This window comes from Tyto alba, unplaced genomic scaffold (assembly GCF_018691265.1).
Source record: "Tyto alba isolate M040663 unplaced genomic scaffold, T.alba_DEE_v4.0 Super-Scaffold_40, whole genome shotgun sequence".
Taxonomy (NCBI): Eukaryota; Metazoa; Chordata; class Aves; order Strigiformes; family Tytonidae; genus Tyto; species Tyto alba.
This window is the reverse complement of record NW_024881316.1, coordinates 40,922,789-40,994,877: the sequence shown is the minus strand read 5'-3', so window position 1 is coordinate 40,994,877 and position 72,089 is coordinate 40,922,789. Positions and strand designations below refer to the sequence as shown.

Sequence of the window (72,089 nt, the reverse complement as noted above, 5' to 3'; positions counted from 1 at the left end):
CAATTCCAAGACTTGGGAATATTTAGATAACGACCTAATTCTTCCAGGTCAGAACCAAATCTAGTTTAACACATTAAAACTTTTCTGCTTTAATTGATTTTTCCACTATCTATTTATCTTTCTAATTGGATAGTAAGGTACCAGGTAAAAAAAATCTGCGGAATCCAACCAGTTCATGTAAGCAATTTCAATAAGTGAAAGGGATGATGGGAAATTTTGTAAGGTTACTGAATAATTAATAGAAGTCACAAAATTAAAATAAGATTTTGTCTGCTGTTAGTGTCATCAAGCTAATGGCAAAATATATCTGTGATTCCTTAAAAGATATTCCTCACTGCAATAAGTAATTTTAAATTATATTGAGTTGAATATGCAGAGAATAAAATAATCATAGAATAGTGGAAATGTCTGAGTGGGAAGGAAGCTTTGGAGACAATCTGGTCCAACCTTCTATTGAAAGCAGGCCTTAACCTGGTTTATTGAGGGCCCTGTCAAGCAAATTCTTTAATATTTCCAGCAGGAGAGATTCCACCAATTCTCTGGGCAAACTACTCCAATATTAAATTGTCCCCATGATGAAGAATTTGTTTCTTATCTGCTTACAGAATTTCCCCTAAAGCAATTTGTGCCTGTTGCTTCTTACCCTGTCACCAAGCATCCTTATGAAATGAGTGCCTCCATCTTCCACATAACCATACTTCAGGTACTGGAAGACCATGATTAGATTACCCTGGAGCTTCCTCTTCACTGGGTTGAACCCTATTCCTTCAGCCTTTCTTCATATGTCAAGTTCACCAGCCCTCTAATCCTCTTGTTGGCCCCTTAGTATATCTGCTTTAATTTTTTGGAGCCTCTCTTGAATTGGGGAAACTCCAACTAAACATGATAGTTCATGTATGGCCTAACAAGTGCCAAATGGGATAATCACCTCCCTTGATCTTCAGGATAATGCAATCCAGCACACAGTTTGCCTTCACTGATGCAAAGGAATGTGTTATGGGAGCATTACAACCCTGCCTTGATCAAGATCTAAGTGCCTGAATATAATAAGCTGCAGATAGCAGGGCAGTGAAAACAAGACCTGAGTGTGATGTGGCTCATTATGGGCATGGATCAACAAGTGACAGGAGAACAATATCTGAAACCACTGGAAAGGAATACCATGATATCAACATGGGCTGACTTGATTGTCAGCCTGTGCCAACATCTGGCTATAGACACACACAGACACACCCCCTTCCAGTTAATAGAGATCACAGAGAACATTTTCACAAGGACATCTGACAGCACATAGAAGCAGGAGACACCAGGTGGGACCATTACAAATCAGTGCTGAAACATCTGCTAGTCAGTCTCCTGACTGTACTTCTGTCCCTGCCCCAGGTGCCAGACTTCCATTTGTCTATCTATAGACTGTGTCAGGAAGGAGATGAGTTTGAGTGGTCTGAATGCTCTTTTCTTAACCTAACATTGTGCAAGAATCTAAAAATCTTGCCAATTTGCCTTCAGCAGTTGTATCACACATGAGTGAAAGAAGAGGTGTAGGCTTCCCTTCAGTGCAATAGCAATTCATTATTTTTGTCAAACAAAAACTTCCTTCTTAAAATGGGCCTAGATCTGCAACAGCATTAGATAGCTTACAGTCTACTGTTTGCCATATGATTTTGGATATGAAATTAGTAATTTGGCTTCAGAAATATTTTTAGGTCTAAATTTATTTGGAGGCAAAATAGTCAAGAGTGAACATAGATGACAGAACAGTATCCATGCATTAGAAAAAATGTTTCCACCTTGGCTGTAGAGCTTTTCTATGAATGTGGACAAATTGTTCATAGTTTTGTATGGTTTTTCTCCCATCACTCTTGAGCTGTTTATTATACTGAAGTACTTTAGAATTGGCATTATCTTTTAACAAAAACAAGACATAGCACTGCTGCAGTGATCACAACTTGGTTCTGAAATACGAATGACAAAGTGTAAAAGGACTCAGTTCCCCAATGCACCAGACAAGTTCCTCAATGCACCATTTAATTTTTGCTCATTCTGAAAGTTATGTCATATCAGAGACTTAAAAGATCTAAAAATGAACAAGCACTTATTAAAACTGTTGTGGTTTAGGGCTGTGCCCAAGCCTGCTTGCAATATGCTTCCTCCAGTAGCTGTTAGATGCTAACGACTATTTGCCTTTTACATGAGAAAAGGCACTTCTAACAGTGCCTGGAGAGAATTCCACCTGCAGAGCCAGATTTTTGAGACACTTGGTAGATCACATGATTTTAGATTTTGATACTAATTAATCCACCTTCAAAATTTACCATAATCATCTTGCATGATAGATACTGCTGTCCCCATGGGCAGATATGACACCTCATTTATGTGAGAAAGACCCAGCCAGAAGAATACGTAAAAAGTGAGGCTTCCTGAAAGTGAAGTGATTTGTTGAAATGACAAGGACTTGCCACCTGTAACAATCCAAGGGAAACTCAAGAAGAAAACCAAACTAAACTATACGTGACAGTTATTAGTCATGTCTCATAATATAGAACTGGAAGGTGGTCAGAAATTATGGTGATCAGGACAGGATCTGAAACAGTATCAAGTATGATGGGAACAAAGCCCAAACACATTCAGAGAACCTCGTAAACAGCTCACCTGAAACAGAATAAAAGCCAGAGGCTGACTGAACATCCCAGGTTAAAAGGGCAAACTGTCTGGTGTCCATGTTTGGAAGGCTTCATTGAAAACTGATATACTGATGTACGAAACCTAGGACTAATAGGATTATTCTGAAAGTGAGGTTTCCTGGTGTATTAGGAAAGGAGATGTGTTTCTTCAACAATGTCTGCAATTCTTCACAAATTAATGCCTTGTTATTGATATTTTTTTTTATATAGACTGCTCATTGGATGCAAGACATCAGGGATCCTCCTTTCTGCCAGACTCTACATACCTGACATTTCTTATTAGCAGCCAAATAAAAGATATTTATTTTTTTTTCTAGTTGGAACACATATTGAAATATCCTTTGCTTTACAAACACAAAGATTTATTTCTTCATTCCAGCCTAGAATATTGACCTACCTTTCATATCAAGAGCTATTTAAAAATCATACATTTTGATGGAAAGAAATAGGTGACAGCTGCTTTTAATATTCTTTTTAAGAGCATCTATAACAACAGCTAGAGAATCAGCATAATTCTGCTAGCCAGGAGAAGTAGATCGGGTTGCTTATTTCAGTCTCATCAGTTTCATCTTTGATTTTAATAAGATCTTTTGAAATTGTTGTTCTTCCCCGGAGAGCTTGCAGTAACTCAACTTGGTCTAGGTGTCCTCAATTCATATTGAAATAAAATGAATTGACATCTAGAAAGTTTCAGTGCTCAAGACTCCAAACAATTTTTTTTTTTTTGTATCATGTATTTACTGAGATCCAGACCCTAGACTCCTTGCACAAGAGCATAGTCCAGAAGAGTAACATGAGTAAAGTATGTGAGATCTGAGATGTAAACAATATTGCCTTTTTCCAACAGCAAATCCAATTTAAATTTCCATTTTTTGCTAAAAAGTCAAACCAATTTAATACTCTTTTAACATTATTTTATTTTTTCCCAGGACACTTAAAAACCTCATTAAAAAAATTTAAAGGAAACAAACAAACAAACAAAACCAAACAAGCTCAGAATTTCCAAATCTGCCTGCAGTTTTACACCAAGCAGCATGTCAGGATATATAAGTTCAGTGCTACTAACATCAACTCAGTTGCTCCCAATTTGTGTTAACTGTGAAGTGAATTTAATTGGCACTGCCCAGCCAATGGCAGAATGAGCCCTTAAGAGAACTGCATATGACTGTGTGGAAGAGAGAGTACAATATCTCTCCAGAGCAGCAATAAACACTGTTAAGTTGGATATGCAAGGGGAGAAAAGATTAGCATGAGGGCAAATTTTCTACCAACTAGTTTCCATGTTTTGTGCCTGTCTTTACACATGAAATATAGAAGCAGCTTTGCCCCCAAAGAGCAGAATTTAACAAAGAGGGCAGATGTATTTATTCCTTCATCTGTAGTAGTATCCTGCCGATAGATTAAAGAGGTCTGTTGCTGGCTTTCTTCAGCACGTCCATCAACAGACAATAGCTGTGCTTCCAGATTCATCAACACCTCTGCTTGTGCAGTACCTGTCTCTGGAAATTCAGCCCAACCCCTTGGGAAAGCAATCCAAATAATGTGGTTTTGTAACCTGTGTGAGTTCCTCAAAACAGCATTGCAGAGAGCACAGTGTAGATGCAGGCATGAGCCAGAAAAGAAATTGGAGAAATTGGGGGATGCCAGGCAGGAGATGGGCAACAGTGACAGAGCAACCCCTGCCTGCATCTCACCTTCCAGCTACTCACCCTCAGGTTCTGTGTTACAGAACAACAGCACCAATGTTATCAGGAGCATAATAAAGGGATGTATAAGCAGTGTTGTGTAACAAGTAACAACTTACTTCACTACTCTTTTTCTTCTGACTTTGTTTTAATTCTTTTCTGAAGATCAAGACCTGATCTGTGTTTTCAAGAAATATTATTAACCTTAGACGGTGTATGTAAAAACTCATCAGCGGTTATCAGTAACTCCAGCAAGCTTTCAAAGAAAGTAGTTTATAGTCTCTCAGTGAAACTAATTTCTATTCCCAAAACAAAGGAGTACATACAGTATTCAGAATAACACTCTTAGAAGAGAAATTTAAACATGCTATTTAAGCAGTAGTCCAGATTTATTGCTACTACGTGCCACCCTCAGATAAAGGACTTCAGAACAATCACCGCAGGTTAGCGCGCCTCTTCCCTTACCTTTGCAAGCCACATTTGAATAGCACCTCTGATCAGTGTTGAAAGTTTGGCAGTTAATTTACATAAAACATCATGTGGTCATTTAAGGCCATGGGACTACCTCCCTCTAACACCTATATTTGACCTTCACTCCACAGCCTGGTCAATAACTGAATCTTTCACGGTATCAACAGCACAGAAGTTACTATGGCAGGAGGCACAGTTACACACCTCAGTGTGGGGATCATCTGGTTTTCAGGGATGATGAGTTGTGATGGCTCTCTCTGTCTCATCAATAAGTCCTTCTTCCTCTAACCTAACAGAGACTTAATTTGTTCTTGTTAGGGGAACTATTCCCTGTTCCTGGAGGATGTTACTGGACTGTTCAAGTTTCACCAAAATGTAACACGAAGATCTCATCTTCTCTTCTACCACTGGGGCAGAGGATGCAGGTGGGGACTCAGCTCATCTACAGCCACTTATTCCCAGTGTTGAATCAGAGACCTTGTGCCATAGCTTGAACTCCATAGACGAGTATAAAGCAGAAGGTAGAGAAGGAGGCACAGAGGATTTGCACAGCAGATCCACAGGTCCTGCTTCACTAGGCTGGGACATAACAGTATCATCAGAACATAAGTGGTGTTCAACACCAGCCCTGGTAGATCTCCATGCTTCCAGATCTTTAGACTGAAAGTCCTCATCTCCTCTACTAGAAACACAGACTATCCCAGAAAATAGCACAACTTCTTCCTTTTTGCTGCTTTCTCCTTCCAGGCTAAAAAAACAGTCTAATGTTCACAGAAAATGTACGTGGGTTTCATGCACATGTTCAATTTGAGGCATAAATATAATATTCCATGTATAAAACACTTCTCAAAGAGAATATATACCAAGTGAACAAGGAACTTATAATAACCTTAAAAATAAAACAAGAAGAGTTATCGTTTTGTTTGTCAGAAACAAAGAACCAAATGTCTGCATGTAAGAAAGGCTCCTTTCTTTCCCAAGCAGGTGGGAAGTCTGCCTGCAACTCCGTACGGTTGAAGCACAGTCCTTGTGCTGTGTAGCACGGATGTAAATTTTATATACTGCAGCGCCATCTAGCACAAGGAAATAAAATACCACATTGGACAATTGCTGAAGGACACTGTCTAGTGTTAAATGTTAAGTTCATAAATAATTTCTGACTCTGGATGAAAATTAGCATTTGGCTTATTATATGACATTTTAATCTTTTTTCTTTCTACACCATACTTGCAGCTGAGCAATATATGAGCTCCTCTGAGAGCTATCTGCTACAGGAAATAACTGACATATGTTATTTTCATTATTTCTCATCCAAACTGAAACTTCAGTTAACCTGAAATATTTAAATAAATGAAAACTCAGGGCATGTACATTTTTGTGGGTGTTTTGGTAGAAAACTGAGAACTTCAGTAACAGAAGAAAGGAAAATAATAATAATAATGAAAGAAAGCTCTTGCCAGTTTTGCCAGTGTGGAATTTTGTTATAAGGGAAAAAGTCTATAGTATATTATATTATTTCTTTTTATTTCTATAAATGTCAAATGAATTCCTTAGCTATTCCATACAAAATTCAACTCACTTCTACCAGTTTGAAGTCTATCTAAATTAAATATCTGGGTTTGGATACAAGTGAGTTTAAATCCACCAGGGAAGAAAAATAAGGTTTTCAAAAGTCTAGATAGCTTCTTCATGATGATGTTCAGGTTAGTCAATTCAAAATGATCACAGGTCTTATAAAATGTAAGTTATTACTGATATTGTTCCCCTATTTTTCCTTCACATTCCATACTCTGTAATTTCTTGAGGATTTCTAGTTATGTTCATAACAAGTGAGAATTAATTTTAATATGAAGTAAGGGCACATCTACCTTTGAAATTTATCACAGAATGAATCATCCTCTCTACTGATTATGAGGGAGCCTATATAACTAGTTTAGCTTCCACTGTGTACACCTCTAGGACAGACCTGTTTCTTCAAATAGTATACTTGAGCTGCAAGATTACCAGAGGTATTTTATTTTTTTCATTTCTATGAGAACAAAATTTTCATAATTAGTTTTTTCTTGGCTTCAGGCATGTCTTTCCACAGAAAGGATAACCTAAATCCAAATACTAGATGCATACTATAGCAGTGTTACAAAGTGGTACTCAGCTTGCCCTGAGAAAGCCAGCTTGAGAGTCAAAAATCATGTAGATCCACTAAAAAGGGTTCTTTGAGGAACTCTCATAGACCTCAAACCCTCAGGTTCTACACCCTGTTCCTCAGCTAACTACACAGCTAATTCAGAACTTGTGTATCACCACAAAGCACTGTACTGTGACATGAAGACATGCTTAAGTTAATGGATAGAAGTTTCTCCTCTAAGAAAAAATATGTGTGTTAACTGCTGAAGTTAACAGGAAGCACACTGTGCTGGTTTTGACTGTGATAGAGTTAATTTTCTTCATAGTAGCTAGTATGGGGCTATGCTTTGGATCTGTATTGAAAACAGTGTTGATAATACAGGGATGTTTTCACTGTTGCTGACCCCACCCCACCAGTGAGCAGGCCTGGGGTGCTCAAGGAGTTGGGAGGGGGCACAGCTGGGACAGCTGACCCCAACTGACCAAAGGGATATTCCATACCATATGACATCATGCTCAGTATATAAAGCTGGGGAAAGAAGAAGGAAGTGGAGGACATTTGGAGTTATGGAGTTTGTCTTCCCAAGTCACCATTATTTATGATGGAGCCCGGCTGTCCTGGGGATGGCTGAGCACCCGCCTTCTGATGGGAAGTGGTGAATTAATTCCTTGTTTTGTTTTGCTTGCATGCACGGTTTTTTGCTCTACCTATTAAACTATCTTTATCTCAACCCACGAGTTTTCTCATTTTTACTCTTCTGATTCTCTCTCTCATCCCACTGGAGGGGAGTGAGCAAGCAGCTGTGGTGCTTAATTGCCAGCTGGGGTTAAACCACAACACACACACACACATGAATTTTACATAGCATATTTCTATTTTTTTTCATAATAATATTAAAAACACACTGGTGCACAAAATGGCCCAGCACTCTTTAGGTAGACTAGTAAGAAGTGGAAAAAACATTAGGAAGGCTTGCAACCACAAAGACAAATATGTGTCAACAGAAGGATCAAGATTTTCTCAATGGCCAACAAGCCCATACCAACTGGAGACTGTGCTAACAAGAGCTTTGCACAACTGGAACTTCCCTGGGCATGAATTCTGATCCAGGAGCCCATTGTCCAAATATGTTTGGAAGCTTTTTTTTCCACAGCACACATACTATCCTACTTGAGGACCTTTATCACATATATCTAGCAATCCACAGGTTACTTCTCCCTTTTCATGATACTATCATTACTAAATAATTACAGTTAATTAAAAGATAATGATCAAATTTACTAACAGGCAACCTTTATTTGATGATCAACTTCTCTTCCTTTCAAGCTATAAGCTGTTATGTGTGTGTGCACACATATACGTGTGCACATTTATGTCTGTATTGACTTGCAAGAGCAAACCCATAGTCAAAAAAAGTCATATAAATCTTCTTGTGTAATGTGCTATATTACGATGCCTTTGCTTCCTTCCAGCAAAAGAGGGGTTTTATTATAAATCATTGTATATGAACCAGTTAAGAGGTGCAAGATAATCTTGACATTTTTTGTTATTGTTACTTATAATATCAAATAATTACATTGAAATAGGGTCATATTTTTACATCAGAAGTTAACTATTTTGAATACAAAGATTTTATACTATCACTTATTAATTAGAAGTACTGCATTCATACATAGTACCCCTGTACCATTAAATGTGTATATAACGTTATGTTGGACAGGAAAGGAAGGAGGAGCTCTATTTTGCATATACTCAATGTCTAATTAGGCTTCATATTTGGGCTTTTGACCTTGCTTTCAGCTGGGAGCCTGAATTAGCAATTGTATTTCTGCTGGGCTGGTGACCCTATTTGCAGTGTCACAGCCTGAACTAGGTGAAACAGTTATTTGGGAACCCTTGGCTCGCAGTTACATGTTCTTGTACTCACTACAACTCCCTGGGAGACTCAATTAGGGTAGGATCAAGTTCATCTTTCTTGCACCAAACTCACTCCTAAATTTCAGAGGCCTAATGAGGCAGACCTTCAAAAATAAGTTTTGTAATATCAGTGAGAAGAGGCAGGTGACTGTAAAGGCCTTTCAGGGACAGAAGTCATCTACGTAATTCAGTATCTAACATGAGACTGGCAGACTGTCCCTCTGGAGTGCTTCATGAACATCTGCTCTGTCTACTGACCACACAAGCAATTTAGACATTAATCTTAGGAAGACTTACTGGTAAGAAACATAAAACATATTAGCAAGTCAGATGCCTATGTGTAGTGAGCTTGAGCCTAGCTTTGTTATCATCATATTTTAATTCATATCTCTTATAGGCTACTAGCATACACATTTCACCAATTTTGACATATATACTTATCGAAAAAACAGGCACAAATAGGTGGAAAAGAGAGAAGAGATGGATGAGACCTGAATTTAAATGACTGTCATGTATGAAAAATCAAGCTTGCATTCCCAATGGCATCACCTCTGAATTTTGCCCTTAGAATTTACATTTTATCATCCTCATCAAGATCCAAAAAATTAATCCCTTCTCTTCCCTTCCAAAACTACTCTAAACCTTGCAGCATAAAATACAGTATAGCCACCCAGGCACCAAGCATAATAAAATCTAGCAACAATAACTCAAATATGTGTCTCCTTGTCTGAGTCACTTTAGAGACATCCAGAAACATAAATATATGTTTTCTCTGAAAGGTAACAGTTTTCTTCCTTTTAATCTGAAATAAAATTCTGTCCCCATCTCCCAGGGAACTAAAGGTGACAATAAGAGCTTGACAATGTTCAGGAGATGTGCTTTTCGCATTAACATTGCCAACAGCTGCACCATAAATACTGGGTATACGGAAAGTGCATTGAATCATTATAGGAGGTGCAATTTAAAATCTGAAATTCACTCAGATAAATCAGTAGAAAAGAGTTAAAGGATCAAAGTCTCCAAAACCTAAAATGTGCTGCTTCTGTGTTCCAGCTTTATTTGCAAGGAATTCTAAAATCTACTGGAACAAAATATTCCCCTTAATGTCCTGTAAACCGCTTATGAAATATCAAGCTTTGTTCCGTTCATCTTTCCTTTTCCTGTGCTGCCCCCTTGCCAGACTTCAAGGAGCTCATGCCAAATGTCTGCGAATTCATGGTTTATGAAGGGTAGGATTGGATGAGTGAAGGAAAATAATGCACAAAAGACAAATATATTTCCCTCCTCCAACCTCCTCTCCTTTATCATCACCAACACACACTTAAACACATTTCACACAGAGAGCTGGGAGCCAATATGAGCATCTTGTAATTATTTGAGATATAGCACATGCTGTCAGACCTCCTGCATTCAGCCCTGGAGGTCCTCCTTTCTGTTCCTAAGGATATTTGATATGATAGCATTGACTGCATGCTCTCTGCTAGGTCTGCTCTGCATATTGGTGACCCTAAAGAAGGGCTACAAGGATGCTGATAGTAACCCTTTGCCAAAGACACCCTGTCATTGAAATAATGCTTATGCCCTGCTGGCATACACAGAAAGTGTCCAAATATCTGGAGGGGTGCTATGAACTGCAGTAGTGATTCAGAACAATATTCTTTCTATCCTTACAGCCCCAGATACTTTGTGAATGAGTGTAAGGAACAGTGCAAGTATAGGATGCAAAACCTTTCAAAAAGCCAACAGTGAAAACACTGGAGAGTCCTGAGCCAGTTTGTATCCAGGACACACATTTAACAGAGCAGTGAGCCAGATGACATTTCTGAGGGAGACCTAGTGACTATTTCATGAGCAGATGGGAAATGCCATATTCCTTAGTGGACTGTTAACAAGAAAACATCCTGAGACAACACTAAAATTATTATTCACTCTCTACATTTCATAAAAGGAGTCTGATCTGTACCACAGATATTAAAACTTCTATCAATTTACCAGTTCTACATATAAGACTTTTTGCTTTAGCATCCCCATTCTTGAATGTCTCATGCAAGATAATTGAGGTAATTTCCTAATATCTCCTTTTAACAAAATTAGTTCCATTAAAAAGTGAAGATAAAGATGAGGGAACAAAGGAAGATATAGAAACTGCTATAAAACATAACTGATTGATTTATAGTCTCTTTAATAGACTGATCTAATGTGTCTAATATATCTATGTCTAATTCCAGCCTCATTTCAAAGAAAAAAAAAATGCATTGCCAAACGATAGCCCATTTTTATAAGCCAGAAATTTTAAGAATAACATTTTCCACACACACATCTTATAGGCTGTCTTTAGCAATAACCACTATGGGAAGTTTTTTAAAAAAAAAAAAAAAGAGTACAAGAACCAGGTGAAGTACAGAGTAAGACCCTCAATCTCCATAGTCCCACAGCTTTGGGAAAATCTACCCTGCAGTCATCACTCCATTCTCTTCATACTTGTAAAAGGTATCATTAAGTTACACATTTACAAATCTAGAACAAGCCCTATTTCTTATAAAAACAGTCCCAGACTTTAAGTCACCCTGATGACTCTCCTGGATCACTGCCAACAGGGGCAAGGATTAAAGCAGGATGAAAACTTACCACTGATTGCCTAAGAAAGCTGTTCTTGGAGAATTGCATTTGTAAATAAAAGCAAAGTATGAAGAATTTATAATTCTGAATTTCCCATTCAGTTTTCCTCTTTATTGAAAATAATGTATCAAAATACACAGACTGCCACTGCAGCCTGACATCCCCTTTCAGTCTCTTGGTGCTACTGGAAAGGAACGGTCTTTTGATTTATTTTGCCCTTCAGAGCGTATAACTCTTATCCATCTAAAGTACATGTGTTTCTTCTTTTCAGTATACAGAAATGTCTTTTGTTTCCAAAAAACATGCATTTTTTTAATGACACCCTACTTTTCATAGTATTTGGTATTTCTTAAGCAATTCAAAATGAATGAAATGAAAAACAGACACATATAGGAAATTTAGGGTGCTTTCAGCATAGCATACAAGCTACTGTATTGTAAATGACCATTTTATAATATGATGCAGTCCTGTTTGATTTCAATTGCAGTTAAAAGTAAAATAAAGCCATTTCCTGGTTGATTTCAGTTGGAATTGGAGATAGTTTTTCAATATGACCCTCGGCAGTGCTTAAAAAAGTGGGGGAAAGAGGCAGATAAGGCACTGAATGAAATAAATGGATCCAATCTGAACCCAGTTACTTCAGAAGTTGATAGCATATTGGAAAGGCAATGCACAACCAGCAACCTCAGCCATAAGAAACTTAATGATGGATGAAAATGAAAAACGTCAGGATGCCTATTTATCTATGAGAATTAGAATCCTTTAAACAAGTTATGAGTGAAAGAGCTGTAGCTAAACCGGATTTTAAGCCAATTAGAAATGAATGAAAAATCTAATTTAAATGGACATCATCTTTCACTAGTATTAGAAAAACAATACTTTCTAAATTTTATTGGAGGTGATAAATTTATTGTGACACCTCAATAGGACAGCTATTTCATACTACAAGACAGTTTCTTCTGCTTAACAAATAGCCAGAACTAACCCTCATTTTTGAATTTTATTTCCTGGTAGTGAATCATTCATAATTGTAAATTATTTCTATTACTTTTACCTATAATGGATAGGCTAAAACAAGCTTTTATTGGTATAAGCAACAAAAACAGTTTGGACTTTACTGCATCATTATATCTAGGACAATTCTGTCTCATAATCCAAAAGTTAAACTGTTAATCTGCTCAATGATATTAGTTGTTAGGTGCTGGATTCTGGTCTCCTCTATATCTCTGAAAAGTTATGCATCTTTACATTCATAGCAATGTAACTGAGATCAGATCCGATCTCTTATCTAGCTTTCCAAATTTTTTTGACATCAACTGGCCATTATATTGTGCATGGCAATCTTATGACTTATGTTGCCATATATTATCCTCTAACAAGCCACAGCTGAGAAAAAATTCCACTTACCAGCTTCCTACACATATACACACAGAGACAAACAAAAGAACATGAAAGGTCAAAGACTTTATCATCTTCTGGCCTGCCTGCAGAGGTGGCTGTCCCCTTCAAGGGCTGGCAAGAAGATGCGTGGTAAGGAAATGCACATGTTTTTGAACCAAGAGGGGAGGAAATCTTTAGGCCTTTATACTGCAGCCACCATGGACAACAGTGAAGAAACAAGCCCTTAAAGTTTTGCTGATCCAAAGGCTGGAGCTCAGTGCAGAATTCAAATAGAGAGGTAAGAGGCAATCTTCAATCTTGTTCTCTCTGTAGATAACAGATGAACTACACACGGAAGACATCTCACAAGAAGCAGAAACAATGATTGCAGAGACATACTTTCCTATCACCTAATGCAGTCACGCCCACTGATTTCATGGGGGTTTCTGTGACATACATGAGATCAGAGAAATGCCCTTTTGTATCAGATATAATATGGTGCTTTCCTTGGACATTGTTATTGTACATCACAAGCAAAAATGGTACCAGAAGATGAGCAATGATACTTCCAATCCACAAATAAATAAGGTGTTTAGTATTGGTGTGGACTATGGTATATCTTTACACTGGTTTGTTTTAAGGTCAAACAGATACTGTAAGATTATTGAAAAAATTGATACATATGAATTGGATCTGACCACAGTGGGTTTTTTTCCAAAAAGCTATTATAATAAATATAATCTTTCTTTCCTCCATTGGCTCTGATACGATACAATTTCAATGTGCACAGAAAGACTTAGATTATGCTATTATTAGTATCTGCAATATTATTTAACAGAAAAACAGGTGAATCTGCTTGACAGTAAATAGGATAATCATGTTTTTTTCTTAAATATGCATTCCAAAGCATAGCCATTAAACTGATAAAATTAAAATTTGTAGCTTGAAAAATTTATACTCTCACCCAAAATTTCATATTTCCACCTCTCAAACTTATCCTTAGAAAATTTAAAAAAATATATTTTTCTTCTGAAAGGAAATACAAAAGAAGAAGCTTACAAGAATAGTGCCATTTGAGTAATTGTACAAAAATTGCTTTTCTCATCCATAATATAAGCTTACTTTAGCACTGAATGGAAATATTCAATTGGAATGCCAGTGTGTTACTTTAATTACAGATATCTAGCTCTTCACTGCTGCCACTTTGCTAGTATGGCATTTTCTTGTTTTCTACTGAGGACATCTAACCCAATGCTAGGAGTACTTGCCTGGAATAATTACAAAGACTTCTAGTCCTTGAAGAAACGATATGGGAGGAAAAAAGATAATTAAAAAAAAAAAATCTAAACAAACTTAAGATCTCCTAGAAAGCTCTTATTTTCTAGAAGTTAGTTCAATACTCCAGATTTTTGGAATAATGTTGCATGAACAGATGTTCCCCTCTACAGTCTCTTAATACGATGAACATTTATAACTTTTAAAAAGGCCTTTGAAAGATAGCTACTTACACAGCTTTCATTATCAGCATCCAAGTCTCACAGTTTTCAGTACATTACTCCTTGCAAGAGGGGGCAAGCAGGGCTGATTTGTGGGAGATGGACAACTGCTGGAGGTCCAGGCTACAGAACACCCTGGGGCTCAGAGGCACAGCCTGGTTTTAAGAGGGTGCAAGATGGGAAAAGGACAGGCCAAAATCTAGCTTTTCTTGATGGTCTTCAAGACCTTAATGGTGGCTCTGTCAAGTAGTAAGGAAATCTGCATGAAAAACTGTTCTTTGTTACTCTGTCAAGACAACACAAGGAATGAAACATCTCAGGGCTAGGGCGACCAGGATCCTCACAACAGAGAACGGTGACATTTTTCAACCCATCTAAATGATTCAGGCTCCTATCACTATTTGAAAACAAAACCAGCAACCACAACAAAAAATAATCAAGAGACAGAGAAAAAGCAAAAAGCCTGGGAGATATGAAGAAGGTCCTCTGATGCGTTTGTTACTCAGATTCATGCTTAGTGCTATGTCACATGCCACAGAATGGCTGTTGGCAACTTCTGAAAAAAAATCCGTCTAATTGCTGTTACATGCAGGACATAATCCAGGTATTTTTTTGATGATCTTGGGGCAAGATTTACTTATAGAGAATTTCACTATCTACCAGTTATAAACTCACAAAAAGGGACATACAGAAGCTCTTGCAATATCTTGCAAGTGGTAGATTAAGTCATAGCTGGATGAAAAGGTACTTGCTTTCCTTGGCAGTTACAGACCACTACAGTAACACCTCCAGTGCTTAACCTCTTTAATAATTTGAAACTGCTCTAGGATCACTGTTGGGAGTTAGTACACCCACAGCCAGAAAAAGGACTATGGAAAAATGGCTCTGCAATTTTCCTTCTTGAGCAGACTGATACTACTTACATTACTATTGAGCTGTATTTCTAACCCCATCAGGAGTTTGAAAGCATCCTCCTGATCACCAATTCTGTTGCACTGAGCACTGCAGAATACACTTAGCCTATGCAAGGCTAATTAAAACAAAATTCTAATTAGTACCTATCTGGTTTTGAATCCATACAGCATTATATATTGAGAATTAATTAAAAAATAAAATTAATTATGCATTGCTATTTGTCTCAGGTTATCAGCAGACAATCTATGTAAAATATGATATCTGGTTAAAGATAGGTCACCTATTAATTAAGGACACTGTGACCAAACTAATGGATGGAAGTCTTAGTAATTCATAATAATGGCATTAATGAGAGTCATGACTTGCATTTAAAAGATATTAATGTGTACTTTGAAGAAATAATGGTATCAGAGCAGCATCAGTTTACTCTCATCAAGCCCAAGCCTTGTCATAAACACAGGTTATTCTCTTTTGAAGACAACCCATTACCAGCTACAGTCTCTTCTTGATGCATAAAGATCTACACTCTCAACCTGGAACCTTTTGAGGTGAGACTATGCCCTGTTTTATGTCTCAAGTTTTATTAATTATGTTTATTTGTAGAAGATGGGACAAAAGTATTTAAAAAGCAGGGAGTATAATCCCGTTCACAACACTCAGTGTTGAGAATGATGTCAGTGTAATCAGTATTCTTAATTATATCCTTGATGAAAGAATGCAAGAAATTTGCAAATCATTTAAATGTTAAAAACAGAAGAAAAAGAGGCAAGGGGTTTTTTGAAATAAGATTCCATTCCTTAGAAAGAAACCCTAATTTACAGAAGGTCCTGATTACTGTTGCTTTACCAAGACCTTGCTGAAACAGAGAAATTATTTATTTGTGGCATGACCTTGACAAAGCTACTGTCTGCTGCAAGAAGAAAATTGAAAAGTAATAGCTGGAAGTGACACGTTAGCACTGAAACTCAAATCTCTGTATTCGGATTCCTGTCATTGTTTTTTCTTTTTTTCTAGAGAAGGAAGAAAATGTCTCTTGAATTTCATTCAATTAAGATTTAAACCTATCAGGTATGGAAGAGTGCTGGAAGATGCTGAGTACAATGAATTTTTCCCATCATCACCACAACCATCCCCTTTGGGAGATGAAGAAGTATTGGCCCAGCTTCCTGCAGGACCACATCTTTAGTAATTTGCTACTTGATCTAGCTATGAAGTCAGTGGGAATCTTTCTCTTGATTTCAGTAGAACTGTACTGAGTTCTCAGTAAGTTCAGCGTGAGTTTCCTCTGCATAAAGACTGTGGGGTTTGCCATTAGATTAATTGCTACCTTTTGAGGGGCCAGATTTTGCAAATTGACAAATCCTCTCAGCTCTTGCTGAAATCAATGGGATTCACTGGATGTGATAAGGTGAAAGTTCAACACCCCATCTGCATCCTGTCTTTTGCAGCAGCCACAAAATCATGCTAAGAGACTGGATTATGATAGTCTTGTGCAAGCAGATATGCTTAATGACTCTTTTAGCTAATCTGCACAATTGCCTCAGTACATAGGACATGGTTCTTAAAAATACTTGCCAGTGTGCACAGCAAATGCTTTAAAAGTTAAAAATCTCTAATTAAATACATGAAACAAGGCTTTGGGGGAAACAAAACACCCAGCATACAATTAGCATCCTCTAAAAGTCTGAGGTAGAGCAAGATCATCATATTCTGCCCCAAGGTAGCTCACATATTTCTACCATTTTACACATCTCATATTAATAGTCCAACTGAGTGAGAAACAGAGTAACAGTGGCCAAATCACAGATAAAACTCCAGGAGAATTTCTGACAGATTGCAACATAATTCCACCCTTTTTGTTTATTTGTTTGTTTGTATTTTAGTTGCCAGACACTTTCACAGATCCATTTTTAATGCAGAAATTTATTATTTGTTCCTTTAATGGTTTCATAAAATATTTACCATGGTCTGTTTAAATAAAGGAATGACATCATGCATAAAAAATGAAAAATAATGTGTCTGTAATAAGCTAGAGGTTACATTTAATGAAACAATGCTCATAAATGAAATTTCATTGAGAATGCTGATGATGCTCATTTCAGATGAATGCACTTTGTATTTATTAGTTTTAAGCGTGTTCATCCTCAGCTTCTGTAATCAGAATTACAATATCCACTCAGATGAGAAAAGTAATTAAATCATTAAGACATACTTTCTTAGGGCTGGGTGATTCTATGGATATGCAACAGTTGGCTGGCTTCTGCCCTAAGCCCCTAGTGCAATAGATTAATTGTTTTCTCATTATTTTCCAGGGGATATCTATCCTCATAACAATATGCACCTACAGTCTATGTAAAGGCTATGTGCCTTGTGAGCACTCCAGCAGCATGTGCATATATCTTTGGGCTACTGGCACAAAAGGCAACAGATTCCTTACATGAATAGCTATGGAGAATTACTTACCACATCATGCTTGAGGCAAGACTCATGAGCGGCAGAGATGGCTATTGGACATTTTCAGTGTTTGGTAGACATTGGACTGACTGTATTTGTTTAACCTATATTCAGTGGATTAGATGTAAAGTTATACATATAGAATTCAGTTTACATACACAATTTCGGTAGAACCTACTCCACAGAGGATACATTATGAAGTCTGCATTCATATATTCAATTACTCTGCTCTTATGTGTTGCAAGCTTTCCAGAAAATGTCATGGAAAAGTTCAGGAGATTCACAGTCAATGGACTAAAAAGGCTTGCACAAATATTTTAAATGAGTCTAAGGTCTTCTACCCAGGATGGATCATGCCTATTAGGAATATTATCATGTAGTCCACTCACAGCATCAGCCCTGTACCACAACAGAAGAACGTTTCAATACCCACCACTTGTTCCCATCTCCTACATCTCAGTCCCACGCTATTTGCATTGCCAATGTATGGACTATGAAAAACAACACTGCTGAAGTAGGAATCAGATAATGTCACCATCAAAGTTGGGTAGAAGGACCTGATGGAAGATTTAAGGCTTTCTAGAATTCTTTATAAATACACTCTTATTTTGGTGCTTCAATCAGTCCTTAAAGGGAATTTCCAGACGTCACCCCCACTAGAGCTAAGCCCCTATATGTTATTTGCATGTATCCCTGATTCATGTATGCACCTTTACAGTCCCCAGTACAGGTGCTTGAAGTCATATAATTTTAGAAGTATACAGTGAAGGTATATACATCTCATCTAGTCACCTCATGTTCTCTTTATAATCAATGAAAAGAAATGACACAGAGCTGTGGTTCATATATACAGGATGAAGACACAAAAGGTCAAAGCTCAATTAAAGTTGAAACTGGCCAGTGTTGTCTCAGGTAACAATAAGAGCTTTTTAAAGGTATGTTACTAGAAAGAGGAGATCTAGAGAAAAGATTGGACTGATACCTGTTGAAGATGGTCATCTGACTAATAAGGGTGAGAAAAAGCAGAGGCATGCAATGAGTTTTTTGTCTCAATCGTTAATAATAATGACAGACCTTGGGCTGCCAGGTCCCCTGACTTTGGGGTCCACAAGTGTGTGAACACTGACATACCATTAGTGGACACTGAAAGTGTAAGGGACCAGCTGTAGCAGTTGCATGTTCACAAGCCCATGAGGCCTGATGGGATTCATCCCAGAGTGCTGAGGCAGCTAGCAAATGTTATGGCAGAACCCATCTTGATTATCCACCGAAGGTTTTGGGAGTCTGGGGCAGTCCCTGCTGACTGGAAGCTAAACAATGTTATTCCAAATTACAAGAAGGGTATGAAGGAAAACCCAGGAAACTACAGACCTGTCAGTCTCATTTCAGTTCCTGAAAAAAATTATGGAGAAAATCATACTGGGTACTATTGAAAGGCATTTAAATAATAATGCAATCATCAGGCAGAGTCATCGTAAGTTCACATAGGGAAAGTCCTGTCTAACTAATCTCATATCCTTCCATGATAAGGTCACCCACCTAGTGGATGAAGGGAAGGTGGTGGATGTAGTTTTCCTGCATTTTACTAAGGCTTTTGATACTGTCCCTCGCAGCATCCTTCTGGACAAATTGTCCAGCTGTGGAGTGGGTGGGTTCATGCTGCGCTGGGTGAAGAACTGGCTGAAGGGCAGAGCTCAGAGGGTCATAGTGAATGAGGCTACATCTGGCTGGCAACCAGCCACCAGCGGCATTCCTCAGGGCTCAATTTTAGGGTCAGTTCTGTTCAACATATTTAACAACGATCTGGATGCAGGAGTTGAATGCACCATTTGCTGATGATACCAAACTGGAGGATGCTGCTGAATATCTTAAAGGACAAGAGGCCTTGCAGAGGGATCTAGATAGATTGGAGAACTGGGTAATGATTAATGGGATAAGATTTAACAAGTCCAAATGCCGGATTGTGCAACTAGGACAGAGTAACACCAGGCACAAGCATAAACTGGGAGAGGAGTGGATGGAGAGCAGCCCTGCAGAAAGGAATCTGGGTGTGCTGGCTGGCAGCAGGCTCAACAGGAGTCAGCAGTGTGTCCTGCAGCCAAGAGGGCAACTGCATCCTGGTGGGTGTCAACACAGCATAAGCAGCTGGTCAAAAGAGGTGATTATCCCTCTGTACTCATCGCTGGTGCAGCCTCACCTTGAGTACTGTGTGCAGTTCTGGGACCCACAATTTAAGAAGGATGTGAAGGTCCTTGCATGAGTCCAAAGGAGGACAACAAAGCTGACACAAGTGCTGGAAGGCATGTCCTCTGAGGAAACGCTAAGGACTCTGGGTTTGTCTAATTTGGAGAAAAGGAGGCTGAGGACCACCCTCACTGCTCTCCACAGGTTCCTGAGGAGGGGATAGGCAGAGGGAGGTGCTGAGCTCTTCTCCCTGCTATCCAGCAACAGGACACATGGGAATGGTTCAAAGCTGCACTAGGGGAGGTTCAGACTGGACATTAGGAAGCATTTGTTTTCCAAGAGGGTGGTCAAACACTGGAACAGGCTTCCTGGAGAGGTAGTCAATGCACCAAGCCTGTCAGTGTTTAAATGGTGTTTGGGCAATGCCCTTAATAACATGCTCTAACTTTTGGTCTGTCCTGAAGTGGTCAGGCAATTAGACTAGATGATCATTGTAGGTCCCGTCAAAATTATTCTATTTCTATTTATTTCTATTTATTTCTATTTCTATTTCTATTTCTATTTCTATTTCTATTTCTATTTCTATTTCTATTTCTATTTCTATTTCTATTTCTATTTCTATTTCTATTTCTATTTCTATTTCTATTTCTATTTTTATTTCTATTTCTATTGTATTCTATTCTATTCTAAATAACACCTACAGGAAGTGATTCATCTGATCCTAAAGCACACCTCTAAAGTGGATCAATGCTCTATAGATGTCCACCTTGTCAGATTAATTTTATTCTTATTCTTAAGTATCATCTCCTAAATGTAAAGCTACTCACTACATCATAACAATATTTTTTCCAGTGGCGATTGACTTTTACTGAATATTTATGAGATTTATAACACTAAGGTTCTTTAAAATCTACTATTCTACATGACCATGGAGAGTGAAAAAAAAAAAAAAAAAAAAAGGAAAAAAAAAAAGGTTGTGTTAAAATGATGTTAAGGTGCCAAAAGTAATATTAATGCAAACACCATGCATATTCTGTAATTTTTCTTTTAACTGCCTGGCTGGAAACCATTTTCCTGTCCCACAGAATATTTCCGCATTTTTAAATATTCCAACTCCATATGATCACAGGATAAAATCATGTGAGAAAGACAGAGGATGGAGAAAGGACTAGCAGACATCCACTCAAGCAAGACAGTAAGACCAATGATTAGGTCTTTACCTTAGATGAACATGTTACCATCCACACTAGTAGCCCGAACCAAGCACAGAGAAGACTTGAAGGTGCATAGTCTTCAGCTGTCCAGGCCATTGGCTATTCTGTGCAGGCTGTCTATCCGCTTGATAAAACACTCCGTTCTGAGCCTAAGAATCCATTTTCCAATAAAAGATTAATCAAAATTCTATGTAATTCCCCAAACAGCTCTACTTGCTACATTTTGCAACTTAAAGAGTAATTATCTACATACTTCACCAGAAAAATAAAATAAATAAATAAATAAATAAACAACACAGAAGTTGGAACAGCTATTAGAAACTTTCTTTTGTATTATATTTTGACATTTCAGTGGTGAGGAATTTAAAAGTTAATAGCAGAAGATTACCAAGCATTTTGCTCCTCTGATAAGAAAAAGAAAGGAGAAGGGGAAGCCCTTGCATAATAAGTTGATTTTTAAATGTTCCAGTTAGACTTTGAAGGTCTTCATTCACTGAGTTGAACGTTAGTGAGTAAATTTACATTTTCTGTGAGCTTTTTTTTAAGCCAGGCAAGCAAAAATTGTTATTTCAACCATGTATGACTCTCTATTTTTATTTTTCCCCCAAACCAAGAAAAGTACTGATTCCTTATATAAAATAATCTATGTGTGAAGATCTCAGTTCCGAGCTTCAAACATTTTGCTGCAGTTCTGTTCAAAGTAAAAAAAAATGTACTTATATATATTTTTAAACAACAGAAATAGTGTTCTTTCAACACAAACCTGTAACTCAAAAATAGCTGAAGGAATTGTATCTCAATAATTGTATCAACTTCTTAAATATACTATTTTCTCAGATACAAACAAGCATGAAAAATGTCAAGCTCCTAAATGAATGTTTCAGAAAGACATCAAATTTTTTAGGCCCACAATTACTACATATATGACCAGTGTCTGCTATTAAAGAGCAAGAGTAATCCACTGGTCAGAATAATTGCATTATAGAATACACCATACCTTTAGTCATCATTTTGATAACTGATAGATACCAGGCATTGATTTGACAGTGAAACTGCAAATTCAGATCATTAGAACCCCATTTCTGACATTAAAACAATAAAATCACATTGTTATGAGTAACGAATAAGTCATCTGATCAATATACACCTGAAAGATGTTCTCCCATAGATGAAAAATAATTTAAAAGCAATTTCACTATCATATCTGTATGCTACTTTGTCTTTATTAACTCACATGTTTAAATCTCTTAAAATGGAGGTTAACCTTAAGTATTTTGTAACCTGCAAGTGGTTTGTCTCTGAGTTTTTAAAAACTGCTGACTAAACAATACCACCTTTTGTCAGGCATAGATATAATTGACTTGTTTGATAATTTTGAAATTTTGCAAGAATTTTTTTATAATTTGGGAGAGAGTTAATAAATTATATTGTGTAGATAAACATTTTTAACATTCACCACTATTTTAAATGCTATGAAATACCTGATGATTCATTAAACTGGAGATTCTTCACTATCTTTTACAATATTTTTGAGCTGTTGTGTTGAAGCTGTTACCCTTGCAAGGTAAGAAAAGATACAACAGGAACAAAGGAACACACAAGAATCGAAATACCAACAAAGGGTGAGCTACAAAAATGTGGTATCAAAAGCAATAACATAAACACAGATGTTTAAAGGGTTAAAAATTAAGAGAACACTAGGAAGATTGGATGTTGTTGAAAGCTTGCACAATAAAGTACTTAATACAGCAAGAAAAACAAATCACTATTAGGAAAACAAACCTGCATCTATCCTTTAGTGTGACTGAGGAATTCTGAGAGTGGACAGTTGTGACTGCAAGAATAACAAATAAGCAGAGTTGGAACTTGTCACTGTAAAAATTTTCTAAAACTTTTCCTGTAGGGAAAATCAAACAAATGGTTCCCCAGATGTCACTCTGGAAGGTTCCCACCCATTTCCCTTTCTCCCATTTGACAAAATGCTTCAATGGCCATATCTGGAAAACTGAAAAAATTCCACTGAAGTTTTCTCAAACGGAATTTTCCATCAATTCCTTAACCACAAAAATTTTAGGGACTTGCCTTCTCATCTTGATTAAAGGTTATTTTTTTAACAATTTTTTCAAGGAAAATAATTTCCATTTTCTCATCAGTCTTAATAAACACCCTGTCACATAAAAAATGATTTTTGTTTCTCATTAATCTCTACAACATGAAAGTAAGCATTTTCAATAATTCTTGGATCTTTCTACTAATACAAGTCCAGACAGAAACAGGGGGAAACTGAAAATACTGAGACCTTAAGTGAAGGAGAAACCACTGTGTTTGGTGTGAAAATACTGTTTTATAATAGTGGTAGGAGTTTCTCCAGGGTTTGTGGGAACTATTCACCAAATGCTGTTTATAAGGCTATACTTACAGAGCCATGTCAAGATTCCACTTACGTGTAATCTAAAATGCATCCAGATATACATGAAAAGTAATGCAATACTTTTATATTTCTCTTTAAATTTTAAAGAGAAACATTGCATTCATGTGGAAGAAGAAATAACTGAAATATTTGCTCAACAAATTATTAATTCAATAAATTTTGCCCTTATGCCTACTTATGAATTGGACACAAAGATTACAGATTACTTTATTCATACTTAATCAATATAACAGCTGAATGAGACCAAGCCCTAATATTTCTATTTTAATTATTTTATTATAATTTGGTAACATTTTGGTACAGGAAAAATAGAAAGCATTCTCCAGAATTTGAGAAGTAATTTTAGAAAAATTACTCCCAAAAGATGTTTAAGCTGTGTCTATTTGCAATATATCAGCCCGAAAGCCAAGACTTCACTACTGCAGCCTCATGAATAGTTATCCAAATCATGCAATAAATAGCATTACTCTTTCCTATGTGACCTAATTGTGCTAAACTACTTTCCACGTTGGCACAAATACAGCATTCACCTTTTGTGAAGGTTTACAATTCACCAGCTCCAAAGAAAGTTTTACTTGTACAAATGTTCACAGACAATAATGGAAGAACATGCTGAACTGAAATCTATTTGGACAATATTTCAGCAGCAGATTTCCATACTACCTAGTCATCTCTGTTAGTTTGTGGCGCACAGTGCCTGACAACTGAAAAATATGTAAATTGCTCTATACTTGTTATGAACACTCCTCCAGATTTTGTTCAAAAGCTGTAACAGGCTGGGCTGCTCAGCATAATTTTTTGAAGGATTTGCAAAGCTGGTACCAGATCCTGCCCTCTTTCCATATGTATACCCCTCATTTGATTTCCATGGCAGAAATGCCCATTTAGCTACAAGAAGAAAGTCATTTAACCTCAACTCCATTTCCCTCGACTCTATTTTCCTCCCATTATACACACACACTACACAGAAATTTTCAGTCTTGGTTATTATTTATGGCAAGCTTTCAGGATTACCTTTTACAGCTGATTTATAAAAGTAATCACCTGCCTCAGACCAAAATGTAGCACTTGAACTTAAAATGCTGTTTCTGACTTGAAAGATGTCATCTGCTTGAATAAAATCCTTCATTTGAAGCACAATCTTTTCATGACAGAAAAAAATCCTAAATTAATTTAAAATTCAGAATAGTCTTTTTACTGAAACCACTTGAATATGCATGCAGCTTGCATTGGATAAATATTGTATTGTTAACTAATTGTATAATGAAATGTGTGCATTATGAAAACATATATGCACAAATTACTTCATTAACAGCCATTTGAACCAGTAATACTCAGGCTCCAAAGCAGATTCTGTTCTTTATGTGCACCCTTATGAGAAGCCTAGATTCCATTTCAAAGAGGAGCATTACATTAAACAAAATTGACTCAAGCAATGTCAAAAATGCGCTCAAAATATGTCTCTCAGATATACAGGTCAGCTTTCAGACCTTGCAGAGTTCTGCTCGAATGCTCTCTGCTCTACATAGGACCCTCTATGGCCCGCATCAGCAGTATAAACTGACTGCCTGGTAGAAGGTAGAAAGAACTCCTGGTAGAAGGAATAAAACATGCCACCTCTGAAACAGGCAACTTTTGATGTTCACTCCCAACTTTTTAGTCACTCCCAGCTTTTTAGTTGGTACATTGACCTGCTGAACCTCTGGGAATGTTCCAGTGGCCACATCATAACTTTTATTTTTGGTGTCTAATGCTTTTGGGATCAGCAGAACTGGTAGAATAGACCCTTTTGTCTTGAATTAAATAGCCAATTCAACTATGAATCTTACATGTGGTTTATTTTTCTTCTCTACAGACAAGCCTGCATTTATTATATAACAGAAGGTGGCATTCCAGATTGTTTGCATGGTGTAGACACAAGGGCTTCATTTTTAGCACACTTCGTAAGTATTTTGCATAGACAGATGAAGATGCACAACACACTGAAAGCAAAAGCAACATTTCATGCCTTCATTTCATAATTAGGTTTAGCTCTTAACAAGTCACATTCTAATTCCCACCAAGCAAATATGAAGAGGGCATCTGATCTCAAATACGTTATTCATGCAAAGAATAGGTTCAGCTACAGTGCAACAATGAATAAAATATGGGAAATGTATTTCTGAAAGGTTATTTTACTGTGTCACCAAGTTAATTCTGGCACAAGATGACTCAAACCATCTGCAGCTTGAACAAGAAGAATTAAACATTTTGACAGGCCTGAAACCTCATACTTTGATTTTCCATTTTTTAAAATCCCAGTTTAATTCCACCTCACTCCTCCCTTTTTCTAATGCACTCCTTGCCATTATCTCTCCATTAAATCCAAGTACTGAAAACCCCCACTGTTTGACACTCTTAACCATAGGTTGCTAAGGTTGAAGTGAAGTACATGTTAGGTGTTTGAAAACAATCACCTTGCTCAGAATGCAGACTCCAGAACTTTTTGCAAGGCTGACTTAGAGCAACCTTAACATATTACCCACAGTTTGTGTGGGTTTGAAATGCAAATGTTTACTTTCTACTGTAACATAAACATGATTTGTTATGCAGGGCACTGACACTTCTTATCATACCTCTAAGAAATGGTATAACTGCCACTCTGAAACACATTTCTTAACACCAAGATGCTTGAAATTTATACTTTGGATAACAACAGTGTATAACAGTGAATGTATAAACCAATATACACTGACCTCATTTGAAAATGTAGGCTCTAATTCAGGAAAAAATCTGCAGCATATTCTTCTGTTTAAGAAAGCATTTAAATATTGTCCTCTATGAGGATGGAATTCTTAAGGTACTTACAATGTTAGAGTGTCACTGTATCCGATCCTTATGTATTTTTTCCTTCCCCTGTCCCTTTTTCTTGCCATCTGCCTTTCAGTGTTAATTACATTTATCTGTCTAAAATTTTGCCACATGCCACATTTTTTATTGAGCCAAATGATACAGCGCACATGCATTTTACTGGCAAATTTATGGCTAGAGGGCCTTCTTTTTTCTGTCCTTTATGGAGAAGAACAGTTATAGTTTTAATGCTTTGGCACATAAGCTTTAATAGCATCCATGCATCTGCTCCTGAGCTCCTCGCTTAAGCTCCCTGTGTATCATCCAAGATGGAAGCTATAATGCAGAGAGAATATTTCTCATCACTCCATTTCCACACATGCTTCTCAATTCTTCTCATTACTGATGAGCACCTAGCCCAAAAACCTGAAAGATACATGAAGATACACAAATGAAGGCTTCTCCCTCAACAAAAAGCCTCAAGATTTCAAAAAGTGAGATGAAGCTGGGCTCCCAGAGACTGTCCAACCCAAACTTCATGTCTGCTTTAGGAGTCTTAGCCTTTCCTACCACTGAGTTTCTGGACTCTGCATGTGTGAAATGATTTCTTTTTGCTGCTCTACTTCCAACCTTTAAATGCCAAAATTATACATATGAAGGAAAATTAGGAGCAGCCTTAGCCAAACAATTATGAGCAAATAATTTTGGTTTTTTCCATTAAAATCTGAATTACATTCTTTTAGGGTTTATTTTCGGTTTTATTATTTTTGTGATTGTTGCTTAATTTGTAGCTGATAAATTCAAAATCCTTTTCCAAATTGGATGCAATTTCTACACTAAATAAAAAGGCAGTCCACAGTTTCAAGAACATTCCTTAAATGTATGGGCCAATCTGATAATAAGTTTTAAGGAATAAAGCCATTAACATTTTGTTACGTCAACCAATTCTTTGTGAACACATTATATAGTTCTATTTGAATTTAATCACTTAGTAAGCAGCTAAATAATTATTTCAAGCTAATGAGAATTAGTTTTGAAGCTGTTAGTATTAATGAGAGATCACCATATCCATATTAGTGTTGCATAGTACTAAATAATTGATACCTCAGTTCACATTACCACTCAGAGGATACTAGCAGCAAACAAAATTATTAGTTTCATTTTGTCAGCTAAAGCACAATTCTTTTACGGCTTTTAAAAGCAAGTATTTTGAAATGAAAATAAAACTGTATTTCATTACAACAAAAAAATAACAGCCTCCAGATTTAGAAGCACAACATTGTAGACTTGTTTTAAAGATATAAGAAAATGAAGAACAGAATCATAAGAATTCAGTGGGAATCTGGAGCACTCCACACTTCCTTGGAGATTTTCAGTTCCTTTTAGGTATAAGCCCGAGAGAAACTTTCTTTCTTTCATTCAAAATCTGCCCTAGTCTCTTCCAATTAAAGTAATGAATGTTTTGCACCTCTCAAGATTGGGCTCATCATTCCCTGTTCATTGGAATTTTAAATCAGTTTCTATTTTGTTGTTTTTGTGAGGTAAATTGTGTGGTCAAACAGCTTTTCCATTAAGCTAGCAGGAGTGATAGATGGCACTTCCCAGACTGCCAACTATTTCACAAACCATAGTATCTTAAAATTCAGGAAAACATGAGTATGATTGTTTCCCGTCCAAACAGTGTTACAAGGACAGCATGGGAACACAAACAGTGAGCCAAGTTCTCTTCTGTTTATAAATCACCAGAATTCTCACCGCAAAAGAAATCTGCTGATTTATACCAGGTGAGAATGTCTGTAGAAGGAATATAATTACCTTCTGATAACATACTCTCATTTTCCTTTTAATGTTCTATGACTTCATGATGAATACACTCTCATCTCTTAATCTTTCTATGCATTCTGCAGTAATTTATCCCTCAATATCAAATGTCTCTCTATATATGACCTAATCATATTATTTTTTTTTCTTGTGATACAGACAATATGATTGGGAGTGCTACTACTCTAGGTTTTGTAACCTTCAGAGACTCATCTTATTCACCGCTATCTTTCTCACATTTTCTTATCAATGTATCATACTGTCTCTGGCAGTTCTAGACAAGTTTCTCAGGGTAGAATTTTCTAGATGGTATAGTTTTTAGTCCTTTTTCTGTTTAGTAGCTGTTGTGGGCTAACCCTGGCCAGTAGCTAAGCCTCACACAGCTGCTCCCTCACTCCCCTGCAGCGGGATGGGGGAGAGAATCAGAAGGGTAAAAGTGAGACAACACATGGCTTGAGATAAAGACAGTTTAATAAGAAAAGGAAAAAAAAAAAAAAAAAAAAAAAAAAGGAGGGGGGCAAAAAGAAGCAAAGAAAAACAAAATCAAGAAAAACAAGTGATGCAAAAACCCCAGTTGCTCACTACTAGCTGACTGATGTCAGTAAGTTTCTAAGCAATGGCAGCCCTGACAAAATCACCCCCCTCTGCTTTTATTGCTGAACATGACCTCATATGGTGTGGAATATCCCTCTGGTCAGCCTCTCTCAACTCCTTGTGCACCCCCAGTCTACTCACTGGGGGAGCACAGTGAGAAGCAGAAAAGGCCTTGATGCTGTGTAAGTGGTGTTCACTAATAACTAAAACATCCCTGTGTTATCAGCGCTGTTTTCATCAGAAATCAAAAACATAGCACCATACTAGCTAGTATGAAGAAAATTAACTCAATCCCAGCCAAAATCAGTACAATTGTACAAACTATAGTTGGCATCACTTTATCCTCTTTCCCTGAAAAACTATTTCATGGTCTATTCAAACTCATTGTAAGGAAGCTTTACTTTGCTGTATTTTTGCTCTAGTAATTCTACTGCTTTTGGAAAAAAGTCTATTCTTTAAAGTTCTTGGTGTCTTTCTATCCATCAGTCTATCACAAATATTCCCACATAACCAAAATTTTACATAGTTGGCACTTTTATCTGCAATCATACTTCCTGTAGCGCAACGACTATTTTGTTCTTTTCACCGAAACTCTACAGTGATATTCTTTGCAAACACGAGCTTGATGTTCTACCTGACCTGGCCATGTTTTCTACACCACTCTCAGCTACCCAGTCATTTTACACATGCTTGTTTTCTGTGGGTAGGCACACAATAATTTATCTGAGATAAACTCCCTGTCTTCTAGCTTTCCAGCACAGGATTCTTTGGCTCTTTCTATATTACTAAACTAACCAACGACGATCGTCCCCATGCCCACACTACAAACTCCCCTTGCTCTCCAACACAAGGGTCACATTTAAACCACCAACAAGGAAGGCTCCCTGGCACAAGTTTAATCCTGGACCGTGACTAGGAATAGCCTGGAAGACCACTGGTTATCTCAGGTCAGAGGCATGCCAAGAATCCTTGTAACCATACAACAGAACAGTCAAGTTACAATACCCGAGTCCTTGGCCTTGATTTGTTCAAGTACTTGGATACACTTACAAGTCCAAAATTATTTTTTCAGACTGAAAAGGTGCCTCCTGTTTTCTGCTTTCAGGGGTCTCAAAAATAATAGGCTTTCACAAATAAAAAAGTATATTAGGAAATGTTTATTCACAAAAGTTGTACCTGAACAAGGAATATCATTCATGGGAATTAGAGTTAACAAGCAGTGGTTTTCTTCATGCAAAAATAGAGACGGTCACATTCAAAATGATATTGCTAGACTGGGGCCTGGAAACAATGTTTTTTAGAAAATTTTTGCAATACAACATGACACTAAACTCCCCAAATCCTGTCTAAAAGGAAACAATTTAAATCTCCTGTGTTCCTCAGACCATGGTGGACTTATTACTTCTATACTTAAAAAGGTCTTTCAAAAATACTTAGTTATGATCATAAGAGTTGCTGAATTAGATTAAGGGAATCTTCTCTGTGGTTCAATAAACAGATGCCAGCATAGATTAGCTTTAAAAATATATCAGAAAAAAACAGAAGGCGACAATCATGATATAATTTCTCTTCTGAAATAGTGTAACTTTGTGCTATGCTTTGACATGCATTTTCTACATCACTTTAACCACTAGTGTACTGAATGCTCTCATTACCCATTTCCATGTCCAGTATGTGTCTGAATCAGACAAAATTTGAAGGTTTTTAAATACTAAATAAAGATAATTACAAGTTGAAAAAAAAAAAATCCCATTGAAAAGTGTTTCTTTAGAAACATTTTTCAATAGCAAATTATCAGTTCTTTTAAAATATTGCTTTTTAAAAAAAACTAAAGTTTCGTTTTATTTTGAACAGTAATACTTAATTTTGTTCTTTTTATAACTTTTGCTTTTTTATTTGTTATTTAATCTTTTTGAAATAAAGCACATACATTAACAAAAAATTTGGTGGAGATTATGAGAAAAAATAAGTTATTTATTGATATTTAAAAAAAGGAATGGACAATTTTCAATTCTTATCTCTTAACGCCTTCCTTTATCATTAGGCTTCTTTACCATTGCTGGGAAAAATTTTAGAGAGTATGTCGAGTATTGGCACACTGTGATGATTTTTATGGGAATGGACTGCTATCTAGGAAAAATAAATGTTTGAGAGAGCAGGAAGCCATCACAGAAAAAGAAATATTAAAGGGACCTAAATTTCAGTACAATTCTAAGTTTTGCCTAATTAATGACTTAATGTTTCAACCAATTTTTAACAGGAACATAAGACTGGAAAGGATCACTTGTGCTACTGAATAGCTTCTGCAATGGGGCACTAGATGAAAGATCCATTGCACATTTACATCAGTTGTTCCCACGTAATGGGTCATCAATTCCTTTTCTACAATCTAAAAGAACCTCAGGATTTGCAGTAGAAAAATGAAAGCTACAACTACAATGTACGGAATTCCTCTGAAGGTAATTTGAAGAGACTGGGGGTGTTACCAATGTCCTACAGCACTAGCGTTATTTAAAATTTATTAAAGATTTACTGTGACTGAAGTTCAATCTCTGCTGTCTACCTACTCTCATATTAATTCTTCTTGTGTAAGCACAGATGAACTATATTGTCCTGGTTGAGTGAGTGGTGGAGTTTTTTGGTGGCAGGGGAGGGGGCTATAGGTGCGGCCCCCTGTGAGAAGCTTCTAAAAGCTCCCCCAGCTCCACGTCAGCTCCACTTCTGTTTGGAAAACTGAGCCAATCAGCTGCGCCTCTGCAATAACGTATTTAAGAAGGGACGTGGTGACGGGCAGTCGGACTTATGAGGAGGAGTTGCGGCAGCTGCATGAACACCAAGGTCAGTGGAGGAACGGAGGAAGAAAGGAGGGGGGAGGTGTGCCGGAGCAGAGACCCCCCTGTATCCTGTGGTGAGACGGCAGGGTCCGTCCCCCCCTGCCACCCATGAAGATCTTCGGTGGAGCAGACATTGATTTATGGCCTGTGGCTTCCGCCTAGATGATCAAGGTTCTGTGCCCGAAGAAGGCTGGGGTCTCATGGGAAAAGGTAGCCCCGCTGCTCTAATTCAGTGCTGGGAGGATTGCAGCATGCGGGGGAGTCCCACACCGGAGCAGCTCGGGAAGGGCTACAGCCATGGGAGGGAATCCAGTCGGAGAAAGTTAGTGACCCATGACGGAGCAGTGTGGGGAACGCTGCGGCCCATGGGAGGAACTCATGTCGGAGAAAGTTTGTGGAGGACTGTCTCCTGGGAGAGGGGGACCACAATGGAGCAGGGGGAACAAGTTCCAGAAGCTCCCCCACCGAAGATGAAGACAGTGGCAGCACTGACTGCACCCCCCATTCCCTGCCCCTGCGCCACTGGGGGAGGAGGTAGAGATATCGGGAGCAGAGCTGAGCCTGGGAAGAAGGGAGGGGTGGGGGGAAGGTGTTCTCAAGGTGTGGCAATGCTTCTCACTGTCCTACTCTGTTATGTGTTAGTGTCTGTAATAAATGTATGGTTTTTTTCTTCCCTAACGAGTCTTCCTTTTGCTCGTGATCATAAAAGGGGGATTTTTATCTCATCCCAGTCCTATCTCGAACCCCAAGCCTGGCTCTCTGTCCCTTCTTATTGCCAGAAGAGAAGGGAGAGAGAGCCGCTGCATGGTGGTTGGCTGCCTACCAGGCCCAAACCATGACATATATGAATCAAGAAAGCAGAACACATCCTACAATGTGGAAGCATGGGTCAAAACTAGTACCTGCCAGTCCGAGTTGCAGATTTGTGGTGTAGTTTCTTGAACACATAATGGCTCCAGGAAAACTGGAAGCAGCTATTTCTTCTTTTGCACACAGGTCAGGGGAAGGCAAGTCTCCTCACACAATCTCCAGTAGTCATCTATGCACCAGCAGGGAAAAATCCACCCTCCCTCTCCCAAGAAATCACAAGCTCAGAAAGATGTCATTAATATACAGTGTGATCAAGTGACTTACTCTTATTTCAAAGACATCAAATGTCCAAGGACTTGTACCACAAACTTAATTTTAAGTCTCATTAAATTCCCATATTTTGATATGCAATCCCTTTCAGTAGCTTACCAAGCATCATCTTAAAACAATTTTGATTCCTTCTCCAGTTGGGTATTTGGAAGACCATTTCAGTAATTCTCCTTGTTTGTTTTTTTTTTTTTTTTTTCCTAAACTTGATGAAGAATAATTTTGATCTTTTAACTTCAGAAAATTTTTTTCTGTTTGATACTTATTCTCCAAAATATTTGCAGGTAGTTATCTTTTTTGACACTCAATTGGTTAGGTTAAAAGTCAAAATCTTTTAATCTGCTAAATAAGGTTTAACCAATGTCTTTTACAATGGAAAACACCTGAAGACAAGTAAAGTCCTTGTCAGTTCATAGCCATCTTCCATCTTCCAATTAAGAAATCCTCTACAGCAAATTTTTTTATTACTGGTTTCTAAATGCCTAGTATTGTAATTTGAAACTCTCAAGTTTTCCCTCATATTTTTTATTTCAGTTGCCTGAGTCATCTGATCCACCCTGCCTTCTTTTAATGGATTTTTCCCTCCCAACCCCTTGTTTGAGCGTTACATCTCAGCTTTATGCCCAGTTATGAACTTCAGAATCACATATTTAGTTCTCTACATTTGGGTCATTAATGAATACATTAAATAAGATCTGTCACAGACTGATCCCTTGAGGATACTAGCAGTAGCCTTTCTCCATCCCAGTATCCCCTTCTGCATATTCTCCCCTTTCAACAGCTCTTCAATCCACCCCAAATTCTCTATTAATTGCCATCATCTACACCTACAGTACCAAATACCTACACAGCACTATAGAAAGTGCTTTTCTGAAATCTGAAGACACAAAGCCACTGTATTACTTTACACAAGAAAAGATAAAATGATAAAATAAACCAAAATAAAATAATAATAGGCTAATGTGCCCCCCCAAAAAAAACTACCTTTGTCAAAACTCTTCAGTTAATTATCCAATTTTCCATTTTACTTCATTCCTTAATCACATTTTCCTTCAAAATCTCTTAAAGTCTCTTCTGACACTTTGCCTGCTAACAGGGCTGATTTTAGGTATAGCCTTGGGAGGCAGCTGCCAAGGGTAGCCACTGCTTTGATGCCTGTTTAGCTTGCCCCTGCTTTTTCTGTGCCTTCTCTCGGCTTCCCTGACAACACTGGGAGAAAGAGCCAAGAGAAAAGAGAAGAAAAATGCATCACCTCCAGCCCTTTCCTTCACTACCTGACTGGCTCCTGCTCTCAGTGCCAGTTGAGGGGTGGAGGTAGAGAAAAGAAGGCAGGAGAATGGGAAGGCTGGGAAGAGGGTGAAATCTGTGAGTGTGTAAGGAACTGAAGGAATTAATGCCTCAAATATTCATCGACACAGAAAACTTCAAGGACGAGCTGTGGCCTTTGTGATTAGTCTAAGGAATGCTGCCCAATAAAGTGCGGAGTGTATTGAAGGATGCACATCCCCACTCCCTTGCGGCTGTATTACCAAATTCCTTCGATAAGCCCCAAAAGCAGGGAAAAGTGGACTGAGTGAAACCATATGTTCAGGTTAAAAGACTAATAAGAGAGATAAACAGCCAGCACCAGATGGAGCTAAGGAAAACTGAGGAAAAAATAAAGGGGGAGTTGGGAGGGCACAACCACCAACTTCATTGGTTGAGGGGGTTGGTGCACCACATTCCTCCCTCAATGCATGCAAAGAACCCATGCTCTACCTTTTCCTTGTCTCTTATGAAATGACTTCATGGAATACCTGCCTCTTTTGGTCTAGTATGCTAATTAGCTGATAAGATGAATTTAAAAGGCAATAGAAAACTTTGCCGTGTATGTACCTACCACTGAAAATTACCAGACCTAAGACAACGCCGGAACCTGAGGTGGTCTTCCGGATACTTTAATTCTCTCCTTTCCTTTCCTTTTCTTTCCTTTCTTTTATTTCTTATAGATTTATCAATAAGAGACCATATTGCTTGCTATCTTTTTCCAAGTTTAATTTGTTTCTACTGCAAGTAAAATATTTTAACTGGTTGTTTGGTGTCATTTCACCTTAATTTAACCCAGGGTGATCACAGAACCTTTACAACTACTTGGGCTCCCAGTCCAGGTTGTAACAGAGGGTGGTTGGCTGCCCAGTGTGGAGACTGGAGTACATCCTCCTCTTGCCATGAGGGAAAGAACAAGAAGATGGTCTCAGAGGAAGAGCAGGAGACTGTGTCTTGTGCTGTTATGGACTAGAGAATGAGGCACTGAGCCAGAAGAAGGGAACCCTATGAAAAGAAACCTTATCCTGCAGGAAGATAAAGGGATACATGAAGGAAGGAAAGGATACATGAAAGGGTAAAAACATAAGAATAATTTTTTTATGAATGGGCTCTGTGAAAAAAAGAAGAGACTTTTGGGAGCTGAGAAGCCTGGGAGCTATAGCCCTTACTTCTCACACCCCACAAGGTAGGCTCTCTATATCCTGAGCACATGGTCCATGCTGAGCCAGCATCCTTCCCATGGTGTGAAGGCTCTCTCTGGAAGAGACCAGAGATTTGACTGGCAGAGTAGGGACAGAGGGGAAAGCACCTCAGACCAGTCTCTTCCAGTTGTCCCTATTTTGGCAGTACTTTAAAAATTTCTTCAAGTCCCTTATTGCCTACTCCGTCTTCCCCAAATCCTTCTTTGCTTCATGACAAAACTGAAATGTCACCACAAACAATGAGGACAAAATAAATACACCTGATGCTTACCCATGAAGTGCCAAAATTCAGTTTTGCTCACAGAGTTAGAAGGCCTGAATTGACCCTGATGAGAAGTAATAGAGCAGAAGATTGTGAGGGAGGAGGGGGAGCTATTTTTAAAAGACTGTTTCTTGTTTTGGTATTTTCTAATCATATAGTCCAATTGTACCAAAAACGTTTGTTAAAAATCCTTGCTACCGGACTTGGTATTTCCTGCACTAGTTCCTTTGGTAATCTAGAATGGAGATTATCTGGATTTTGTCATGCTTAGCAACGTAAACTTTGCTTTAGAGCTATGTTTTTCTTCTTCTGCTTTGCTTAGAGTGACTGCACGTAGTGCAGTTACAATGACTGATTTATAATTGTGTCAGAGATAGTGTACAATATACAAAACAAAGGGTTAACATGCTAATCTTCTTGCATTCAAGCAGAAACACCCCAGTGGAGACTGTCACTGAGATAATGAAATTATAGCTCAACAAGAAGATCCTGGGAAGGAAGTGTAATGGTTTTAATAAACAAGGATTGCTGATGTTGGGGAGGGAGGTTTTCTAGGGGCTTAATTAATCAAAACAGCTAGGGAACACCTAAGCAACCACTATAAATAGTGCAAGTAATTGTTCTTTATGTGAGTACTTTACCAAGCCAGGATATAACTTCCTAATTTAGCTGTGGAATGATATAGAGAGTGTAGACTGTATACAACGTCCATACATTCATAAAATCATAGGTATGTTTTAAATCATTTAACAAAATTATTACTCTGTAGATTGGCTAGGAAAAGTGGTTAGGAAAGAAGAGTCCATCATCTAAAATGAGAAGTCTGTTGTACCATTTTTCTGTAAGGGATTTTGCAGTAAGAAACCCTCTCTGGAGGTTGCATCCAAGGCACTTTGTAATAGCTTGGACAGTGTCTTGGATGGTGTCTTTTCTTTCATGTTTAATAATATGTGATTGTTATATCCTAAAGGAGGAAGAAGTCATTCAGGCAAATACCTGGTTCAGAGCAGCATTTCTTCCATGTACCCATATCCTCTCCATGAGAAATGTATCACTCTAACAACACTTTTCATGACATCCCGGTGTCAGCGAAACCAGCTGTCGAGGCTAATGGAAGTACACAATCTTCCTGATGATTTCTGGAATAATCCAAAGGAGAAGATGATGACAATTACCTTTGAGACACCTGCCTCTAAAATGGCACATGCTCATTTTAAACAGCCTGTAATCTCACCTTGAGTGACTGCCAGGCTTCATTTGGATCCTTCATGTTTAATATATTATTTAGATTGCATGGTTTTAGGCCTGAAAGGAAGCAATTTAGACTGAAATTAGCAATAGAGTGTGGAATTATACTGACAGGCAGTGGAAGTTTAGATAGTTATTTCAAAAATATCACTCTCTGCTCTACATGTACCTCTATGGCACTAAAAATGTTTAGAGAATGTTAAGACATCACAGTTAAATGCTCAGAAATAACAATTCTTAAGTTAAGGTGTCAGGCTCTGGTTTTACTCCTTTCTTTGTTTCCCAGTGCATTACCAGCACCAGAATATCACACACACCTCTGGCTGTTGCCCATGATCAAACTGGGAGAAATGCAGTGAAGGCCTGTAAGGCTGATCAAGGGAAAGGAGAATGCACTTTATCAGAGGTAAGCGAAGGAAGGCTTGTTGTCTTGTTTGGTCTAGTCAAATGAAACCTGAGTGGAAAGATGAAGCTGATTAGAAATGTATCACAGATGATGTAACAGTGAAGAACCATTTAAATCTAATGTTGGTATAAGAACAAAATAGTATAAATCTGCCACAAATAATTTGAGGTTGGAGACGAGAAGAAATGTCCTCTTAGAACAGCCTCTTGAGGACAGATGTAACAGCAAAAACCTTGCTAAATTTTAACTTTCTAATTGCAGTAGTCTTAATTCTAACACTGTAAAACACTGACCAGCTTCTCATTTTAGATGACATGAATAGCAGTCCTCTGTCCTTTAAGTTTTGATATAGGAAGAGTTGTGATGATTATCTTCTTTTTATTTTTTTCCTGCAGACAAATGGGTCAGCAAACTTTTATCCAAACTTGTGAAAGTTTCTGAAAGTAGAAGGTAGTATCAGGAGCACTTTGACATCCAGAAATATATCTGCTAATGGTGTTCACTATGTGTCATGATATATGGAATTGCCATTCATCTTAAACAGCAGGCAGTTATTCAAGGAAACTACAATTTGCAGACACTGACAAGCTCTCATGCATGAGTTCCAGCTTCATTTCTTTTTCTTGCTGGGGACCACATACCAAAACCAGACCCCTATAAATCAGTTACATTAGTCTAATCTTGAGGTGACACAGGCATGGGCATGCGTGGTGAGACTTGTATAGAAAAGAAGCAGGCAGACTTGCTAGTCAACATTGGGTTTAGTTGCCTGTCTTACTCTAGAAACATTATGTTTTTTTAGCAAAACACAGCCAAATGGCATTTATCATTTAACCATCCATCCATGCTTTTTAGAATGCTGCTCATATTATTATCTATGCACCAATCTTAGTTATACCTCCCATCTGCAAATTTATATTGTATAGTTAAGCTCTACAGAGGCTGGAGAAAAATTTCACTTACCAACACCACCTACTTTTTCTTTTTTTTTTTTTCTTTTTTAAACATACAGCAGCTTCTATAGCTTTTTTTATTTTAGACAATGTATCTTTTCTTTTCAATACAGCCAGCCTTCAGTAGCAGTGTATATTTTTAGGAATCTGTACAGCCATCTGGAAAGGTTTTATTTTTTTGTTATGTTTATCCTTTGCACTTTTCAGATTTCTGTCAATGTCCATGGTAACAGCTGCTATAAACTCTCCATTTTTGTGTGGTTTGAGAGCTGCACAATCCAATGTGGTTTGCAGTCTAGATTCAAGCAACCACCAATTTGTAAGAACAATAGTTGGGTTTTTTTGCCTTTGGAGACTATTATATAGGTGTCATAGGTGTCATTTCTGTTTCCGTTTTACTCATGGTTTATTTCAAGGGTGGTTGATCAGAAGAGTATGCATTAGTTTTTCATACAAGTATATGTGAGTACGTGTATATATATATGTGTGTACAGATATATATATTTTAAAATAATTCCTGAAAATGTTGACTTTTGTATTACAGGTTTTGCAGATTGTTTTATTTCTCTCTCCTATCATTCACCTTGTAAATTACATTTTTTTCCCTGTTTGGGAGAGCAGAAACTCTGAAGTCTTGCAGTTCATGTACAGTTGCATTTTATTTTTCATGAACAGTAATAACTTGCATAAGCATAACATTATTCAACACACAGAATTAAAAAAAGTGGTATCACCTCCAGGTACAGACATGCTAACTGTTTCAAGTTAAAAGCAGTAAATAAAGCAAAATTTTCAAAAGGTAGCTGAACCTGAAGGGGATGATTGTGTATTAATCCAAGCCAAAATTTGAGATGCTTGACTGTTAAAAGTAAAAAGTGACAAAGTTTACCTGACTTCAAAGTATTTTGAAACAAGCTCCATAAATATTTTTGGTAACTACTTGAAGGAAAAGTTTTCCAATAATTTGCTGTTCTTCATTCAGGAATCTTATGGTGTATGATCTATATTCACAGATGAACTTATTTGCCTAACTTTTAGGGGCCCATATCCCAAAGATCATCAGTAGCTCTGACAAGGGTGTCTGAGTATTCAAAGCAGCCAGCAAGCTGAGAGAAGAGCTACCTGCATAACCAACAGCAAACACCAAGGTGGGATACGTGCCTGAAAACATCCCATGGGGGCTTAAGAGTTTAGACCTAAATTTATCTCATGCATCTTTAGAGGCACGCAAGGCAGGTGTCTAGTCTAATCTGGAAGCTGATGCTCCCTTTGCAGTCAGTGGAGAATATGCAGAGTGATATATCCCACCCTAACACCTGAACAAGCATTTAAGGAAACTCCACTAGCAAAAATCTGTATACCTGGGATATCATATAAAGATTTTAATGACTGAGTATTTGGGATTCAGTGTTTAATTTCAATCTCCTAAAATTCAACTTTTGCTAAAAGGTCTGTGGACTGGGACGTTAGTCTTAGAGCCTTATCTGTCCAGCAAGAATACTCATATGTCCCTTTCTTTCATATGGCAAGTTTAAGAGAAGAAATATATTTCTGTGAATTATTCAGATTTTGCAGCAATGGACTGTGTAGTACCTAAGAGAGGTACATTAAAGGAAAATTGAGATTCTCACTTGGGACCTGTCTTTCATATAATCAGCTCTTCAGTTCACCAGTGAGGACTTTATCCTTCCTTTGCACAAGCTAAAGAGAAAGCCAAATTGTGGCTAGGAAATTTTCATTAGCTTATTCTACCTCCTTATCACACAATCATGGCAGTGCCTCTGAAAAATAGGATGAACCAACTAAGCCAGATACTTCTTAAAACATTTAACTTTCTGCAAAGTTTGACCAGAATTAAGGAATAACAGAGGGAGAAAAAAAGCCCCATGAATTGCTACTCAGTACAGTGTGTTGAACTGTAGGCCCAGAAACGTCAGCATATCAAGGAAAACAGCTCCAGGGAACTCTAAACATCATCCAGCAGAGAGAAATTTTGTATACAATGTAAATATTGGACTGCCTGTCTTTCTATATTGTTATTGCTAAGCTCTTTACTGTTTAACCTGTGTGGTACAGTACCTGTCAGTCTCTGTTGTACCTGAAAGTTCCTGTAAACAAACAGCATTATGATAAACCTCTTGAGTTTCCCTGAGGCATTTTTGCTGCTGCTGGAAGCCTGAGGTCACTGTGCAGTCAGTCCTGCAAATATCTCCCTTGACTATCAACTAAGAGGGCACAAGTTTGGATGCTGTGACGCTGGAATGCTTTAATAAACAACTCGCAATATAGAGCTTCAGGAATCGGCATCTTTAGGAAGTTTGAGAAATCTTTTCATTTCTTCTAAGGATCAGGAAAAAAAACGTCTGTCAAACTGTCAGTGTGCAGAAGAAATTGTCCCTGAGCATACGTTGTTAGTGAGCAGACATATCTAGCAGGGAGAGTCCTGCTACTTTATCATGATCCACTGACAATTCACATGAAGGTGCTTGCCTCCACCAAGGCTCAAACTACAAGGAAACTAATTACCAATTTGGATTAAATAGATAAATGAATAAAATTGGACCATTGTTTTTTCAGTGATAGAGGATGGAGATCAGACTCAAACAACGCAAGGCATGCTAACACCTAAATGAGATGCTTAGATTTAGCATGTTGATTTAGAAAATCTGAGTTAGTCATCTTAGGCTCTTAACATAAAGCTACTTCTGAAGAGCAGGTCTTCTAGCCTCCACACTGACTGTGGAGCCTTCTAGAACTGGACAATAACTAACTAATTGTGCTGTTTAACTTAGGGCTATTAGAGACAGAATACAACTACCCTAACTTTAGGCACCTACAAGCCAGTTTTCTGCCTCTAAGCTACATCTGTAGTCCATGCAGAAAAGCAAGATGGTTAAATCTCCTTCCAGGACACCTGTTCTATTAAGTCTTTCCCTAGATATGCCTATTTGTCTCCACTGACTTAGGCTTACACAGGTAACTTCTGAATGTGCACATTTCGAATAAATGAAAGTCATCATAGCTGGCTTAACCCATTTCCCATCAAGTTACAGAAGTGCATATATACATACAGCAATATGAGAAAAATATCACTTATTTGCACTGACTGGACCATTATTGTGTATTTATTTATGTGTCTGATTTAAAAGTTGTTTTTTTTTTTTTAATGTCACCCTAAGAAAAATCCTGAAATTCCTGAGAATTCACAAATCATGAGAGATTTGTAACTTGAGCGGGCAAAAAATACATATTTGCTTATGTGAAGCACATGACTTTATCACAGTGGCAAGTTTAAATCAACACCTGAATGGCTATGCTGTGGCTCTGTTCCCTTCTTCCCCTCCACCTCACACAAGATCTCTACTGGAAGTCAGAAAACTTTCAGCTTAGTTTTCAAAACTATCTTATGTCACAGAATGACTCACCCTTCCTATTTGACAATTTGTGTGTATGACAAGTAATATTATATCATACATCATTATACACATGAAAACATGAATATGTTCTACTTACAAATCTTGACCATGAAATATGAAGACACCATTATCCTAGTTTTCATTTCTGAGACAGGCAATAGAGAAAACCTTATTCAGTGTGGACTACTGAGACATGTATGTAAAAAAAAGAATATTGTTTTATTTGCAGAAATACCCTGAAAAGCTTCCAAGGACCTTAAAAACCAGTCTTGCTTCTAGTTATATTATACCTTACAGGAACAGGAAGAAGAGATGTTGCTTGTGCCGTTATGAGGATAACAGCAAGATCAGTGTAAAAATGCTCCCATTTCCTCTGATACTTAAAACAGCTGGAAGATGAATTTGATGATCAAGGAACACTCATTCAGTCCATATTTGCAGGCTAGCCTGGCATAGAATGAAATACAGAATCTGCTCTGAAACTCTGAAATATCCCAGAGTAAAACTAGGAGAATTTTCAACACTCCAACACCCATCCATCTCTGTGACCTAGCCCATTAAGGCCTCCTCAGGTAACTACGTCAAAAACTATGTAGAGACCTATAGTTATATAGCCAATATTTTTTATTATCTCTGCTAACAAAAATTTACACACACCTAAGCCCTTCTCCTATCCTCGCATTTCTCCATAACTGCTCACCGCAGACCATGTGGGATGCACTTACACTGAATGCTATCACAAGGTGTATGAAATCTGGAGGCCCTTAATATCTATCCCAAAATATCCACAGTGTCCTTATAAATGGCATACATTCACAGTCACTCAGGAAGCCCAAACAGGCAGCTGAAAATCTCCTAGGTGCTTGTAAGAACCTCTGGACATCTTTGTGGCTACAAGACAGAGCTACCAAAAGCTTTGTAACATGCTGTAGCTACTCGACATGGTCATGTGCACAATGTAAGCATCTACCATTGCCCCCCTCTCTGCAACTCGATTACCCAGAGGCACTTCTATCAACAACTAATGTAGATGTGCAATTCTTACCACCCAGAAGCTGCCTGCTTCACCAAGTATGATGCAGCCAAACACCTCTCTCCAGTCAAGTTCTTTGAAGTGGTCAAAGAGTGTCTTGCATCCATTGAGGAAGAACAAACTTATAAAAAAACACCCTCTTCATGCACAGATGCTGTTGTTCATATCTCATGCCTAATAACAGGTTATTCTTGTTCTTTACGATCCAAGAAGAAAAAAGATATGCACACAAATGAAGCATATATGTGTGTCTTTGTAAATATAGATCAGAATATCTTTTATGTGTGAGTCAAGTTTTGTCCTGTAATATAGGAAATAAAAGCCTTCCCAGAAAACGGTGTCATGCAGACTTCTAATCTTTATTATCCCAAGTGAGATGATGAAGTTACTTTTGTTCTCCACACAAAAGTGGGTGCAGTGAAAATTGTGTGTGAGTTGCCAGCACATTTGTGTTTTGAAGGGTTATTGATGTGAATAGCAGGTGAAGTGTAAAGAAAAGGCTCCAGCTGTTTCTTGTTTTGAATCCTTTCGTGGTGCAAGCACTGAGAGTAAATACTGGAATGGGAAAAGTTAAATTCATAAGTGTCCCAGTTACACTCAAGAGAAAAGAATTAAAACCCTTTTTTGTTGGTGTGCCATGCAGTTCTGCAACATTGATTTTATTCACACATAGTGCACAGCTGTTTATTGAGTCTGACCCTTGAGGGGACGCCAAAGAAACACTGGAAATGAAACCACTCAGAAAAAGACAGTTTTCCTTTCCTGTTTACTTGATAGATGTTTCATATTAAAAAAAAAAAAAAAAAAAAAGGAAGCATTTCTTATATAACAGTGACTTGCAAATCTTTGTTTCAAATATTAGCATAATTATTCCAATACTTCTGATGTTTTCCCCATCTGATTCTCCAAAACAGTTGCTTTCACTGAAAAATGAAAATAGTGGAGAAGCTACTGTTGTTATTGTTTAGGAGACTGTAAAATAAAACCAAGCAATGCTGTCCTTTATTAGAATGATTTAGTAACCAGACCATCTCACTTTTTTCTATTGCCTTAAACACTGCTATAACCATCCTTGAATATGTCATTCCTATTCTGTTTGATTGTTTTGTCAGAATAAGAAATATAAAATACATAATGGATTCAAATAAAGAGAGATTGAAATGAAGTGAGCACCTTTAAATCCCTGCAGATCCAATTTTGTGGGTAGGGAGGATGACTGGGAAGTTGTTGCCTGAGTACTTTTAGCTAGACTCTTGCAGAACCTCCCTTACTTAATACAATACTTCTTGAATAGTACAGTACTGTTATTGGAATATAAAAATTAAATAAAAATGTGAGCCATCATTTCAGAACTGAAACTTTTCTTTAAATTAGTAATACCGAAGACAATAAACATACAAAAAATTATGCCTCACCTCCTCTTACTCCTTAGGTGCCTCAAACATGCCAGTGGCAAGACCTGCACACCTGAAAGCGATTTCCACAGCCACAAATTCAGTATTCAGTGCTGAGCAATTTATCACAAGAGAATGATAGTCTACTAACTTGAAATGGCAGATGTCTATACTTTGAGACTCTTGGTGGGGGATTCAGATTTAAAAATTCCTTTTCCTTTAGTTTACTTTATCTTGCTATAGACTTGGTTCTAGTATATATGCCAAAAATTGAAATTCTAAGTCTTTGAGTAAAAAGACACGAGTGGTTGAGTGAATAGAGAAGAGAGAAATGTTCTTCTCCTGAAGGACAGTGTGATAAAATCATAAACTATTGTGAGGATGTTACCAGCAAAACTAGTGTTTGAACCTCTTGTAGGTTTAAAGAGCCAGGTCAAGGGGACTTGACAGAACACAGAATCCAAGATATAACCAGAGACAGAGCTGTCAAGGGCTCTGAAGACAGTTCAAACTGTGTTGCTTAAAGAAAGAGTCAGTGGAAGATTTGAATGAAGAAATGACTGATAGATCAGAAAAGCAATTTCTAGATCTTTGTATTAAGAATGATAAATAAATGCAAAACATTATTACTTTCCTACAGGATGATCAGTTGGCAATCATAGTAGTGGTGTGAAAAATGCAGATTTAAATTAAAAAAAAAAAAAAAAAAAAGTAATTGACATATCCGGTTTAGAGTTAGAGAGAAATATGTTCCAATGTGTTAACTTTCAGATTACTGCACCAAGCAAATGGGTACAGGTTTTTCTTCTTCCTTTTTAAGCCATCTAAGCTGGAGGTCAAATGTTTGGATAAAAGAAAGTCTATGCAAATTTGTCTTTTGCTGTACATAGACTATCTTTTCCTATTATATTATTTCTGAGTTTTATGTTAAAGTTATAATGCTCTTAATCTTCTCTTCTGTGATATCTACAGTAACAAGGACAATGGTGGAAACCTTCAGCCTGAATAGTTCAGCAGCTTAGGCCAGAATATGCATTGATCAAATGCAAATAATGTCCATGACAGTCTATGTTATTCTGATTTATCAACAAATCTCAAAAGCTGTATTTAAAAAAAATAATCTCAATAAGGGGTTTAATAGTTTGCTGCAATTAATGCTCTTCTTTGGCTTAAACATACTGTCCAATCATTAAATAAGCTCTATGAACCTCACTGCCCTTTAAAGAAGCTCTTGAAAGTCTTTTCCTCTGAAATACACAGAACAAAATAGTGTAAATTTAAAAAGAAAGGTAAAGAGTAAACTACCCATTCAAACCTGCAGATTATATAACAGTCTGCTTTTATAAATCAAATCTCAGTAATATAGAGTTGAAATCTCACCTTGAAGAACTGCAGATTGCATCATCATAGAAGATCTAATGTAGATAAGAAGATGAACCCTACAGATGTGAGCACAAGCTTTCCCTCACTTAGTATTTCACACTAACACTGGTACCAAATGAACTGATTTTCACATACAATAGTATGAGTCATGTTAGGCAATTTTCAGATCTTATTTTAAGGGCTAGATTCTCCTCCTTCTAACCATGTTGAATAATATTTTACTGCACAAGTGATCCACTCTAAGATATTGATAAAGAATAATAAAAGCAGGAGAAGCTGTCCTTAGAGTGTTACACATCACTCATGTACAAACAGCACTAAAGCACATGGTTTTATCATTAACAACATAGTTCTGTTTTTTATTTCAAAAGTCTTTGCTTATTTTTCTAATGATTCATAATGAACTCCTTAAGAAGTCAAACTGCCAAGCACAAAAGACCTCCAAGGGCTGAAAGTTAGAAAAAACAAATTCATAATACAACTAAAGATGCACATTCCCAATTACAAATAGTTAATTAGCCATACTGAATACTGTCATGTGATAACTTAAAATTAAGATGGAATGGCTTTCCAAAATTTGTTCTACATTTCAAGCAAAAATCGGAAAATTTATGAGGATAATAGATTAAAAATCCTTATTCCTGTACTGAAAACTGAAAGCCCATCCAGACCTAGCTGGCCTAAGGCACTCCAACTCTTTTCAACATCATGCAAGGGATGAATGTGACCTAGCATCATATTTAGATGCAGTAGTAACCCTAGCAGAACTCACTGGGTACCTATTCACAGCTTTATAAGTAACTGCAGGTTTACATCCCAAATCTAGAGTAAATAAAAATCTGTAACAAATTCCTTAACCATCCAGCTACCATGCACTAGAAATCCAGCTACTTGATTATAAAGTCCTTTGGGATCTTTAAAGCTGATTTTCTAGTAGTTATTTGTTTAACTTTCATTTTCCTTCTTTTGAAACACTGCCAGTTACCATTATTCTACCAGTGTCTCCTTCCATCCCACAACTCCCTCCCACTGCTACAGAAGAATATTGTGTTTGTCTCCAGGCCTAAAGTGGATGTCACAGACCCTGGCTTGAGTCTTAACTCCACTTATTCTTTCTTTCAAATGAACAGGTTTTAAATGTATCTGCTGATGGGATATGCCAGATGAAGCAATAGGGTTGTCATCCCTTCTTCTGCCCAAAACCCTTCAGGATGAAAATCAGGGAATACACTAAGCACATTAAAGTGCAGAATAACAGAATACTGGGGTAATCCCTGAGAACCCTCTCTTCCCCATCCCCACTACAGCCTCATTCCTCACATGCCTGCAGCTTTCATTGCTGTCACCCAACACTCACGTTCACCCTTTTAAACCACATCTATATGGATTTGTTTACCTGTCCAAGATCACCTCATCCCTATTTTTTCAGCTAAACTTCTGCACAAACTAAATAATCTGATTCACAGTTCCAGCATTTCATTTCTTTTATTCACTTAGAACTCAGCACCCACATTTACTCACTTATCACCCCTTTCCAACTAAATAGTCTGCAGCTGTAAAATGGTATTATTGCTGATCAGAGTGGCACAGAAGGGTTTAATGTCCCTGCCCCATTACTGAAATTCTGCAGCCAGATTAGTTACAGGGCAATGGGTCCTCACCTCTTCCTACATCCTCTTCATTGCATAAAAATGGAAAGAAAGATGGTGGAGCTCACAATTATTTTTCTTCCCCATATTAGTAAATAGCTAGGCTGGAAAACCAATCTCCTCCATAAATTTGTAGATTATTATAGATGGCACTGCCTATTAGTATTTGCATTTAGGGACTTTCACTTACAAAACCCCATGCAATTATGTCTTTGCTATTAACTATGCTACACAAAGATAAATGTTATTTAAACCTGCTGCAAATTCTAAAGGCCAAAGAGTTTTTATAACTAGGTCATTTTTAATAACAATAATTCAAGATTGGTCAATTCCCTGCCATTTAAAAAGAGGAATCAGGCAGATGGAATATATTTAACTTTAATAAATTCCATCATTTCATGAAACAATTCAGCATTATATTGCTAAATCTTATAATATAGGCTTCTCTTTTTTCAAACAATTAAGACTTAGCCTCCTCAGATCAGCTTGGGAAACTTTTCACTGCAAGAATTATCTACAAGAAGACCTGAAAAAATAAATAGGATTATTTTATTTTTGTGCAAATGGCTTCTTATGCTGATATCTTCTGTCTTTTGTAGCTTCAGTTTAGGAAAAGTTAATGCAAAGTCTCCACCTGGTGGCCAACCGTATTTTGGTGAAATCGAAACATTCTCCTACCTGGTTAACATATTTTAATCTCTTGCCTACTTTGTCAAGCCACTGCTTCAAATTATACAGGGACAAAAATGGGTTGCAGAAACAATATCCCTAATCTACTGAGTATACAACGCTATTCAAAAGTACCTCCCAGGTTTGTAATTTTGCACTGGTTTTGTCAGTGTCTTGTCATTCAGTTTTGATACATACAACCCCCAAGGAGCCCAAGAAGGTGGCAAAAATGCGGGGGAAGGTTTTACAGGGTAGTATGCAATACAAACTGAAAAACCCTACAAGTATCTCCTGTCAGAAACTGAAAAATTTATAGTAAATTTGGAGATAAGGAATGGGACACCCTCTGAGCTAAAGGAAAATAAAATAAAATAAAATTATTAGAGGAAGACGACAGTTGTCAAAGAACAAAGCTCAGTGCAGTGGGTTTACCCTGTCTGGACACCAGGTGCCCACCAAAGCTGCTCTGTCACTACTCCTCCTAAGCTGGACAGGGGAGAGAAATATAACAACAGGCTCATGAGTTGAGATAAGGACAGGGAGAGATCACTGTGATTATCATCACAGGCAAAACAGACTCAACTTGGGGAAATTAGTTTAATTTATTACCAATCAAATCAGAGTAGGATAATGAGAAATAAAAACTAAAAACCTTCCCCCCACCACTCCCTTCTTCCTGGGCTCAACTTCACTCCCAATTTCTCTACCTCCTCCCTCCCAGAGGGTCAGGGGATGGGGGTTGTGGTCTGTTCATCACCCACACTCTCTGCCGCTCCTTCCTCCTCAGGGGAGGACTCCTCACACTCTTCCCTGCTCCAGTGTGGGGTCCCTTGCATGGGAGGCCTCCATGAACTTCTCTGAGTCCTTCCCACAGGCTACAGTTCTTCACAAACTCCTCCAGTGTGGGTCCCCCACGGGGTCACAAGTCCTGTCAGAAAACCTGATCAAGTGTGGACTCCTCTCTCTCCAGGGGTCCACAGGTCCTGCCAGGACCCTGCTCCAGCACCTGCTTCACATGAGATAACAGACTCCTTTGGGCATCCACCTGCTCTGGCGTGGGGTCTTCCACAGGCTGCAGGTGGGTATCTGCTCCACCACGAACCTCCGTGGGCTGCAGGGGCACAGCCTGCCTCACCATGGTCTTCACCACAGGCTGCAGGGGAATTTCTGCTCTGGTGCCTAGAGTACCTCCTCCCCCTCCTTTTTCATCAATACTCATGTCTGCAGAGTTGTTTCTCTCACATATTCCCGCTCCTCTCCCTGGCTGCTGTTGTGCAGGTTTTTTTCCCCTACTTAAATATGTTATCCCAGAGGCGCTACCACCATCACTGATGGGCTCAGCCTTGGCCAGCGGTGGGTCCGTCTTGGCGTTGGCTGCACTGGCTCTGTCAGACATAGGGGAAGCTTCTCGCAGCTTCTCACAGAAACCACCCCTGTAGGCCCTCTGCTACCAAAACCTTGACACACGAACCCAATACACTCATAAAATTCATCTAACAGTATCATTGAAAGTGGTGAAATTTAATCACAATTTTAAAGAAGTCTGTGCACTTGCCATGCATGATGGTTGAATGGTCACTTAGCAGTGTAGCAGTGGATGACAATACACAATCTGGTGATGAAAATATTTTTTATTATGAGATTGAACTTGAATAATTATTGGCCAAAAAAATCTGTTCCAAGTAAAAATTAAAAAAAAAAAAATAGTAATTGTTTAAATGTACTATAAACGACAAGGTTTTTTCTTGATGAAAGCATTGCAACTCTACTGTAAGATTAATGTGAATGCTGCATAAATATATTTCAAACAACTTAATTTCCCCTCTTTAAGTCTTCCTTGAAACATTCTTGGGCATGATCCAGCCCTTCATCATTAATCTTCTGTTTTGAGCATCTCTGGTCAGCTAAGACCATCACTGGTACAATTGTTCATTGGTTTTGACAGGCACAAAAATAATAGCATGCCGTAATCAGCAAGACAGCTTTGGATCTAATGATCCAAAATTAAATTAATGTTTACAGTCCCTTTGGCATCAGCTATCAATCATAACTTGTTGGAGCAGATAGTATGGATTCATATTGTAGAATTGTAAATTTATAGGCCATTGGTCCTTTCGTCATTTTGATAGTTTGCACCCTGATTGAATACTTGCAAAAAGAAAATCAAATAGAATGCCATAAAGACTAGCAAAATTTTTTGTTTAATAGAAAATCTTTTCTAAAGCTGCTGAAGAAGAAACTGTCTCCTCTCATGGAAGTAAACATTACAAATAAGCAAAGATCAGATCATATATACCTTATGAGTTTATAATGGAGACTAAGGTAGGGATCAGAAACAAAAATGTTGAAGAGTTTCCATGTGAACGGGTCAGAAAATTTCTGTGAAACTGTATAATGCTGCTCTTTCCAGAATAGCAGGTGAGGAAGCCTAGCGGTCATCTCGGATACGCAGTTAGTAATGCCAGTGTAACCATTCTCCTACATCCTTTTCTTTTGGGACTATTCCACTTTGTATTAAATAGCTATACAGTCACTGAGGCAGAGAATAATGAAGTCTCAACAAATATATATGGACTTTTAAAGAGCAGCTTCAAGATTAACCTCCAGGTTCCCTCGTATACCCATCCAAACTGTGGCTCAGTCCCAGATAGGGCCTGAGATTACCCTCCAGCATACACGACTCTGCACTCTACAGGTACACTGAGATCATCACCTGCACCATTCCTGTGGACAGAAGTGAGCATCACGACCACAGTAGCTTTCAGGGCACCCATGGATATATAGAGTCAAGGTTGTAACAAACAACAATCACCTTAACTGTAAATTTTTAACTCTAAAACCAAACAGAAAAATGAAGGCATTTGTGGAGATACTTTTATCTTTGTCAAGTTATTCCTAATGTTATACTTAAAAAGCTATTATTTTTACTCACATTCAGTGTGACATGCATCAACACAAAGACCTATAAACTCTTATTACAGGAAAAAAAAAAAAAGTTCATTTTAAAATCACACAGAAGTATTGTAGAAGGAGAAGCACCTACAAAACATTCTCATATAAGAATGAACAAGACTCTCACAGATTCACCACATTACAGAATAATTCAGAAGCAAAAAAATCCCTTTGAGGTCATCTCCTTCAGCCTTACAGGAAACAGCCCAACCTTGCTCCCTTCAGGCACTTCATCTAATCTAGTTTTAAATAAGCCACATAATGAGGCTTCTACAGCTTCCCCTGGGAACTTATTCTACAGCCTAATAGAACTCATTTTCAGGAAGTTTAAATTATTTTTAATTTCCTCCCATTACTTCTAGTTATATATATCATATTATACTTCATGCAGTAAAATTTTTTTGAAATACAGTAAATAATAGTTTTTCTTTGTAAAAAAAGTAACCCTTACCATCATTAATAAGCTTACTCATTTCAACCAGGTTTTCTTTTTCAAATTAATTTAATTCTGGTGAAAGGTTACAAAGTGAAAACTGAATAAAAAAAATCAGTTTAGAGAGAAAGCAGGTGTAATAATGTTGTAAGGTATTCTATAAACCTAGCCCACTCCAAAACTAAGGTTATAAGTACCAAGGACATGTTAGGTGGGTGTCCATTCCTTAAACTGAAAACCTCCTTGTTGAAAAATACTTGGAGTGTAAGAATAAGAGGAAAGGGGCAAAAACCCATCATAAATTCTTACTGCCTGAATGGAACAAACAGACATTGACAAAATAAGCTCCCCCTTCATTAATAAGCCAAATTTACACTCCTAATCATATATACCCATATAAGGCACTTGCTGGGAAAAAGCAATTACACCAGAAGATGTGTAAATTCTAAAGAAAAACTGGGAAAAGGGCTTTTTGATACTGTAGTGTATTGTCTGCCATCATTAAATCACATAATGAAGGTGCCCTTTTATTGACAGTTCTGGTAAAGCGTATTTGTTCCTGGAGAGTGGCATAGAGGTAATTAGGTGAGCCTATACTATACCTATGCTATATTATAGGGTACGTATGTGTGTTGCTATAAAGTAGGCAGCCTGAATATGATATCAAGTCTAGTATTGAGCCCTAATCCAGTTGCCCAGCTGGGACCAAGATCTTGGTTACCACAGAGAAACCACCCGTTCCCAAACTGATTCATCTAAAACTAGTTAAGGTAATAGTTATCAAAGAGTAACTGAAGTTGCAATGGACCTCTCAAGGCCATTTGGTCCAATCCCTGCTCAAAGTGCAGGGGTAACCTGTACTCAAAGCAGGGTTAACATCAAAGCCAGGGCAGGTTGTCCAGGACCTTGTTCAGTCAAGGCTTGGTATCTCCAAAGAATGGAAAATCCACAGCCTCTCCAGGCAAACTGTGCCAATGCTTAGATAGTCTCACCAGGAATATTTTTTTTTTCTTGTATCTGACTGGAATTTTCCTTGCTGCAACATCTGTTCATTGTTCTTCCACCTTCTACTGCACACCCCTGAGAAGAGTCTGGCTTTATTTTCTCTGTACCCCCATTTTAGGTAGTTAAAGGCAATGATTAGACCCAGTCCAGTATGTGGGTAGACTTCCTCACCACACAAGCGTGCTTGCTCACTCATATGCAACCCACTGTTCATCAGAAGCACAAACATTTGGTATTGGATATACCCCCTCTTTCTGCAGAGCTGCCTTCTAGACAGTTGGTTCCCAGCTTGTACTGTTGTACAGGGTTGTTCCACTCCAGATGTCCCTCCCTTGGACTTTTGTGTGTCCAGTTTGCTTAAAAGTGGCCATAGCTCAATCTTCCTATTCCATCCTCAAATACGAGAAAGTGGCAATTTTTAGTGGAAACAAAACAGCAGGAAGTTTAATTTTAAAAATATATTAAAATACTTCTGAAGAAAACTAACAGCATGAATTAAGGTAGATGGACTAAATTTCATAAAATCTTACAGCAAGCATTAAGCAGAACGGTACTGTCCAGATTCAAACTTTTTATTTAAAACACCTTGTTCAGCAGCTGCTGCACCTGCAGGCACCTGCAATTACTAGCTGCCTCCCTGTCTGATTTCCCAGTTCCCCAGGCATTGGGAACTGTGCTCCCAAGCATGCCCTGAACTACTTCAGTCTCAACACCTCAGTGCTTATCTCCCACATACACACAGTTGGAATCCACACGTGGGCTTTTTTAAACATACATCCTTTAAACCTACAGCCAACGATCCAAAAAGTGGGTGTTCTTACTTTCTAGCCCGTAGCGGTCCTCAGTTATGAAAAGGCTCCTTTGAGAGACCACTTCATATAAATCACAGGGCAGTGCTATCAGCCTTTTTTTTTCCTTCTTTTTTTTTAAAAGAGTTGCCAGAGAAGACAGCAACGAACACTTACCAATCAAGAGCTTAACGATTAAATCATTCACCCAGAAAATGAGAGATGTTTTCAGCTTAAGAGTGTCCAAAAACAGAGCTTCTATCACCAAGCTATAATGGCATAAGGAACCTTTCCATTCCCTCCTCTTGAAACTGTTCTACTGTGGACAAAACAGTGAACAGATCACAGAAGCAAGGTTTTAGAGAACACATCTTAATCCCTTTAGTTCTGTTCTCTAGCAGCTACGCTACAAAATCATACCTTTTCCTCTTTTTGCACAAGAAATCCCAAGTGCCTTACTGCACTGTTGCACAGCTTCAGAAAGGAAAGAAACTGTTCTTTCTCAAAATAGCATACAGTCTGTAGCTGCCTTCCCTGGCTTGTTGCTATGGGTTTAATACGAACTTGCTCTTCCTAATAGCTGAGCAAGTGCTGTAAACAGTGCACATTGTACGAAAAATTTGCATTATCTTCTTAACTGGTGGATGTGTGTTATGAATGGCTGCTCACTGTGTTGAATGAGCTATTTGTGGCTGTGTAGCTCAGGGAAAGACTCTTCATAGACAGAAGTCCCTACTTAGACTCCACATAAAGCACCTAGTTCTAGAAAGGTGTAAAATTTAAAATACATTCTCATCCTCATGGTTTTCCATGTCCAATATGTAGATTGTTTTAAATCCTACACCGAGAGGTCAGACTTTTCCCCATACAGTCTACAGGAAGCCTTGACATTCCCCAAAGATTTCTGTGCCTGGGACAGGAAAGCCAATGATGATGCTGCCCAAGTCCTCTGCTGGATCTAGTGCCATAAACTTTTTGTAAGTTGTTACTTCTCAAGAAGCACAAAATAAGGCATACTAAGTTTCAGTCAACTTTTCAGTCTGGCTATTAGAGCAGACTCCACAGCTCACACCACCACACCAGGCAGATGTTTCAGGACATGCTCTAAATGACTCCAGTCCAAAGGGAGAAATGCCTAAGGCAGCCAACCAGAAACACTAAGTACAGCCACATGAGATGCTACCCTTCTTGCAGGTAGGTTCTTCCATCTGCTCATTCACAGCCTTGTAGCTCCTCAGAAAATGAAAAGCCTAATTTGTCCCATACTTTCATGTACTTTACCCTTTAAAACACAAAAGGAGTATATACTCTATCATGAAGTAGGCTGGTGCATTCAATCCAACTGAAGAAAATGCAAAACCAATTTTCTATTTCAGATCAAAGCTGTTGTTTATTTTTCGTGTTTTTAATTTATTTCAGGTGTGTGCTTTAATTCCAGAGCTATCAGTCATTTGATCTCTCTTGCTGAAGGTGTCCTGTTTTGCAGAAAAAGATCCAAGATCAACTAGGGAACATGGATTATGAAAGTCCTAGTGTCTGCTCCCAGAGTTGTTTTATCAATGAGTGTTTCATATAAAGGTGCATAAGAATTCCTTTGAGGAGAAATTGGAGTGTAGGTTTCCCCCTACCCAAGAAATTGTCTACCTCCTAGACTTCTAGAAAAAGAGAGACATATCACAGCTCTAATACTTTTTGTACAGTAAAACACCTTCAAGGGTGTGAGTAGCAAGCTTACAGCTTGAAGGTAGGAAACAAGAGATGAAGGTTTGATCCCTTCGAGGGAGAAGGGGGAATGCTGGCTTAATGCAAAAGTAAGTGAAATTCCACATTACATGGAATGTCAGATTAGAGGAGATCAATGGCTCCCTGGCTTAAAAGAAAATGAACATAATTAAAGAGCTTGATCATATATTATGTGTTAAGTTCAAACTCCTATGAAATCAGGGTGATTAAACACTAAAGAATTAATCAGAATCAAAGGCTGTCATACAGTGTTTTCTCTCTTAACACCTTGGTATTCCTTTAAAGTACAAAAAAGAAGAAAAAAAAAAAAACAAAACAAACACACCAAAAAACCCCAAACATTTAAACCCCATTTTTACTTCAGTTCTTTTTATTTGCAGCAAAATAATTTCACAGAACTAGGTCTAGTTATATTTCAGTCACCCAGTTGGATTCCTAATGTTTACTGCTTACTAAAAATTATTCTGCGATCACAATTTTAATTCCTTCATTATGCAGAGCTAGACATATTAGTCCGAGAAACTTTCTTATTAAATCTGCAGGAATCAAGATAGCTGTCCCTAAAGTCAGTTCAGAGCTGAGTAAGTATTTTCATTATTTTGTTTTTACAATGTTTATTATTATGGAAAAAAATTGATTCTTTAAGACAAATAAATAAAAAATAATATTTTCAACTATGTCTAATTAATTAAGAAATAGAAATTTACTGAGAATTAATGGTAATGTGCATTTTTAAGGTGATTTTTACAATAGCAGAGTTGTTATTTTGGGGGAATCCCTGCTCTCCCAGTAGTACTCAAAGTAATACTTTTGCCCTGGCAGATTGCATCACTCCCCACTTATAAACAACTCCTTGACTTTCTGAGGAAGAAGTCTTTCCTTCCCTCTTCTCATAGCTCCATGTATTTCTGCAGCATACGCACTCTGCAATGTCTCCATTGAACCTCATATTTTACATCAATGTATAAATAATAAAATACAGCTGACACAGGTCTTTAATACCTATGGCATGGAGTGAGAGATCAGATAAAATAGTGATGGACCACACTAGGTGGCAAAACACAACACACTTACTGGTAACCATTTCTATAAAAGCTATGTAAGTAGGTGTCTTAAAATTCATTAATCTTATATAACAGGGATATCTGCACACCTCTAATCAAAATATTTCTTACAGGAAGACTGTAAGTCTGGGACAAGAAGGTGAGCATACATATTCTCAAGAATAATTATCCCTTCAGATTTCTGCAGTCAGCCAACACATGAGCACTCTATATTGTTACAGACAGTCAATGAAAGAGCCAAGTACACTGATGAGTCTACAGCAAAGGAATGTACAGAGTCACTTTTAAACACCTTGGGGAGGGAGAGAGGGGCAGGTGATGGAAGAGATGAGACAGAAAGCAAGTAGTTTAAGCTTCTATTCCCAAACCCACCTCAAGTACCTAAAGGGACATAAACCACCTGGCAGCTGACAGGCTTTCTGTGTACTATTGGGGCATCTCTCCTAACACTCTCTTTCTATAATCACAAGCTGTTTTGCAAAGGTGGCTTTCCTCAGTGAAAGTTTCCAACCATGGCTGCAGAAAGTCAGCCAGAATAACTATGCAGTCCTCATTCGTTTGCCATTTACGCTTCAAGTGCAGAGACAGCTTTAGCGAAACTGGCTAATCACATGCTAAAAAAAGACTTAGGGACTTACATGTGTTTTATTTCAGAAGCAAGGCTTTGGAAACTACTAGGGTATGAAGAGTAGTTGCAGCAGTAACAGGATAATTCATGTGAAAAGGGATCTCTAGGGTTCACTTAGTCAATCTCCTTCTCAGAGCAGGGTCAGCACTGCAGCCAGACCTGGTTTGTCAGAACTTTATGCAGCTGGGTGTTGAAAACTACCAAGGAAGGAGACTACACAATGACTCTGGGAAACCTTCTGCAATGCTTGACTCCTCATTCTGAAAAGGTTTTGCTTTCCCGTCTAAACCTTTCATTTCTATTTATGGCCATTTGTCCCTGTTAAATTTCATCATGTTTCTGCTGACCCATTCCTCCAGCCTCTCCCTCAGGATTACAGACTGTTGTCCTCAAGGTGTATCCCAACTTGGTATAATGTGCAAACTTGATGAGCAAGTACTCCATTGCCTCCTCCAGGTCATCGATAAAGATGTTTAATAGGACAGGACCCAGGTTAGACCCCTGCAGTACTCCACTTGTTAACAAAATCCAGATAGAGCATATCCCATTAACCACTACACTCTGAACCCAACTATTCACACAGCTTTTCACCCATTTGGACCTTGACATCCTAACACAGATACAAGACTAAAAGCATTGCAGACATCAAGATACATGATGTCTACTGTTCTCCCCTCAGGTTGGTCACGCCTGATTTACTCTTGGTAAATCTGTGCCAGCTGTTACCAATCACCTAGTTCTCCTCCATGGTCCCAAAAATGTGTTTCCAGAAGACTTGCTCCATGTTTTTCCCAGGTACCAAACTGGGACCAACTAACCTGTAGCTTCCCAATTTTCTTCCAGGCATCTTTTGAAGATGGATTCAACATTTGTTTTCTTCCAAACATATGGAATCTCCCCTAATTTTTACAAAAGAACATCAGCCAATTCTCTCAGCACCTTTGGATTTAGCATGTCAGGTCCCACGGACTTTTATGGGTTGAGTTGTCTTCTTGTAGTCTTTGACATCCCTTGCAAATCTGTACTCCAGCTCTAGTTCCTCATGCTTATACCCTAGGCTGCAAGCATGTGTATACACACACCTAACACAGCCCCTTTTCTACTGTTTTATTATTCTTGAGGCCTCTCTTGTTCCTATCACACTGCACCCTTTTCTTTCCATGACGTCCACCATTTCCTCACTTGAGAGTCACATTCCATACCCTCATTGTTCATGGTTTAAAGCTTTCCTTACATCGGCCAGCTTGTTGACATAGATGGTCTTTCCTCACTTCATCAGGTGGATCCTCTGCCCAGCAGTCCTCAATTCTCAGAGAGGGTCCTGCCATCATAAAAACAAAATGCCTGTTGATAAGCTGAGCTGCATAACTAGGTAATAATCCACCAGACAATTTGCTCCTCTCCCAGCCTCTTCTCTCCACCATCAAGACTAAGAATGTCCCCTAGATCGCCAGGTATGAGTAAAAGGTCCTGCTGGAGCACTAGGCCTCTTATTTGGCTTAAGGCTTTTGATGGGAACTGGGAGGGCGGTGAAAACTATTAAGGGGTGAAGATATCATGTGAGCACAAACTATATAATTCTGTTGCTTTGGTATTGGAAACTGCACATACAAACCTGCTTGTGCATAGAGTTAGGTAGAAGAGGTAAAGACCAAGTCAGATCATTTGCTCTAGGAAGCATATAAAGTAAATTAAATGTAAGCAGCATGAACCAAATAAGGCAGCAGTCTTGGGGTACAACGCTGATGACATCTAGATGACTACAGTAATATCATACAGGGCCCAGACTGCTTAGGTAACACTGTCAGAAATATCAAATCTAGCTAGTGATGTAGGACCAATAAAGTCATTTCAGATAGGTTGCTTGTTTGGGAGGAATATGGGCAAAGACAAGAAGGCACACGAGCAGTGAAAAGGCAGGTTCAGGGGAAAAAAAAAAAAGGAATAAGGTTATACCTTGTTCAAGCACCATTCCCACTGTAAAAGTGGTTTTCTATGGAAAGTGGTGAAGCTTACCTCCAAAATTTGGTCTGAACCTAACAAAGCACACCCTAACATACCTATACAATCCTCTGCAGACATAAAGAGAAATTAAAAGCAATGCCAGAGGCTCTTTTGCACCCTCAAGTTTGCTTTTATGGAATAGATGATCATTTGTTAGTTTCTAAGAGATTTTCTTCATGCTCTACACTCACATTTAACTTCCCATCTTTTTATTGCAAACTTTAAGAATATTCACACACAAAATTAACACTGAAACCTAAAATTCTGCCTCAAAGTCAAAACTTCCATGCTTCCCTGCCCACACAGTCAATAACTAATCACCCATTTCAAAACTCCTGAATCACCTCTCTCATCTCCAGTGAAATATTTTTCATTCTCTGGCTCTCTTCCTACATGAATCCTTAATGATCTCAAATCTCCTTCTCTCAGGCCAACTATTTCTGCTGGTTGAGGTCTGAACACATTTCCTTCTGGACATAGTAGAGGGTAACTCCTAAATCGGCTGGAAAGGATCAGCAAAATCAACAGAAGGTACTCCTCCTCTAGTGAGTAACACTGCATGGTAAGTTACTAAGACTCAGGCATCTTATTGTATTAATGCAATCTTAAAGCTCCCTTGGTAAAACAAAATAGAAAAGTTACACACACATCTTTCCCTGCCTCCAATATCAGGTAAGCTTTACAGAACATTATAAAATGGCAGAACATTATAAAAATATCCAAATAATCTATTTAATATAATGTTCAGCAAATCACATCAGTAAAAGTAAATACGAGAAAACATTTCTCAAAGTAACTGCATACAAATCCAAAAAAGTTTTAAGTAATGGCCTAACAGTGTGACTATCTGGCATGTAAGGCCTGGCTGCCTTTATAGAGCGTGACACTGAGATCAGTGAGATCTGATCAGCACAAAACATATGAAGGTTGAGCATGGCATGCATCTCATCTAGGACACTGTATGGGCAGAAAGCTGGTGCCATTTGTACAGCATTCAAAAGAAAACCTTGATTCAGTGCAGGATAGATATAATCCATTCCACAGCTAATCGCCTAGAAGGCAAGGATTGTTCCTTGGCACAATCCCACGAAGAACATCCTGATGTAGCTTCAGATTTTTTCCAATGCATTCATCAACCACAAAGGACACAGAAAGGTTCAAAATATTCAGAATTAGGCAAGGCAAGTTACACACAGAAGATCAGCATTTTATTATTCATGACAAAAAGGCAGAATACTGAATGCACCAGTATACACGGGAACATTTTTAACTCCAAACAAATGCAACCAGTGCTCTCACTTTCATGGATTAAAAAAATAAAAATAATCAATGACATAGTATAAAAAAATGCAGAAATATGTTTAGGAAATACAACCAAATGATAAACAGTAGTTTCCAATTAAATTTTACCAAAGTAGTGCTTTTGTTCTCAATTAAGCTTGCTCAAAAACATAGGAAAACACATATGAACTTCCAAATCCTAAATTAATAACAATTTATTTCAACTAGATTACAAGTATAGCCTCTTTACTTACAAGAAAAATGAAGTTACAGCTGAGGTTGGGGACATGAGAAGTACACACCAAAGAAAGAAGACTGGGAATAAAATCGGTAGGGAGACACCCCAGCAACTTATTCTAACAATCAGAGCATAACCCTGTAATGCACTTTTGAAAATCCGTACCCACAGTGGCAACAAAAGACATTCTCTATATTTATAGGTGCAGCATAATCCTGAAAATACTTTCAATTATCTAGTTTTTATCTTAAGCACTTTGGGTATCAGACCTTCAGAAAAGGAATTACTATCACAAGCTGGACTCATTATGAGTTGAAAATAAAATGCACGTTCTCGCAAATAAATCTAACATTTGCAATTTGCAGAACATAAAAAATGGTACACACGCCTCTGCTTATTTTTTTCTTAAACATCTGTCATTTCTAGACTCCATTTTGTAACATTAGGTATACAATGTTCTATAACTACACAGAAATTAAAGCACAATATACCTAACAGAAAAAAAAATCTAACTTAAAATATGTATGTCATATATAAATACTATACCAACAAGACTGGCATTTAGGGTATCCAGACGATCTCTTCTTTGTAAAGACACCCAAACACCTGCTGTTCCAACTGAATGTGAGCCAGAAATTGGAATGAGAGTTAATTAACCCTTAAGTGTCAGTGCCTCTACATGAAAATTAAGTGTTACTTGGCATCACAATGAATGTAGGCCAGTGAAGTAAATGTAAAGTTATCACTCGAGTATTGTTGCACAATCCAACTTCTGTGTTTTATCATAAGAGCAAGCAGCATGTCAAACTACTGACAAAGAACATGCCAAGTTTACAGTTTTAACTAGGAAAAAAATCAAATTCTGCAATAATATTATAATGGTGCAATATAAAGAAAACAGTTAACAACCAAAAATGGTTACAAAAACCCCACTCTAATTGATGCATTAATGTAACACTTCTGATACTTATGGAATGAGGCAGCACCTCCTTCTGGAGTAGACTGCATGGCCAGCAGCGATTAAGGCATGAGCTAGATTGTTCTCCTCATGCAAAACATCCACCTCTAATTTCATTTCAGAGCCGTAGTGTTTGAAACGAAATATCAGACCCGGTTTACTAAGAAGCTTCTGAAACAGAAGTTTAGCTTCATCGCTCCAGTATTCCGCCTTGGCAGGAACTATATCATGTAAAGAGCAAGACTGTGCCAAGCAAGGTAAATAAGACAGACTTTCTGGAATAACTTTAAGTTTATGGATATCAGAGTAAGGGATGCTCTTCAAAAAGCCATAATCAATAAACGTAAGAACAACAGACTGACTTGTTACTTCACTAATTTCTGCCCTGTTCCATTGTGCTTCCAGTCCAAACTTGATCAAGCAGATAGCACCAGGAGCAACAAGTTCTTTTGGCAAAGCTGGCAAGTTGTCAGGAAGGTCAGAGAGCAGCAAAGACAAGTTTTGCATGCAATCAAATGAGACTTCAAACTGGATGCAGAAGTTTGAAGGATCAGTAACTGCAACTGCAAAGCCAGGATACCTCCCACCACTCTGCAGCAGCATCCACGTGATTGAATTTAGCTTGAATGATCTATCAAACTCCTCACAGTCTGTATTACTGCATTTTTCTGGTCCAGTAGTCCAACCATGACTTAAGTGCAGGTTAAAATACTCCTGAAGCAGAATTTCCCCTATTAAAATATCTACTTCCCAAATATGAGAGGATTCTAAATATCTCAAAAACAAGATCCTGACTTCACGATCCAGGAGTGCATTTACTACGTGGACAAACTGAATTTTCCTCATTTTTTTAAACCAAACCCATTTACAAAACACAGCTTGTTTAGGAATAGTTTTAATCTTGTCACTGAGCATCTTTGCATTATTTAAGGACACCATCTCACACTTGCCATAATCTATGAAAAAAACTAGCATTAACTTCTCCTTGACAAATTTCTTTATCACTTTTGATCGATACCACTTAAAGTTCCTTTCAGATTTTGTCATGCATTCCAATCCTTCTTCAATGTCATCCACTCCAAGCAAATCACTTATTTGTGCTTCTTTGACAAGCATTACGTTTAACTCATGTAATATTTGCAAGTTTTTAAGTAACTGTACATGAAAATCTCCAGTCTCTGAAATATGAATTACTTCTGCTCCTTCTACCTGTCCAGAATTTAGATCTTGAGGAAGGACATTTAAAGGTGTTTTGAAAATATTTTTCATCCTAACAGCCTCAGTTTTACTTTCACCAATTCCTAAACCATTTCTAGACTTTCTGTTTTGAGGATTACCATTTGTACCCAAAATTTGTTTGGGCCTATTTTTCCCATTATGCATCAGTGTCTTTTGCCACCTTGTCCTGCCTTTTTTTTGCAGAAGGTCATTAGACATAGACTTTCCATCACAAACTACATCTATTTCCCATTGCTCTCCATGTAGCTCTAAGAACTTGCAAGCAATTAGCTTGCTATTTATTTTTCTTACAAAATAGGAAGTACTTCTCTTAGTCCAGTTTTCACCAGGAACACTTTTTACTCTGCTAAGGAAACAATGAACACTGAGCCTTGGCAAAGTTAAGAACTTTTCCTGAATCCTGCAAATTTTTGAAGGACTTACAACTGCTGTATTACCATAGTCAATGAACTCTACCTCAAAGGAGTTTCCCAATATCAGAGTCTTAATAACTGCTCTATAGTAAAAACAATCAGTGCCATGCTCTGCAACAACAAGATCCCCTACCATCAGTTCATCTAAGCAATTTTCATTACCTATATTCACCGTGCTTTCATTTAGTTCTTTTGCTAGCTGTATTATTAAGTTTTCATCCTCTGCAAGCTGAACATAGAAACTTGATGGACTATTCATATGAGAAATATACACTGCTACTTCAGAATTCAACTGAATATCACGCTGAGGAAGGCTGATTAATTTAGGTGTATTTTTGTTTCTTCTTTCCCACCGACCTGTATAATTTAGTCTTTCATTATGAGATTCAGAGGAAGCATTTACAGTTATTTCCTTTGAATTTAAAGCAGGATGACAGAGTGGGGGAGACACAGGCTCTCCAATGAGAGGTTCCTCTCTGTGCTCCAGAACAGCACTGAATATATTTCTAAAACCTAGTTCTTTACTCTCCTGTAAAGTTAGCAGTTTTGAGGGTCCACTAGACAACTTTTGCGCGCTATATGTCATTTGCTCTTCATCTCCAAAATTCTCTGCAGTATCTGTCTGATAATAATTATCATATACTTGGCATTCCACTTCCATTTTTGATTTAAGTCTTTCATGATTTTTAAGAGTTACTTTATTAACGTCTTTGTCATCTTCCATGTGACCTATCACTCCTCCATTACTTTCAACAAATTGTTCTGTGTAATTTTTCGGTGCCAATTCTTCCAGCATTTTTTCTTGAATTTTCTGACTTAGTTTGAGCTGTCCATCGTATAACTGCACGACAAGCTGTCCATCTGATTCTCTAGATACAATTACAGCCCTCAGCAGTTTACCAAGGAATGTTTCCTCAAACCATCTAGTAACGCTTGCTGGAATTTTTGTCTCCCTAAGGTCTGACAGACAGCATTTAATAGCTTGCATGGGTGTGAACATTAGGTCAGTGGCAGATTCTGGAATAGGCATCAACTGATCCCTCTCTACCATACTCATATTTCCAAAATCCACAAAATCAGCACAGAAATAGGATGTCGATTCCACAGGAAAAGCCAAAGCTCTATAAAAGAGACCATCTTCAAAATATCTGGCTATACATAATGGCATATTGCTGATATCATACTTTGAATAATTTAACATTTTACTTATGACACTAACCTTCTTCATCAGTGCCTCTATAGTTTCAGTGTTTCGATTAAGCTGACAATAGAATTTTGAAGGACTATGTATGTGAGTTATGTAAACCTCCTCCTCACTACCAATTTTTATATTGAAAGATGAGTAGCAAAAACTGTACAGAGAACCCAAAGCTGCAAGGTTTCTCAGACCAGTATGTTCATAGTGGGTGAGACCACGTTCTCTGAGGAATTCCTCTGCACTAATAAATGAAGTCTGTAAATCAACTATATTGCATAAACAGTTGGGGTTTACAAGAACAAGAGCATAAATGATGCAAGTCAGTGGTCCTCTAGAAGCAGAAATAAAGTCTTCAAAATGTCTACGCAGTTCTTCAGACCAATTAAGTGAGTCAACCTGTAAGGGCACATTTTTAAGTCCACATCGAAATGCTTGACTTTCCAGAGTTAGGAAGTCTGGAAGAACAGCCTGAAGATCTTTAAGTAAAACCCTTTCCCGATAACCATAGTCTACAAAAACCACATCAACTTCACTTGTGGATACTTGCTGCACAACAGTTGCTCTGTACCACTTCCTGTCTTTGTGACATTTAACAATACAGGCAACCTGTCCAGGTTTGTAGGGCCTAATATGCTCTTCATAGTAAGTCTGAATTTGTTCCATTAAGTTATTTAGCTCTGGCAGTTTGCTTTGCAACTGACATGAAAAATCTGCTGGGGAAACAACACAGGAACACACCACTTCAAAAACAGCCCCTGGTTTAAACACAAACTCTTTATAAAATAATTTTTCCTCACATATCGATTTATGCGTTTCAGAAATAGCACCCTTTTCGCAACACGACAGCACAAATTTCCTCAGCACTGAATGCACACTTAATGATTTTTCGTTCTGAAATACCTCCCCATTTCTTGATACCTTATTTTTACGAATATTACACCTGTTCTGTGCATCTATTTTTTTTTTTTTAACTTGCAGGGATTCAGAGCTTGATTTTTCTTGCTTGAATTTAGAACAGAATCTGGTATCTTTTCCCAATATTCAGCATATCCAGCTTGAACCATACATGTGGCAACACTACCTTGCTGTGAACCATTCCTATACTGCACATTAACAATATACTTGTTGTTTTGCTTTCCAATGACATGAAGCAGCAATAGTCTGTTAAACACAATGTGTTTGAAAAAATCAGTTTCCTTTTTAACCCACACATCATCAACAGGAAATGTGCAAGCGAGTGTACAACACATAGCTAAAGCTGGTAAATCAGAAAACTCAGGAAGCAATGTTTTCACTTCATAATGGGGTACTGTATCTGTATTTCCAAAATCCAAAAAATAAACAGTAATGTTTACATGAAGCACTTCAATGACAACACCCCGATAATAACACATGTCTTTGCTATACCGGGCACAGCACAGCAATCCAGGTTCTGGGTTTTTAAGGACCATTTCATCAGCTCCACACTGGTTATATGTGTCTGCAATATCTTTCATCAAGGCTTGAAACTCATTCTGATATTCACAAGTTTGAATCCAGAAGTCAGATGGATTTACGACATATACCACAGAAACAGTATGGAAAGAACCAACTTGCATTTCTACTCTTTTGCAGTGGCTTGATAAAGAAACATCCCATTCAGGTAAGCAGTTTTTTGCACGCTTATTTCCACTACAATTCTTAAATGAATTGTATCCCTCATGACATGATCTGTAGTTTACAACAATTCTTGTGATTTCTGTTTCTGAAAGTGAGGCACATGATGCAGCTGCCTCATTCAGGTTTTCTGGATGTTGAGCATTAATTCCAAGATTTTGATTTTGCAGTGTAACATAATACAAGCGTTTAATGTCATTGAATAAATCAACATGGACGCACACAGAAGTTTGTCCTATCAAGGCCTGTGTAAGTTCTTTCAGCTGAATTTTTATTACTGTTTCATCCTGACTACCAAAACAAGACAGCGCACATGGAAATGAAATCATTGGTAGTGCCATGAACTCTACTTTAAGTTTCTGAATGCAACTAGATGGCACAACTTCAATAATGCCAAAATCCATAAACCAGACTTCCACACGGTCAGAGATAAGCTGTTTTATCACTCCTCTATGCCATTGTCCATTTTCTCTTTTGGCAGCACAAAGTAGCCCTAAACTATCAAAAGATTTATTATTTTCTGTACTGATCGCTTCATAGTACGAATGCATAGCTCCTGTCAAATATTCCAGCTCCTTCTGCCATTTCTGTATCTGACAGTAAAATTTATTGGGCTTACTGCAGCAGTTATTTTTACGTTTTCTTTACTGCCAACAGGTAAGCGTGGAAAGAGATCATCTGGAACCGGCCAAAAATCTGTTGGTTTCTCAGTATTACTGAAAGTAAGCAACTCCTTGACTGCATACTTCTGTTGCAACAACTGCGGCACTCTCTTACAAAGCACTTCTTGGGGAAATGCTTTTAACATTTCTACAATAAGACAAAACGAATCTCCATCGATAAATTTTCCTAACTGCAGTTCAAGAACATCACTAATGATCTTTGGCACTTCTAGAATAAACAGTTGATATGGTACAACAGCTTTCACATGACCTGTAACCTGTAATCCTACCAGAGATGAAAAATAGTTAATGGCTTTTAGACCCCACTTTTCCCCAAGAGGAAGTATGCTTGCAATAACACCCAAAACCACCTTTGGAGGCAGCCGAAATAATTCATCACAGGCAGAAGCAAGATGTGTTTCCTCAACCACTAACACTTGCCCAGTGTCTATAAGAAAAGCCTCACAGATATTCCCTCTCTTTTCCAGAACTCTTCCTCTGTGCCACCTTCCTTCTGTGTCTTCCACCAAACATGATCCACCAACGTAAACATTATCTTTTACTTTGAATACACGTTGTATTTCATTCTGTAGTATGTAATAGTCAAGCTCACATGCTGCTTTGTGTTGACCCTGGAACATTACAACCAAACATTCAGGATGACATTCTACATGAGTTATGTTCAGATTCACATCTATGTTTGGTGAGGGAGTAGGAGATTCCATCCTGTCTGCAAAGAAAAGGAATAAGATCAGACTGATAATTTTCCGTATTTTGTCAACTAATTCCTTACATTAAATTTGTTTTCAAAATGATTTAATAGCATATTATTACACTCCTAGTTAAAATATATACTAAACATTAAACAGCATCACATTTTATGCAACTCGGATCCACGTGACACAATTCTCTTTGTAAAGACAGGCTCAGCTAGCATCTGAAAAGTACCACCTCTGGACTTGCTCTTATGGCTACAGACTAATTGTATCATCTGAAAATAATTCAGAATCAGAAAGGTGTTACCAGAATAATACAAAGAAGTAAAGGTTATATCTGAAAACTGGAGGGTGGGACAGACATGCAGGGATGCAGAACAGGACAGGACAGATAAGTGTACTTCTCAAACAGAAGTATTTCTGCTCAAAGAAAACAAAAAGAGTGGAAAGCAATTATGTCATTTATACTGTCTCTGCTCATCTCAAATGTTATTTACACCCAGTAAATTTAACTGCAAATCTCTCCAAAGGAGATCTAATTCAGTGTTTCATTGCACTGGACGACAGCTTACCTGCAAGGGCATTTCCAGTCTGATTATCTCTTTCCTTTTAATATGCAAAAGACCAAGGACTCCTCCCCTACTCACCCTGCTTCTGTGTAAATCACTTCTTCAAATCAGTGACATTTTATAGCTTTACTGTTTACTTAATCTGGCTGTATGTACACTTTAAGATACATCTAGCATATTTTAAGTAATTGCAAGGACATACAGAACACCTTACTTACGTCCAACATTTCTGCACTGCCCATCAACTAACAATTGTGTCAGCTGTGTTTCATTCTGTCTCAACACTCCAATTCTGACAGTTTCTATATTTTTAAACCCTTCAGATACTTCTCTGGCCTTCATCTATAACCTGGTCTTCAAGATCAAGAGCAACATCTTTCAAATGCAAAGACAGGGGATAAGCACACAAGTATAGACTAGACAAAGCAGATACCTGATTATGAATTTTTTGTAAAGCTGAAACCTTCAGTTTCAACTACAAGTTATTAGAGAAAGATCTTCCTCAGCCTGCAAAGATCATCAACGAAACTGTAACGATAGTTTTTAATCACAAGAATACATGAAGTAGCTAGTGATCATACAGTGTCATTCCTATGATTCTAGTTCTACCAAAAATAAAAATGAATGAACAAATGACCACTCCTACTGTAAAGCTTTCCAGAACATCTCAGGCAGTAGGAAGGATACACAACTTCTCCAAAAAAGAAAAACAGAAACAAAAACACTGCCAGCCACCCAAAAAAACCCTCCCAGTAAAGGCAGTACCAAACCCAGATCTGACAAAAACATCCTTAAACTAGCTCTCTTCTTCCTTCCTTCTCCCTGTAATAAAACAGAAAGTGAAACTCTGGGTTATTTTTTTAATGAAAGGAAACACCCTTCAGAAAAGGGTTCTGTCTGCCTGGAAGAAACACCTGATCACTACAGAGAATCAAACTTTTGAAGGTGCACCATTGACATTTTGTTCACCTTTTTTTTTTTTTTTAATTGAAACAAAGCCCTGATTGCAGAAACACAAAACAAATGAAAACAATTTGTGCATCAGCATTTGCTTGCCCTTTATCACAGCCCAAATAACACCACACTGATACAATCACATTTCTACAGTTCACAAAAAAACATCTTTTGTTTTTTACTTACCTATTTATCACTTAAGACTCAGTCATTCAGAACACACTTTTAGAAACCTCAGCCCTCTTATTAAAAAACTCTGCATTTCTCTGCAATAAAGATGATAGAAAAAAATCATTAATAAATACACATAAACTAAATTCTTGTACTACTCCCCTAAATGTTCCTCCTGCTCAACATACACATCCTGGAAGAGTTCTTCATACCCAGTTTAGTTACAATGTTAAGATTTCAAAAATCAAAATTACAAAACTGAATCCACCTTCTTAAAACCATGGTAAGAACACCCTTTCTAAACTGCAGTTCAAAAACCAAACCAGTCAGGACACTAAACAAATAATCTACCACCTAACTACTTTGCAAGAGTGGACATACATTTATTTTTGTTTCATACAAACATATTTTTGTTCCCCTCATTTTTGATTGCTTCAGCTATCAAAATCTGTATCAAGCACTACTACCATACAATCAGCATAATAAAAGGGCTTTTAAATGCAACCGAATGCAAGACACAAGCGACAGCGTAAGGTATCTGCGCTACCCTCCCGAACAGCAGCTCTGAGCAGGGCTGCCTCACGCCACAGGCAGCGCTCGCCCGAGGCAACGCGCGAAACGCCGGGCGGACGCTGCCGCCACGAGGCGAGACCCGAAAGCGAAGACCGCCGCCCCTCAGCAACAGCAACAACCCCCTTCTCACTCACAAACGCTAAAACGACGCGTGAAAACCATAACCGCCAGAGCACAATCACTTCGCGCCATCCCAACACCGAACCCGTCAACCCACCGCTCCTCACCACCCCTCGCCCCGCACTGCCAAAATGGCGGCGCACAGGCCAGCATTCACACGCTGGCTGGCAGGGCGCATGCGCTGTAGCTGCACCGGCAATTGGAAACCCCTCCTGTGTGGAGGAGGTGGCTTCAGATTGATTGGCGGGAGCGCGACGTCCGCGCCCGGCCAGTCGGCATAGCCCAGTGGTTGGGGGCGGGCCCGCGTTGCTGTGTGTGGGAAGTCCGGTCTAGGTAGTTTTTGTTTTAGAGTTGCGGGGTGTTGCTTGGTTGTTTTTTGTTGTTTTTCCTTTATGTTTGCGCTTTCTAGCTGTCGATTTTGTAAGGGGGTCTCTAAGATTTGTAAAAGGTGCCTGTGGGTTACCGAATCATCTGGAGCTACCTAAAGAGGTTTGAGACATCTCACTCTTTTCCCATTATCGGGAAGAAATTCTCCAGGCTGTGAGGAATATGTCTTAACGGGGTGTAAAATGCTGCCCTGATTGCTTTTGCCTGCAAGCTTGGCTTTTTTTTTTTTTTTTTTTTTTTTTTTTTCTGGAGAGGTGTGATGGTGTTTGGTTTGGTTTGTTTTTTTTTTTCACTAAGAATATATGATTATTGAGGTGATTGGTCACAAGGTCACAGTAAGGAAACTTTGTATGAAATAAAGTCTTACAAATACCAACAAATGCTGATATACATATAAGTGATTTCACTCTTCAGAATGAATTTAGATGTGTGTAAAAATTTACCTTCAACTTTTAATTTTTTTTCCCACTGCTCAGGATTGCTGCATCATAGTTACACTTTGCAAAGTTGGGAGAAAATCTGCTTTTGCAATTCTTAGCAATAGTAGTAATCTATAAACACAGCTACTATACTGAAGTCTGGAAAGTACTTGTTTAACGTGGTATCCTAGCTACTTGAATGGACCCTAAAATTTAGAGGAGTTCTTAGTTTAATTTTGCAGGTAAGCAGTTATTTTTGTCATGTTCAGGTTTATTTTAAGAGCTACTCAGAACAAAGTTTCTGTACAGGTCTATCACTGATACGCCTTTAGCTTTGTATTTCTGGACAAAATGTATAGTTAATTTTCACATTCCATTGTTGACCCACACAATTGCACTACTGGTATATTACTTTAGAAAACTAAGTTTTGCCTGGTCTGTTTACTTCTTCAACAGAAAAGAACGTACTCATTCTGAACTGCAAAGTTGTTTACTTTCTTTCACAATGTAATGCAATAATGTCTTGTGCATTCCCTCTGTACCCCATTTTGGACTCAGCCTGTCTCAGCTTTTTTTTTTTTTTTTTTTTTTTCCTATGTAACAGCAGTATGCTTCAGGGATTAGACCTACATACTTCACTTTAAGCAGCTCCTCCAGAAGACCATCCCACAGAAAGCATCTCACTCAACAAGTACCTCTTACAGAAGGTGCAGACTTCCGGAAGCTTCTCAGGTCTTGGAGGTAAATGAGTCTGTAACATAACGAGTCTGGGATGGCAAAAAAAAAAACCATAGCCATACCCCACATTCCTTTGTGACATTTAGTACTCATAAGCTCAAGACTGCTCCTTGCTTAGTACCTGAGCCTTCTGTATTGCCATTCTGAGGAAACACTCCCTTCACACTGTAGAGGATGCCAAGATGCCTACCTTGGATTCTAGATTTCTGTCTGGGATGGCAAGTAATTTAGCAGGTTAATATATGCCACAATTTTTTCTTTTTTTCATATAACTTTACGTGAGAGAGTGTGTTTTGTATCGGTGTACTGATTGGGATTAAGTGGGGTCTCTTAAAACTATTCTAAATTTACATTCCTTGAATGTAACTCTTACTAGAAAACTGCATGTCCATCCCTTCAGAACAGTTTTCTTGTAGTAAGATCTACATTCAAGGAATGTATGGGGTTTTTTCCCTGTAATATAGGCTAAAATCAGTCCTGTTCTGACTACAATTTGAAACTCACTCCTGAAGGCAGAGTGCTTCCACTGCTTTTTTAAAGGCAGCAAGATCTACATTTTCCTTATAGATTCAAATGTGGTATAAAGAAAGTAAAAATATTCTACTATAGTTTAACAGAATATTGTAAATGAAGCTCTACTGCCAGCTGTCTGCCAGGAGGTAGAACATAGCACTGCGTGAGTGAGCACCTTTGTTGAAATCAGATAATGAATAACTAATCACAGTTCTTGCTAACTTTCAGCACTTACGAAAATTTATTTTGAGGGGAGGGATCATAAGACAAAGCTATCATTTATTGTAAAAACTAAGGCGGATACTGAAACATATTACCTAAAGGATGGCTTTTGGTTAGCATGAACATTCATCTCCCAGTCTTAACACCAACTGTAGTCTGCAGCCTTCTTAATGTATTCTTGGCATGTGGTAAATATGTATTTGCTTTGATTGGAGGAGTGGAAAAGAAAAAAAAAAAAAAGGAGAAACATTACAATAGGTAGGATGCCATCTAAAAAGAGAAGAGGAACTATCACAATCTTTTATTCTGTTTGAGTTTTAAAATAAAAGTGAGTCTCACTGAATTCCTTGAGGGGATAAAAAAATGTGTAACCACCTACCTCCAAGGGAGGCGAGATGGATACATTACAAGAGGATGGAAGTAGGTCCTCAACAGTGGAACAGAAGAGGGTTTAAGACTTAATATTCTCCTTAATGTTTGCTTCCTGGTTGACTAAATAGCTGAATGCTCATGATGTTAATTCTGTGCACTGTATGCTGACTGGAATGAATCGCATTCTGAAGTACCTGGCTTTCATGAATAATTATGTAGAGATCATAATTGGTTTGATTCCACATAGGGAGAGAAGGTGAATTAAACGAAGCATACCTTACTTTTAATCCCAATGACTGTTCTGGGATCTGTCCTTAATGTTGCTAAGATTGTTTCTGAATATTAGTATCAGAAAACTGTTAC

At 37.9% G+C, this 72,089-nt stretch overlaps 1 protein-coding gene across 1 annotated transcript; it reads right to left on the bottom strand.

Moving 5' to 3' along the window:
- Positions 1-59,513: 59,513 nt before the first annotated feature.
- TDRD15 (tudor domain containing 15) lies at positions 59,514-66,756 on the bottom strand. Its single transcript, XM_009964359.3, is given in 3 exon segments — positions 59,514-64,625; positions 64,628-65,920; positions 65,923-66,756. Coding segments are annotated over 3 exon segments (5,880 nt in total). The 5' UTR covers positions 66,698-66,756; the 3' UTR covers positions 59,514-60,813.
- Positions 66,757-72,089: the final 5,333 nt, after the last annotated feature.